This window comes from Gymnoscopelus braueri, assembly GCF_963280865.1.
Source record: "Gymnoscopelus braueri genome assembly, chromosome: 13".
Lineage (NCBI taxonomy): Eukaryota > Metazoa > Chordata > Actinopteri > Myctophiformes > Myctophidae > Gymnoscopelus > Gymnoscopelus braueri.
This window is the reverse complement of record NC_137615.1, coordinates 41,452,603-41,524,691: the sequence shown is the minus strand read 5'-3', so window position 1 is coordinate 41,524,691 and position 72,089 is coordinate 41,452,603. Positions and strand designations below refer to the sequence as shown.

The 72,089-nt window shown below is 40.9% G+C and overlaps 4 protein-coding genes and 1 long non-coding RNA gene across 7 annotated transcripts; 2 read left to right on the top strand and 3 right to left on the bottom strand.

The window, feature by feature from the left end:
• Nucleotides 1-6,825: 6,825 nt before the first annotated feature.
• On the top strand, nucleotides 6,826-10,979 carry LOC308098953. Of its 2 annotated transcripts, XR_013934333.1 has the most exons (4): nucleotides 6,826-7,205; nucleotides 8,103-8,179; nucleotides 9,094-9,137; nucleotides 10,707-10,979. It is a non-coding gene; the product is annotated as an uncharacterized lncRNA (long non-coding RNA). The 2 variants fall into 2 exon arrangements; XR_013934334.1 differs by lacking the exon at nucleotides 10,707-10,979 and having other exon boundaries at nucleotides 9,094-9,357.
• A 4,191-nt stretch (nucleotides 10,980-15,170) lies between these two features.
• Nucleotides 15,171-23,308, bottom strand: LOC308099593 (uncharacterized protein; the record flags this gene model as incomplete). The annotated part of the gene is made up of 15 exons (XM_080448330.1): nucleotides 15,171-17,048; nucleotides 17,832-18,005; nucleotides 18,180-18,449; nucleotides 18,659-18,773; nucleotides 18,880-18,971; nucleotides 19,175-19,238; nucleotides 19,408-19,461; nucleotides 19,542-19,886; nucleotides 20,412-20,505; nucleotides 20,652-20,830; nucleotides 20,951-21,183; nucleotides 21,358-21,459; nucleotides 21,684-22,076; nucleotides 22,296-22,403; nucleotides 23,080-23,308. 15 exons carry the CDS (start codon nucleotides 23,306-23,308, stop codon nucleotides 16,837-16,839), a joined length of 2,664 nt encoding a protein of 887 aa, XP_080304456.1. The 3' UTR covers nucleotides 15,171-16,836.
• A 15,976-nt stretch (nucleotides 23,309-39,284) lies between these two features.
• LOC308098203 (uncharacterized protein) lies at nucleotides 39,285-42,188 on the bottom strand. 2 transcript variants are annotated; one of them, XM_080446462.1, is made up of 2 exons: nucleotides 42,024-42,188; nucleotides 39,285-41,622 (listed from the first exon to the last, which is right to left on the bottom strand). In XM_080446462.1, exon 2 carries the CDS (start codon nucleotides 41,281-41,283, stop codon nucleotides 39,859-39,861), a length of 1,425 nt encoding a protein of 474 aa, XP_080302588.1. In that variant the 5' UTR covers nucleotides 41,284-41,622; nucleotides 42,024-42,188; the 3' UTR covers nucleotides 39,285-39,858. The 2 variants fall into 2 exon arrangements, with proteins under 2 accessions (XP_080302588.1, XP_080302587.1); XM_080446461.1 differs by having other exon boundaries at nucleotides 42,028-42,188.
• Nucleotides 42,189-46,238: 4,050 nt separating this feature from the next.
• LOC308098367 (uncharacterized protein) lies at nucleotides 46,239-48,253 on the bottom strand. Its single transcript, XM_080446691.1, has 2 exons — nucleotides 48,168-48,253; nucleotides 46,239-47,994 (listed from the first exon to the last, which is right to left on the bottom strand). Exon 2 carries the CDS (start codon nucleotides 47,974-47,976, stop codon nucleotides 46,972-46,974), a length of 1,005 nt encoding a protein of 334 aa, XP_080302817.1. The 5' UTR covers nucleotides 47,977-47,994; nucleotides 48,168-48,253; the 3' UTR covers nucleotides 46,239-46,971.
• Nucleotides 48,254-50,200: 1,947 nt separating this feature from the next.
• Nucleotides 50,201-61,952, top strand: LOC308099592 (protein unc-119 homolog A-like; the record flags this gene model as incomplete). The annotated part of the gene is made up of 5 exons (XM_080448329.1): nucleotides 50,201-50,414; nucleotides 58,132-58,233; nucleotides 59,997-60,093; nucleotides 61,043-61,215; nucleotides 61,846-61,952. The coding sequence occupies 5 exons, from the start codon at nucleotides 50,201-50,203 to the stop codon at nucleotides 61,950-61,952; spliced, it is 693 nt and encodes a 230-aa protein (XP_080304455.1).
• Between the last annotated feature and the right edge of the window lie 10,137 nt (nucleotides 61,953-72,089).

Genomic DNA, 72,089 nt, shown 5'->3' with positions numbered 1-72,089 from the left:
CTGACACTTGCTTTGGCAATGTAAACATGTTTTCTCATGCCAAAAAAAGCTCTTTTGATTTGACATTGTGTGAGATGGCTGACCAGCAGGAGGGTGTGGTGGTGATTTTGCCTACACAGTAAAAGTGTTTATTTAACTCTTAGACCCTTTGGGTGAGTTTTTAGATATTTTCAAATGAAAACTACAGATTTGGCTGTGTACTAGTAAAAACGTGTTTGTTGTGGGAGGAAAAGATTTTTTACAATGTGATTACCTTGTGGTTCGATAAGATATTGCATACAACACAGGCCTGGATCCAGTTCAGGATCCTTGCCATATGTTGACCCCCATCTCGCTACACTATTCTGTCTAGTAAGTGGTCTTACAGTCCTTTAAATATTTACCTTTACTTTAATACCTTAGTAGTGTGTATGGTGTGTATGATATACACATGTAGGGTTTTGCAAGTGGGCCCCCCAAAACTAGGCTAAACAATAAGATTTTTTAAAATAATATAAGGTTAATATAAAAAATATCAATAATGGGGGCGCCCGCTGGCCTACCGCTCCAGGCGCATACCACGTACGCTGGTAATCCAGCTTGACAGCATGTCGCGGGTACCTTTACTGTGTGACACCCCCCCATCTCTCTCCCCATTTCCTGTCCTGTCAAATAAAGGCATAAAAAGCCCAACAAAATATGTTTAAAAAAACATTAATAATGTTTACAAAAAATGTCAAGGTATTTTTTCTCGAAACCCTTGAAAAATGTGTTTTCATAGTGATACCAATAACTATATTAGTTCCATTGATCCGAGCCAGAACACAATCGATTGGCTGATCTTTAAAGTAACGTGCTCTGAAAATGCACACGGCCCACCCATCTGAAAATAATGTGCGCAGCGAAAGTTGTGAAGGCCGCTAGAGCCGACTCAGCGCCGTTCGAGTTCGAGTTCGAAATTAAACAAATATGTTTAGCTCAGCATCATCTATCTAACTTTAGTTAACTTGGCATATGCTTCATATTTTTATAAGATGATCGGATCATCCGTGAGAGTACAATTTGTAAACGTCGGGTTCATTTTGCGCTGCTTGATTGATTGAATGAATGATTGAATGATTGATTGATTGATCGATTGATTGAATACTTTATTAGCAGTTTGCAGAAAAAAGCACAAGAAAGTACAGTTCAATACAAGGTCAGCTAAGAGGATTTAAAACCCAAGAAAGCCTATATGGCTTGTTTCCATTGGGGTCCTTTGTACTCAATCAACACAGTCTCACTCCGAAAACGTAGCCGGTTGACTTTTTGTCAGAACCCCACGACGACACCGAATGCCGTCGCGGGACGCCAGCGACGTAATAATGCGCCTTCCACGGTCACTCATTGACATTCATTGAGGTCCAAAGACGACACATTGCGCCGTCACAGGCGGCCCATTGATAATGCATTGGCATTCCAAAACGTGCGTTAAGAAGCTTGATTCAAATGCACCAGACCACACGCCACCACCCACAAAAACCTGTAAATATTCTGAGCATTTTCATACTAGTTTGGTAATTTTTCGATGAGTATTTGTTGAGAACGACACTTTTATTTAACTTTTCTAAACCCATGACGTCACGTCACATTACTTCCGTATGACTTGATTGACAGTAGTAAAGATCCGATCAAAACTATTTCGTTTAATCTAATAGATCTATATAATAGATGTGCTTGTCCATAAATCAATTATTCTGGCACTTAAATGCCTAATGTATGAACAATTCTAGCAATAAATAATTATTTGTAATTTCTAGATTCCTGGCACTCATTAAATCCCGCCTACTGCATCCGGATTTTCATCACGTCCACATACATGAAAACAAACGTAGCGTTTCCGTATCCGTTCTAGACCGGAAATGTGGTTATAGGCACATTTCACATTCTTTAAATGTTCTGGCTTGCTTTTAAAGCTTTTTGAAACAAATAGCAGCAGTCTTTTGCAGTCGCTTAGGAACAAATAGCAGCATTAATTTTTTTCTCAAAACGATTTCATGTTTTTTGTTACATTTAGGACGTAAACAATCATGTTGATTCTGGGGGCAGTTATGTTGCTAACCAGTGTTGCCAGATTCTGTGAGAGAAACAAGCAACCAGGTCTAGGAAAACAAGCCCAAAAGAAGCAACTATGGGCCACATGACTCATGAGCACTTCAAACATATACGTCAGCTGCTTGAAAATAGCAGATCTACAAGCTCACAACGCGTCGCGATGCGACGCGTTGTGAGCTTGTAGATCTGCTATTTTCAAATAAAATTTTTGGGGAAATTATAATAAGCAGACCTGGCAACACTGGTCACAACGTCTAAAGAGTGAACGTCTGGCATTCCCATGATGCATTGCATTGTTTTTCAACTACACCGCGGTAAGTCAGCTATTGTTACTTTTGCATTTATTTAATAGAAATGCATGTTAAATCTGCACCCCCACCACCACTAAATCATAGAACCACAACACGGAGTTGTTGTTAACATGTTAGGGTGTGTACAGCAGCAAGTTGGTCGGTCTGTATAAGTTTAAAACTGTTTTACTGTGGACATATCCCAAAAGCTAAGCCAAGCTAAACACAACAACATGAGCTCGGCTATTTATTTGTGTGTGTCCCTCTTCATTTGTGTGTAGTTATGTATGCTATGTGCCATGTTTGTTTGCACAACACTAAAGGCAAAACGAAATGTAATCATTGTTTGTGTTTCCCATTCTGAGTGTACAAATGGAATCAAATTGATGTTTTATTATGAATAGGGTACAAAAGGATCTCAATGAGCCATAGTGCTTTCTTGTGGTTTAAGGGTTTGGCCATTTTTCATATACCCTGTGCTAAGTTTGTTTATAAAGGCAAAGAGATCCTGAATATCAGTGCTTATATTGTTTAGTTACAGAACTGTAAGGGTCCATTTGGTGGCCACTGGAATATTTTATCTTAAGTATTTTGCATTTATATCTTCATCTCCCCCCCTTTACAGGTTTCTTTGTCATTCATTACCTTCCTTCCAGTGAGTACCAACAACTTAAAACACAATAACACAAGCACACATTTTTAACTCCCAACTAATACATGACAGAAATTGGAATAATGTGTGTTCAGTGTTGGACAAACTAAACAAATGTAGCACTCTATTCTACTAAGTTATTCTTTATTAAAGCTCTCTTACAAAATAAGTAGCTACACTTCTATTTGACTCTGAGTGATTGAATTAAACACAGAACTGTAAATGCTACAACTGGATGCACGTGGATAATTCTCTATGAATACCAACTGTACTCAACTCATTTGGTGTGCTGTTGAAGATGTATTGATGTAGCTTTTGTCAAGCTGGTGAAGAAAATAGATAGAAACTTGAAAGCTACATCATTCTGAAAAAAGTTGTAAAGCTTTTGAATGCCAGACTTTCACTTACATATATGTTTAATTAAAACATTTGAGTACTTTTTTCCACCACTGGTTCTACACACCCTGCTTTCAAGTTTAGTCCCATTGTCATACAAAGTGTTTTGTTTTGTGCAGCCATAGTTCTGCAACCTGTTAAGTACTGGGAGCTGATGGTACTGTAGGTGTTGCACGCTATACGAGCGAAATCAAATAACATAATTTATTTTATTTATTATTATTTTCTAATCAAACTGATCCCAATCCTATGTTTTTTGTTTTGATCCAGATTACAATTTGAGTAGGTTTTCCTGATCTGATCAGATATCAGAGTGCTCCCAATCCTGTTTTTTGGTTTTGAACTACCCAAAATCCAATCTAGATGGGGATTAAAAGTTTTGAACTTAATGAGAATTAACACTTTACCCAATTTTATTGTAGGGTTTTATTTTAATAGCTGATCTAAAAGCTCACAACACATTGCTATGTAACATGTTGTGAGCTTGAAGGTCTGCTATTTCTGAATAGCAAATGAATATAATTTGGGGTCCTTGACATTAAACATTTACAGTGCCACAGCCATAAGAGTGTATTTGGTTCCTTCTGTACATTCTTAAAATTATTATGAATAAACACATTGTGTAAAATTCTGGTTATTTTCTTTGTCTCAACAGTTCCAAAAATGACACTACCAAAGACAAAGACGTGTCCCAAATGCCAAGCCGAGATGGAGGCCAGGAGGATGTCCTGTGGGACATGTTTTTCACTACAACCAAAACAAAAAAAAGCAGTGGCTGCAAAAGTACTGAAGTATGGCCCAGAGTGGGCCAAGAAACAATTTAAAGGCAACAATCTCTGTCGCCAAGTGGACAATGCAATATGTGCAGTAAGTAAAACTATATGTAGATCCTTCTAAAGATCATGTAAAAGTTGAAAGAAAATATATATTTTTATCTTGATTATTATATCAATACAGCTCATGAATAAATCTCAAACTATTATAATATTACATAAGACCAATCATATAAAGAATTTATAATATAGAAATGTCAACCATCTTCAAGGTATGTTAATTTATGGACTCAATACTTGATCTTGGTTACTTTTGAACAAATTTCTATCAATGTTTTATGGCATGGAGGTGATCAGCCTGTGGTACTGCTGAGTGTTATGGGAGCCCAGGTTTTCTTTGATAGCAGTCTTTAGCTTGTCTGGTGTCTCATCTTCCTGTTGACAATACAACATAGATTCACTATGGACTGGAGGTCAGGCCAGTTGGCTGGTCAGTCAAGCACAGTAAAACCATGGTTAGTTTCCTATTATACTTTAGCTATTAAAAAATAGCTGATCTACAAACTCAGTGTTGTATTGTGACGCATTGTGACCTTTGTGCATCGTCAAAGTATAAATATAGTTTTATTATATACAGTTTCTTTCTTAGTGATCTGTTATCCATCTTGGACCCATCTGTCTGATGTGGCTGTTTTAACCCATTCAGACTGGGATAACCTATGTTATACGTTTCAATCTGAGTCTACATCATATCAAATTCTTGAGCTCCATTTATACTTCGCCATATGACGGAGTTGGATGCCAAAAATAGCACATCTGCTATTTTCCAGCATAGGACGTGTCACACAGTGAAGTATAAACATGGCTTTGTTTTTAGAATCAGCCTAAGGTCTAAATGGGTTAACATAATTATATGATTATATGACTATCATAATCTGACAATCAGGTCAAAAAGGGTAAGGGTTGCAGGAGGTTAATCTACCACTGGTGTAAACATGTTCTCCATAACGTATACATTTTCTTATTTTCAATGTTTTGAATTGATCATATGTGGAAGCCATTTCTGTCTATAAACTTTGATAAAGAGCGAAGTTGTGTTGTCTGTCAGATAATACATAATTGACATATGGCCTTACATGGGAATAAGCATTGAGGTACAGCCATGTTGCTTCTAAGATAATCATCTAAATTTGACAGGTTGCATTTTCAATAATCCAGTGGTTTTAACTTATGTGTGCCAAATGCTTTTCTTAATTTCAGATGGCGAAACTTGGGGCTTTGGGCTTAAAGCCCATCCTATTTTTTGCCTACCCAACCCGTCGAGGACAGAAGTTGGTGGCCGACCTCATTCAACACTTTCCTTTTGGTGAGGAGTACAATGTCGTGCTTCAGACAATGAAAACTGCATACGAGTATCTCCTGACTAAGTGTAAGAATACGTTAATTTTTCCTTATTTTTTTGTAAGTGTAAGAACACACACACTTTTAAAATTATTTATTTTCTTCAGAATTTTTAATTACAATTTTCGTATGTTTGTTAATAATAAATAAAATATTACTTTTAATAAAATTAATATAATCGTGTTAATTGACTAATCACAGCAACCACACCAGACCAGTCCTCACTGGTTGAGGATGAGGCGGCTGAGGAGGAAGTGGTTGCTGAGGAAGTGGTTGCTGAGGAGGAAGTGGTTGCTGGTGCTGATGAGGAGGATCAGGATACAAATGAGAGGTAACTCCATCAGTCTTAAGGACATAGCACACAGGATGCATGCGGACGCATGCATTTATTTTAGGTTGGCTCAGACAGGGTGCGTTTTTCCGTGCGAATAATCGCATCCTGTGTGCAATGGCCTTCATAGTGTCCCCCCCCCCCCCCCCCCCCCCCAGCTGTCTGCTTATTACATGGTCTTAGCTAGGTAGGTAGGTACTTTATTCTTCCCCGAGGGGAAAGGCAGCTCTCATAGAGACATCAATAAAAACACATTTGATGGAAAAAAATGAAGAATAAATAAATAGGCATCTAAGCATCGTTAACCTACAATATTAAGAAGACAGACCAAACACTACTCAAGAGTCCGATGGCTTGCATCCCACATCCCCCATCCTAATCAGCCTGATCAAGCCAACAACAGGTGGTTCTGTTTGCACCACTTGACAAAGCTGTTCACCAGTCCTCTGTACTCCATCTCTTAACCTCCACTGACGCATGCCACAATAGCTGAATCATATTCTGCATATTTCTGCAAAGGACAAGTTGCTGGACCTATATACTTGGCTGTCCTGTATATTGCTATTCTGTGTTAAATGTTTGTTTTTATGTGAATATAAATGAATGTGTTAGTGTAATCCACATGGGCTTTTAAATGTTTTTATTTTATTTGTTTTTAATTGCTCATACATGTTTTGTGTTCTATTCCAGTCCCACCAATGAACCGATCATCATACTTCAACTTGTTGAAGTATTCCCCTCTACAAGTGACCCGTCTCCTCTCTGTACTCCCTCTACGACTGACCCGTCTCCTCCTCTCTCTACTCCCTCTACGACTGACCCGTCTCCTCCTCTCTCTACGACTGACCCGTCTCCTCCTCTCTCTACGACTGACCCGTCTCCTCCTCTCTCTACGACTGACCCGTCTCCTCCTCTCTCTACGACTGACCCGTCTCCTCCTCTCTCTACGACTGACCCGTCTCCTCCTCTCTCTACTCCCTCTATGACTGACCCGTCTCCTACTCCCTCTATGACTGACCCGTCTCCTCCTCTCTCTACTCCCTCTATGACTGACCCGTCTCCTACTCCCTCTATGACTGACCCGTCTCCTCCTCTCTCTACACCCTGTACCACTGATCCTTCTCCTCATCCATCTACCACTGACCCTTCTCCTCATCCATCTACCCCCTCTGTCTGTCCTCCCACCCGGTCCCTCCGGAAGAGAGGGAGAGGGAAGATGCCAGAGGATGGGAATGGGAAAAAGCCAGAGGATGGGAAAAGGAAGAAGAAAGAGGAGAAGAAGAAAGATGGTTATTGTAACCCTAGCATTCTGGGACTAATATTGAGGAAAAAATAGCAGATCTACAAGCTCTCATTTCTGTGCATGTCTTAACCCATTTAGATCAAAGGGTGATTCAAAAAATGCCTTCTAAAGCCTTGTTTAATGTTTATACTTAACCGTGCAACATGTCCTATGTGGGGGAAATGACAGATAAGACACACTGTGAGCTTGCAGATCTGGTATTTTCTGCATCCAAGTCTGTCATATGTTGAAGTATAAATGAGGCTTTAAGAGTTTCAGAAATGAATGACTTAGACTTGTTCACAGATAACAACATATAGGTTATCCCGGTCTGAATGGGTGGTGTACATTCAGTGAAGTTAGCCGAACTACAAGCTTATTGTCAGCGAAGATTTGTAGTGTAGAGTGGCAACAGGAGGGGGCTTAGTATAGAGCACTTTGGAATCAACTAAGTATAGGGTTAAAGTGGTTAGCCACTTAAACCCTATATGCTTTGTTGACTGGAGTCCCACAGGGATTTGTACTTGTTCCCTCTACACCCAATCACTACAGCATCACTACAGACACACAGAGATTTGGCTAATTTGCCCAATGTTTGTCCACAGCTAGGCGCTTATCTTGTGCTTGTTGTGACTCAGGCATAGTTCTACAACTTACAGCATTACCCCACATTGTCATTGTTTTATAGTAAGACATTATGATTTCACGTGAAGCTTGACCAATCATGGAGACACCACCCTTTTCCCCTCTCTGATGGGCTATGGGCATAAACGGCCCCTCTTTGATTGGCTACGGGCATAAACACGGATACATGGAGATTTGGCTAATTTATAGATGGATGTAAAATACTGCAGATATTTACAAAGCATCATGGCTTAATGAACTTGTCTTTTCATCCTTTAAGGTTGCAAGAAATGTTCCCAGATAAAAAGGTCCCAGGTCTTCCCATATAAGGAGATAACAGGGAGAAGGACAAATGAGGTAAAAAAATATATATATATATATATATATATATATATAGAACCCTCTCTGTCTGTGTGTCGCTCTCTCTCTGTACACACACACACACACACACACACACACACACACACACACACATACATACATACATACATACATACATACATACATACATATAGGCTACATACACACACACATAGGGGACATTTCTGTTTGGTCGATTAGTGCTCTATTGTAACAAAGGTTCTCGGCAATAACTGTTATACCGTTGGGACGCATGTTTATTTACCATTTAAATGGTTCCCCATTTGTAGTGAAGATGCAATTATGGGATGAGCATATATGGGTTGTGGCCACTAAAATGTGACAAAATCAGTCAGGGGGTCAGGGTTCCTACAAGGGTTTATTAAAACAACCCACTGTTACAGTAAGTTAACATCGCGTCACCACTTTCTGCTTTTCAATAGTGTGAGGAACTGTAAGGTCATTTTACTGCTCAGCGCTCAGATCCTGTTCAGACTACTTTAACCAGTAATTTGCACAAACCAGTTCTACACAAAGAGAGGCCGTTTCCGTATCCGCTCTAGACTCCAAAAAGTCCTGATTCCATGGCACATCACAATGGTTTGATGTGCAGATGGCGATTTAATAGACATCGTCCAAGCCTAATAGCCTCACAGTGTATAGATACAGGAAGCAGGGAGAGTATGGGAGCAAAGGTCTGACCTGCCCAGGAATCAACCTGGGGACTCAGTGTCAGGCGGTAGTATTTCCCATAACCACTTGGCCATCGGCCCCACAGAACCATGTTAATTTGTATATTTGGCTTAAGGCTGATCATGGCTGAGACAAGCAAAGGTACTAAAAATAATGGTATACCTTACCCAGTGATTTCTTATACTGTGTGTGTGTGTGTGTGTGTGTGTTTTTTTTAGGGCCAAAAAGAAGTGTTGGTGCGTTGGGCGCCTTGCCCTGCATGGTAAGACATTTTTGATATTATTCAATTTACACTATTTGCCCTACCAGAGGCAGTAGTTTCTGGTTGATCCCACAATTCTTTCTTCCCTCTGAAATTTGCCTTACTATTTAGGAAGGTTTCACCTCATCTTTGTGGTGTTGCAGACCTGCCGATGGCCCACATTTTCACATCAAAGTACGCTGGTACAACGTGTCCAGTTAAAGTAGGCAAAATAAAAAGCTGACGAAAGCTGACGACCTAACTTCCAGGTGCTTTTATCTCTCTCCCTCACTCTCTGCTGTGTGCAGCTGTGTGCTGTTCAGCATAGAGCTTAAGATTTCAGCCCGAGGCCAATGTGACCCGACAGGTCTGCGCGGCGAGGGCTGGGCCGGGCCCAATTGGTCACTTATTTGTCGGGCATTGGGTTGGGTCGTTTTTTTTATCAGGCAGGCAAACGCAGCGCGGCATCATGATGTCTCTGTGACTGTGTAAGCTGCGCTCATAACTTTATGGCTGTGAGTTATGAGCTACTTGACACAGTTGAGCATGTGTGACTGTGTGCGCTGTGGCGCAACTTGACACAGTTGAGCGTGTGTGTGTGGTGGCCGCTGTGGCATGTGCGTGCGTGCGTGCATGCATGCAGTGCCCAAGCGGAGCGGAGGACATTGTTGAAACCGTCCACGGTCACTTTTGTATATCCTAATAATATTATAGACGTGTGAACTTAGTAGCTATAATAGCCTGTACGCCTGTTTCCTGATTTAGCGGCAGCCGTCAGCCGTGTTCTCCAGCGAGGCTCCGATGTTTATTTGTTCCTTAATTAGGACGGTGCTTGCTACAAGCTGTTTTTTTATATATATATAAATACAGTTGGAAAAGGGTAGAATGACTCTGTTCTTCGAATCACCAATATGTAATTATAAAAATAAAAGGCTGCATGCAACAATTATACTTCTTTAGAATGTCTTTAGGCCCGATTAAAGCTCTAGCTCAGCGTATGGGTTTGATTGGCAGCTGCAGTCCACCGGCCTCAGCAGTTTGATTGGAAGCTTCTGTGTAACTTGCTTGTACAGCCTGAATGTACAGGAAGGTTACAAACTTCAGATTGTTGGATTCTAGTAATTAATGACTGTTAGTTGACTAATGTTGTTAATGACTTCTCTTTCAGACTTCAGATATGGACTGTTTGTCACCAGTACAAGAGTAAATTGTTTTATGAGGAACTAATCTAAATTCACATCAGTCAAAATAATGACATTACCAGAAATGTATGCTGGATTTGTCAAAGTGGAATGTTAGCCGCTATGCTGCTTGTCTTATCTTTTTTACATGTAGGCATTAGGAAATCGACATGCATGTGCATTAGGGCTGCATGATACTGATGCAAACACTTTTCCCCCATGACACCAAATCTCTTCACCAAAAATTGATGATCTACAAACTCACGTCACGTATCAGTGCGAGGCATTGTGAGGTTGTAGATCTTCTCTTTTCTGTTTCAGGTGGTTAATATAAAAGGTGTCCCGGTGCCCCTTTTGAAGACCCATGCGCTAAATGAATTCCTCTAAATAATGTATTTATACTTTACAGTGACAGAATCTGGGACGACACATGGGAACCAGCCAACAAATTTCCAGAGGACATCCAGTAACCTCACGCCTAAAGGGTACGGTCAGATTAAAGTATGGCTGCCAGCTGATAACCCTCCCCGTATCCGCCTTCGTCTCACCTGATTGGACAGAGTTGGAAAACCAGCATCTACTTTGAATCCACTACATCTCATCTCAGAGGCCAATATTGTACTTTTACTTTGTGTTAAGTTATTTTGGAGATTTTGTTTATTAGAAAACATACATTAACCACTTCAGCCTTATTTCGGCCATTTGAAAATAGTCGATCTACAAGCTCACAATGGTTTGCGATGCGACGCATTGTGAGCTTGTAGATCTGCTATTTTCAAATTACATTTGGATACTTGAAATGGGACATTCTGCAAGATGAGCACTTTAGTTTTGGAATACATGCCAATGCTTTTGCACTATTACTCAAGTTACTCAAGTCACTTTCACATGTAACCGAGTATATTTCTACATTGCTGTATTGACACTTTTACTTAAAGGGCAAGACCACTTTGGTAGAGGTTTGGGTTGTGTAGTTACCTTGCCATGATGTAACTCCAAAGGTGGGCAAGAAATAAAAAATAATTGCTCTATTGATTAGAAATTGATAATTCTAAATATGCTCCCCATTGACTTACATTGTATGGTAAAACAGCTCTCAAAGTCACTATTTTAGCACGTAAACGAACGCAAACAAAGTTGATTCAGACAATATAGAACATCACCAAACCCAGTACTGTTTTTTTTTTTTAAATAAAAATGTCAACTTCCTGTTGATTTTGCCATTTTTAATAAGTAGAAAACCTGGACTGGATCCGCGGATCCATATCTTCAAATAGTAAAATCAACAGGAAGTTGACATTTTTATTAAAAAAACAAACGGTACAGGGTTTGGTGATGCTCTATATTGTCTGAATCAGCTTTGTTTGTGTTCATTTATGTGCTAAAAGAGTGACTTTGAGAGCTGTTTTACCATACAATGTAAGTGAATGAGGAGCATATTTTTGAATTATCAATTTCTAATCAATGGAGCAATTATTTTTGATTTCTTGCCCACCTTTGGCGTTACATCATGGCAAGGTAACTACACAACCCAAACCTCTACCAAAGTGGTCTTACCCTTTAAGTGAAACATGTGAGTTCTTCCACTGCCCGGGAGGAAGTGGACTAAGAAGGAAGGGCTATATTTTGTTCTGTGCAATATTTTGTATTTGTTTCTTTCTTTGGTGTCATTAAAAGCCATTTGCACTTTGAATGTTGTGTTTCTTCCAAGATGTCAATCTATACCGATCAACAGTGATATTAACTGTCTTTTGTCAATGAATGAATGTATCCTAGATATACTGGATATATGAGCCAGATACTGTATGTAGCCAATACAGTGTCAGCTGCAGATAGACTATACAACTGTATGGACAGTTAAATGAATAATTATGTAAGGTACGGTAAATAGCAACTATGAGCAATATATAGGCTACCATCTGTCTGCAGTGAAATAGTTGACAGGTGACTATCCTGGTGCTGTAGTATACCACCTGTTAGCACGTGTAAATGCCAGTCATTATTCAGGCTCATTATCCAAGAGAACAACATATGTTTTATAAAATGAAAAGAAGGTGATGCAAGTAAATACACACTTTTAATAATACATAATTTGCCAACCATGGAAACAATGAGAATTTAAAGCCATACACCCAATAACTTAATGATTCAGACAATGATGATAGTTATCTATTAGAGGGTATGCATCATATGCCACTCATCTAGACTGGCAAAACCAAGCATCATGAAGCTGGAGTTTGGAAGCGCTTGTTTGGAAACTCCTCCTGACTCGTCATACCCTCTATTGTGTGTAGACTGCTAGCCATGCATGAACATCAATGTTATTTCTATATTCCTGAGGGGTTACGTGTAGACAATAAACAGAATGGGATCCAGGATGTGAAGCCTGAGAAGAGGAAGATGCCTCAACAAGTGTTGCAGAGAATGACCTGTTTGACAGATTTGTTTTGCATCATAGCCCACAAACAAACAACAGACTAAGAGGTGTTCAGACCTTTTTGATAAAAGGTAAAATGATTGTCATTTTAAAGCCCAAACCACACCAATGATTTGCGATGCAACTCCTTGCAACCAAACAGTTTTATGGACATGTCACACCATTGCAACTCCTTGCAACTGCCATTGGGGATAATGGTTGCGAGTAGTTGCAAGTAGTTGCATGCAATCGTTTGGTTGCAAGGAGTTGCATCCTGCTAGCCTGGGGAATGAGGCTCTAATGGCCATATTAAGTAAAGGGAAGGGTTAGGGTTAGGTAACCCTTATGCAACCCTAAACTACGTATCAGGTCCATTATGTAGTTTTCCTAATTGTAATGGATGACTATGTAAGTAAGGCACACATCAATATCTCAAACACATTTGGTTACTAAATAATTCCTGAAACATCTGTTTGACTGATTTTATCTAGGATGGCTCTGAAATGGTCTGAGAATGTATGACTGTTAGACTCATAGCTTGGAAGGAGATGGACATTAAACTTTGTCATAGGTCAACAGCAAAGCCATCATTTGAAAGGCCTTGCCCTACATAGAAACATATTTCATTGTAAATATTATGGGTTGTTCCTGCTCATCACAGGTGCCCTTTGAACATTGACACTGACCCACCTTCGAAGCTAAGGTGGGCCTAAAATAGACGGTCTACAAGATCGGGTTGCCGATGCGACTCATTTGAGCTTGTGTGAATCGGTTCTTTTAGGCACAGTCCTATGTGTTATTATGGATCCCAACAACGTTATAGGATAGACCCGCCTCACCTGTGTCTTGATTGGCTCCTTGGCAGGCCTAGTTTTACTGAGGTTAGGGTTATGGTAAGGTTTAGGCATAGTCTTACTGAGGTTAAGGGTTAGGGTGCAGGTCAAGGGTATGCGTGTGACATCATTGTACCTGGAAGTTATGCATGAACGTCTATTGAGTGGCAAAATACAGCGTCAGTAGGAGTTTCCAAATGAGCGCTTCCAAACTCCAATGCTTCATGATGCTTTATGTTTTGCCACTCAGTGTAGATGAGTGACATATGATGCCTACCCTTTATTACTTTTTTTTTTAAAATATTAGTTTTTGGGCTTTTATGCCTTTATTGATAGGACAGTATAGGCTGACATGATGGGGATGGGGAGAGAGATGGGGGGCGACACGCAGCAAAGGCCGCCAGGATCGGGACTCGAACCCGCGACACGCTGCCAGGCATCAGAGCCTATGTGGTATGCGCCTGGACCGCGCCCCATACCCTCTATTACTTTATTAGTCTATTACACTATTACACTATTACACTAACCTTGGTGTCATGTTTGACGCAGAGCTGTATTTGGACATTCCCAGGCCCCATGTGGCCAGCTTTCTGATACTCATTACTTTCATATACACCCACCTTGGTAACACTTGCTATGCATAATGTCTTATAACAGGGGTCTTCAACGTTTTCAGCCCAAGGACCCCCTAGCTGAGAGAGAGATGAAGCAGGGACCCCCATACATTGCATACAATTGTGTTGCAGATTAAACGTTTTCATAGATTTCATAGATAGCTTCATTGACTATCATCAGTGCTGTGTAAATTAATATTTTTGGTTAATTTCAGACATTTAACCACTTAAACATTGAAAACTTGGTACTTGCTTCTTTTGCCCTTGACACCAAACCTCTTTGCCGAAAATAGCAGATCTACAAGCTCACAACGCCTTGCAGCGTGAGGCGTTGTGAGCTTGTAGATCTGCTATTTTCAGCTAATGTTCAAAAGATATAGATATGTTATTAATGTAAAAAAAAATCACAAAGATTTGGCGGACCCCCTGGAGTAACTCTGAGGACACCCTAGGGGTCCCGTACCCCCTGTTGAAGACCCCTGTCTTATAAGCATAGTTATAATGCATTATAATCTGCTTATGAGTGCTACTATACTATTACACTGTACTATTACAGATTCCTGGAATGTATTGTTGTAGTATATTCCCACTGCCAGCTAAAGCCAGTAATCACCTTTTAATGTAATATTTTGGCATCATGTGGTAATAGGCTGGTCTACAATGATTAACATAAAATATGTGTATTGTGCTCCAGAAATGTCCCAAGTCTCCACCTTGAATGTCCACACATTTGTCCTCCAGCTAGTGGGAATGAAAGCATGATTTGCGGTTTTGTATGAACAAAAATGTTCTGTGAACAAAATGCTTCATAAGAACATTCAACAGACATTTACTGAAAAATGTATTACTTGCATAGAATACGAACAATACACGTAGGCATTTCCTGGTGTTCTACAAGTAGCTTTAACTAATTTTTAATCAGAATCAGTGTTATTGGCACATTACAGGTTATATAGATGCCTGTATTAATCCTAAGAGGAAACGTCAGTTGCCCAGAGGCAGCACAGTCAGCCAGCAGTTACAAGATGACAGATACACAACAAGGACTGTCAGATACAGCAATAGAGATGAATACATTCCAGAAGCACCAATATAAGGAGGAGGCAATGGAACAACAAGGAAGGTTTAACTGTCTTTTATTAAGGTGCAGATAACTGTATAAATCAGACAGCATTTCCATGTGAATCACACCTTCATATGGTCCAGAAGTACCATCAATAATAAACAGTATACAATATATACAAATATGTACCCTGCAAAACACAGATCACAGTCGCACAATGGAAAAGAAGCCCTGGGCCTTATTTGATTTGTGTCATTACATTAGCGTAAACTTACTGTACTGCCTGTACTGTTAAAAGTCTTAACAGGAAAAGGGACCACTTCACCCATTCATACAAACATACAAACAAACACTTCAGAACCATTTCACCTGCCTACTGTTCTCACAAAGACACAAAAGGGACCCGCACACAGAACACATTGAAATGCATACTTCCCATTTTCTCAAATTCTAAGCATGTGCACTAAAAAGGTCTGGCACAGACATTATCCTCTCAAACATCAAATGCGTAAATGTATGAAGCAGTCAGTAAGTAACCATGTCCATTATGGTCATATAGTAGCCTACCTGCAGCACATACTGTGCAATTGTACTATAGCACAAAACACTGGTCAGTGGTCAGCATGCAACAAGCTGATGTAACAAGTTTTGGTTAGCGGTTAGGGAAAGCAAAAAATGTTGTCATCCTGTACAACCAACCATCCAAAATATATTTTGGGTATATGGAATGTGTTACAGGGCCACAAGAAAACTACACATTTGGCCACGGGCCTCCAGTTGAATATCACTGGTTTAGATGGATGTTTACTGTGATATCATGCTCTTGAAATATACATCTTATTTCAGGGGTTGACACTAAGGTCTCAGAGGCACTTGCCTGTTGGGCAAGGACAGGTCATGTTCTACTTTCCCAAAGGTCATCCATTATGAAATGATATGTAAAATTTTGATTACCGTTCAATTCAATTTATTTATTTTTTTACTTTCTGGGGCTGTGCGATAACAAATGTCATACCTCAATGTTTAAGCAAAATACATACATAGCTATGAATATGACTATGGGTTCACACTTGCCATTTTATATTTTTAAGTGTAGCAACAGTGAGAACAGCACATTATAGGCAAACAGTGCTCTTATTTTACATTCCACAGACCAGCAGAAAGAGTGCTCTTCTTGTGTTTATTTTTAAAGATGATTCCGTTGGCGTCTGCTCTCAAACAGCAGAGAGGGGATGTGCTCTCTGCATCCTCATGCGTTCTTCATAAATGGTTGGATTGTGTTCCTTGCTGAGGGCCAGAGTCAATGACCTCCTCTCTCCTTCTCCTACCCCATGTTCCATCTGACACAACACAGCCCTGCTGTCCCCAGTCAGGCAACCTGGAAGCAAACTCCACCTGACAGAAAGTTTTATTTACCTGCCAGGGGCAGTTTAGTAGTCCGCAAAGGGGAACAATCCACACAAATCGTGGTAATCCAACATTGGAATAGTAGTCCATCAAAGAAAAGTGGTCCAGTGTGGCTGTAAAAAAAGGCCTGTAGGTAGGAGTGGTTGAGAGAGAGCGAGATAGACATGACCAGAGGAGAGCCAAATGAAATGGTCTGCAATGGTTGCCTATTCCAATTCGTCCTCAGACATGTCTGAGTCACTGTCATCATCATCAGCATCATCTGTGTTGTCCAAAAAGGTGACGTTCTCTGCATCAGTTAGAACTTGCATGTAACGTTCCCGTGACAGCTTCAGCACTTTTTGGTTTTCCCACTGCTTACGGAGGATTATGCACTGGAGTCCTTTCACACCCTCGAAACTTAGGTTCCACGGTGAGCCTTGGGGTAGAACACAAGACAAAACCTGTGTTAGTAACAGTCATCAGTGGTATGTATTATATTCATGAAATATTGTAACACTTGCTATGCATCCCATGCCTATAATGTGTTATAAACATACTTATACAGTAAGTATAGCACTCATGAATAATGCCTTATAACAATAACCGGTCCAAAACACATTATAGAGATTTGTATAATGACTTATAAAGGCCATGTAAAATGAATTGGAGTAAGCTTATAAAACTATAGTTACAGTTATAAGCAATCATAACTGCAATCATAAACCATTGTATAATGACACTTCCTAAGAATCCCATCTTAATTCTCATAGTAGTAATGCTTTATAATCACGCTTATAATGCATTATAATATTTGTTAAAATCCATTATACTGTCATAACTGTCTATGCAAGATCATAGAGACCTATAATAATTGACCTTAAGTCACCTTATAAGGGCCGATGCGTACTCCACTTTTAGAGCAGAGTTAAAATCGGTTTGGCTCTGTCCAAACAACGTCATTCAGAGGTTCGGAGGGTGCTGCCGAAACGATTTAAACTCGGCTCTAACAGTGGAGTATGCATCGGCCCCAAGTCATCATGAAATGCTATTTGTGTTATGATAACTGTTAAAATGCATTAAGATCCTTTTGTGGGTGTTTATTATTATAATTATACAGTGTTATACGCAGATTAGAATGTATTAGAAGTATGTTTATAATGAATTATAGACATGGAATGCATAGCAGTTGTTACAAAAATAATTTATTGCAAATACATACTCATTGGCCCAGAAGAAACACTGCAGGACAGCTCCTTCAGGTCATGGTCATAAGCTGAAAGACTTTTCCAGTGATGTTCCATCTCAGTCACCAGGATTTTCTTCTCCTCTGTGAGTCGCCTTCCTGCCATGATGACGTCAAACGCCCGTCTCTTTGTTCTGAGATCGACAGAATCTGGAATGCATTTATGACAAAGATTCACAGGGAAAATGAGCAGTGTTAGCCACTTAGACACTTGTAAACACACCACTCAAAGTTGCCTCTCCCAAACTCAACGAGCAAGTGTGTATATTATGTGTAATTATGGGTCAGATTTGTTGGAAGCAGTCAACAGACTAGTGTACATACCACTGTGTTGTAGCTGCCATGGCCATGCTGTATCAAGAGATAGGATGGTATCCATGCTCAGGTGTTCTGCGCTAGGAACCAACCTGTTGTACTGTTCCACAACAGAAGCTAGGATCTCCTTCTCCTTCCTCATCTTTCGAAGGATCTTGGCACGAGCTTTTGTTCCGTCAGTGTCTTTATGCAGACGCTGAGACCTCCTTTTGAGCCCAAGCACCAGCATCTCTATCCTATTGGCCAAGGCATCAGGCTCATCAGCAGTAGTTGTTGGTGCTGCAGAGAGGAAATAGTTGGGTACAAAACCACAGTATAAGACACAAGGATTAAGAACCCAATGTCAGTGAACTCCAGGTAACGTGACCATATCACCCGCATCTTAGCTGTCTTCACCAGTTAGTGTCAGAATTGATTTTAAGATTTGACTTATTACTTTTAAAGTTGTGAGCAAATAATATGTGCATTAACAATAATCAATTCCTCACCTTCTGCCCACTCCTTCACATCCTTCACCCAATCCTCGAACTGGCTCTCTGAAACTGCTAATTCAACCTTTAGTGATTCCAGGTTCTGCTGTTGGCTTAGAAGACCTTTAACGGCCTACAATGACAAAGAATCAGAGACAAGAAAACAAATGTTGTCTCAAACACGTAAAATACCAATACATGGAATATTAAAAATCTTAAAGAACATCACTGATCATTACCTTCTGATATCTGCGAGACAGTGATGTGGCTAAATTGTCAATCTTTTGTTTATTCCAGCGCATGGCCATGAGACTCAACATGTCTGTGCGTCCTGCAAATATAAATTGATGCAAAGTTTCAAAAATGATAGAAAACGCCAATATTTAGCCGATTACAGCACATGGTCATGCGAGTGAACATGTCTGTGAGTGCTGCAAATTGAAATTGATGTTAACATTATCATAATATATGTTAACACATAGGCCTAAGTAAGTATTATTATACTTGTATACGTTTTTGAAGTGGTCATCTCACCTGCTTTTGACATGTGCTTGGTGGTCACTGCAATTCTAGAGAGGAAGGCATTGCATTGCTCAACCTAGACAGACAGACAGATACCTTTATTATCCCAAGGGGGGAAATCAGTTGCCCAGAGGCAGCACAGCAGTTAAGGTTACAAGTTACAGAGATGTATGAAAAGGAAAAAGTACTGTTAAGTACCAAAAACGTGTCCATAACAGTCAATGCTACATAATTATATCACTTACCTCCTCTCCCAAAGTTAATCCAGCTCCATCTTGATGATTTCCACTCCATTTCACCTGGGAAAAATGCACAGATTAGGTTGACATCCATGTGCTGGTGTTCTGAGTAATACTATCACATGATAATGTTTCCTTACCTCACATTTGAAGTCATGGGCCTTAGCATGAAACACTGAGAGGAAAGGTTTCATGTGAAGCAGATGGTTTAATTCTGGACATTTATCTGCAACTTTCTGAAGGTATGGCCAATATTTGCACGTAACATCCATGCAGAAGAACGTGATTTGCCTGCTGGCCAGCTGGTTCTGCAGGTACAATGGGTAGGCATATATTTCCCCCCTGAACATATTGAGAGCGCCAAGTAGCACTCCATGGCGGCACACTGCAATCTCCAGTCCCTCTTCATCAAGATTGCTTGCAGAACGTTTGGAGGTCTCTCTGGCTGCTGACCACTGACCACCACAAACGGCTCTCCCAGGGACCTAAAATATGGAAAATGGATGATTAAAACCTTTTCGTATGAGCTTATTGTAGTTGTATGTACCGAATATATAAAAATACATATCTGTAGAAAACAGAACAAAATACTACTTTCCACAAAGGATCGATGGAAAATTACCATTTGACTTTTATCCAGTTATACTTTCTCAGTCTGCGCATAAAATGCAGCCTCTGCTGACCTTTCTTATAGACGGCATCAGTGTTGGAATTCCATGTCATCTTGGAATCAATCGTTGTACCCAAGTACTTGTATTCTTCCAGTTTCTACCTCATCCCCATCAATGACTATTTTCTGGTGTGCACGAGCACTAGTCCCAAAAGCAACCTCCTTAGTGTTCTTAATATTCAACTGAAGGAAGTCACTCTTACACCAACCAGCAAACTCATCCACTCTTCCTCAATATCTTATCTCATCATCCTCAATCAGACCAACGATAGCATGAACAAGTAAGCTCAAGGTGAGAGGACAGCGCATTTTGAAATATAATTATAGTATGCAATCTTACATGATTGGTGGACTTGTGTATGTAGTTCACAAATCTGGTCACATCTTCATCCCTGGCAATGAAGATTCCATCAAAGATGGCCTGTTCCTCAGATCTAAAAGGAAAAAAAAGGGAAAAAAAAGGAAGAAAGAAAGAAAGAAAGAAAGAAAGAAACCCTACTCAACAACATTTTACAATAGATTTCAGCCTAAGGTTTCTTGGTAATATAAATGCTGTTACATTATACTAATTTTGAAGTACCTGGATGCACTCTTAAAACGATAATGTTTGCGATTTCCATCGACTGAAATCGCAACCATTTCTGGTGTGCAAGCAGGGCACACGAAGGGCTCCTCCTTGCAGAGTTTTTCGACCTCATACTGTACAACTTCCCACTGAAAGTAGCTCTTCTGGAAGGCATCTGTTGAGATCTTCCCTGTCTATTTCAAAATAAGTATATCAACAGTTTATAATGGGCAGGCAATAAATAAGCAACAAATTCAATGCACATGACAAATAGAAAAAAAATATACTGTAGGCTAAATAAATTAAATACTCACACGGCCAAAGTGAACAGTTCGCTGATCAAGCATTCTTAAAAATGCCTGGCAGGACAGTCCTGGTGCAGCCATCTTCATTTTCTCAAATGAGAAAAATATATCTGTGGCATAAACTGTTGCGAAATGAAGTGTAGCAGGCCAGTAGTTACTGCAAATGAGATCGTCCACTCCAGCAGTCCAAGTGGCTTGGCATGACTCGCAACTCAGGTCAGGCATGCGGAGATCATATCGCCCTAGAAAAATCAAAGACACGCACACTGTAATGTAAAACCTAGCGTGGCATAAATTAGTCAATAGGCATACGTTTGATTTCATAAATACACCTACTGTATGACAAACCTTGTGGGAATTACCAAGTAAAAATATATTTTTAAGATGCTTTAAAAAAAGAAAAGAAAAATCCTTACCATCCATTGTGATCACAGCAACAGCCTTTCCTGGGTTGACCCTCAATGCCTCCGATGCACAACCACAGATATTTTCAGGTATCCGCACAGGTACAAAGCGCTCTGAAAAAGATCATAGATTTGAATTTAGATCATTTGTGTCCAATGGTAAATAGAACATTACGATTGCTGGAACCACTTGGAAGAGACTGAATGAAGAGTGAGAAAGGTTAAAAAGATTCCATGGCCGTAAGACAGGACCAAAAAATGCATTGTTTAGTAGTAAAAGTATGAGATTAATGAGTCAGAGAGGATACGTTATGGTGTACTCACAAACAAGAACTTACCACAACGGCAATGAGCCTCATTTACAATGCAGGTGGTTGGAGGCAAAGGCTGGAAGAACCCGGCAGTCATGGCATCCCTGTTGTGCATAACATTTCTAGTGTCTGTGTGCGTTTTGATGTCACATTCGGCACACAGGAATGGCCGTGGTTCACAGCCATGACAGCAGACAGCAGCTGGACTGATGGCACACTGTTGGCACATGTGTGTGCCTACATCTGCCCTCGCTGCAACGCGGTTAATCAGCCGGGGTCTCTCTGCCCGCCATCTCTCTAAAAGAGAGCGGTTCCGCGTACTCCAGTCGGAGGAAGCCTGGAGAGGAGCAGGGGTTGGTGCTTCCTCGATGTCAGCCGATGCAACGCTCAGGGAGTGCTGGAGCTCTTGTATGAAACGCTCTGTTAAGATAGTATGGGATATTGAAAAACAACATTATGTTATGTTTTACATTTACAATATAAAAAGTATAATAATGGCTGTGAAAAGGTTAGTTGCACATTTATTGCACATTTATTCTGGTAAATGTGTTATACAAACATATAATTAACATTCAAACTCATTGACAGATTATTAGAATATATTATGAACATATTGCTTTGCACTAATGAAATACACACCAACGGCATCTGGAGCAAAGGAGACCTCAGCATTAGTGTCAGGAAAATCGTTGGGAGGAACAGGTTTCTGACCGCAACCACCTGGATGAGCCTTCCGACTTGGACCAGCTATAACAGGAAAAAAAAAAACACTGTCATCAACATTTACTTTCAAAATTGTCTCGAATGCCGCAGCATGATTGGTCTTCAACCAGCCAAAAATGTCACGTCGCTCTGGATTAAGAGCATCTGCTAAATGCATGAATTGTAAAAACTATAACTAACTATATAACTATACTATCCTATTTGCTGTAACACTAGTGTCTGGTTATTATCCTGAGGACTATTAGACTTTTCACAAACCATAACGTGGACAGTTCAGTCGCCTATGAATATGCAATCAAATAGGAATGATTGCTGTAGGTTGATTTAAAAAAATGTCTAGCTGTCCATTGGCAAGGCACTCAGGACATCTTTTTTAAAGGAAGCCTTATCAAGGTAAATGTTGTTATATCCACAGTGATTTTCAATGTTTATTACATGCACACACATCACGACAGACGGCAAAGCAAGGCCCCAATCTGCTCATCAGGAGCAGTTAGGGGTTCAGTGTCTTGCCCAAAGTCAAGTGGACACTTCACATGCTCTGAAAATGTATGCGATCCACCCATATGACCACATGGCAGCTGAGATAGGCTGCCGGTTTAGTGGTCAGATGGGTGGATCGCAAAAGCTTTTGAAATTTTCAAGTGGATTTTAGAATCGGCCTCAGGTCTAAATGAGTTAATGGTATAACAATACTGACCCTGATTTCTGGTTGATCCTGGCCTTGCAGGGATGACATTTCTATCGCTGTCTCTCTTTTTCCACCTTACGGTCGGTCCAGGTGCCTTTGCCTTCTTCGCTGGAGTCGGTGGTGCTCTCCATTGTGACTCTGGAGGAATCAAGTCATTTAGACTTCTGGCCACAGCTGCCGCTTTTGCGCGACTTAAACTCCTTTCAAGTTCCGTAACCACGGCTTTTGAGTCACTCATGGTGACGGGTAACAACAAATTACAGACAAAGACAATGATAAGACAAACAAGGGTGTAAACACACACACACACACACACACACACACACACACACACACACACACACACACACACACACACACACACACACACACACACACACACACACACACACACACACACACACACACACACACACACACACACACACACACACACACACACACACACACACACACACACACACACACACACACACACAAAGAGAAAGTTGTGGGGTGGGGGAGAGAGGGGGAGAGAGAGAGAGAGAGAGAGAGAGAGAGAGTGGCTCTTAAAAGTGCCTTTTGGGTTGTTTGTTTGTTTGTTTAGGAGAGTTTGGTTGGAAGGATCTGTAAGAGAAAGCAACATATTCAGAATTACAATGAACAAAAGGAAAAACAGCCCTAAACCAGATATACAGAATCTTATACTTAAGCCCCAAAACACATCACGATACCTTTAATAGCTGCATACACTGAAATCCTGAGATAAACTCTGAGAGTGTACAGAACCGAATAGACCCTTATAGACCATATTCACACGGCGGCCATATTGCCATTAAGTCAATGAAATGCCACCCCAGTTGCCACAGCAACGCAATGTTAAATTCCAAAATAGCCGCCGTGTGAATATGGATTATGGCAGCGGTTCTACAAGTTTTTCATGTGAAGCGCCCCAAATTAATATATAACATCTCAGTTTTAAGAAATAGATCCATAAGCTCACAACACGTCACATCGCAATGCGTTGTGAGCTTTTTGATCAGCTACTTTCGAATATCCCAACAACAACATTAACATCATAATACATTTAAATTAAGTGATTAAATAGTTCCAGTTTAAAAAACATATTTATTTAACTCCTGGTACCAGCTTTATAGTTGAATCCTCTGCCCCCCGCCCCCACCCATCTTCTCTTATTCAACTGACCTTTATCCCAACATGTTTTGGATTGCACCTCTGTATGGTATATATGACTGTTCAATTGAGTACAATGGACCAACATTTAAACAAGCCCCTGGGGCTTATTGTGTTCATATTTTAGCATAACATTTGACTGTACTACTAGTACTGATTGATTGATTGATTAATTGATTGAATACTTTATTAGCAGTACAGGACAGTAAAGTTCTATAGGATTTAAACCACAAGAAAGCACTATGGCTCATTGAGATCCTTTTGTACCCTATTCATAATAAAACATCAATTTGATTCCATTTGTACACTCAGAATGGGAAACACAAACAATGATTACATTTCGTTTTGCCTTTAGTGTTGTGCAAACAAACATGGCACATAGCATACATAACTACACACAAATGAAGAGGGACACACACAAATAAATAGCCGAGCTCATGTTGTTGTGTTTAGCTTGGCTTAGCTTTTGGGATATGTCCACAGTAAAACAGTTTTAAACTTATACAGACCGACCAACTTGCTGCTGTACACACCCTAACATGTTAACAACAACTCCGTGTTGTGGTTCTATGATTTAGTGGTGGTGGGGGTGCAGATTTAACATGCATTTCTATTAAATAAATGCAAAAGTAACAATAGCTGACTTACCGCGGTGTAGTTGAAAAACAATGCAATGCATCATGGGAATGCCAGACGTTCACTCTTTAGACGTTGTGACCAGTGTTGCCAGGTCTGCTTATTATAATTTCCCCAAAAATTTAATTTGAAAATAGCAGATCTACAAGCTCGCATCACGACGCGTTGTGAGCTTGTAGATCTGCTATTTTCAAGCAGCTGACGTATATGTTTGAAGTGCTCATGAGTCATGTGGCCCATAGTTGCTTCTTTTGGGCTTGTTTTCCTAGACCTGGTTGCTTGTTTCTCTCACAGAATCTGGCAACACTGGTTAGCAACATAACTGCCCCCAGAATCAACATGATTGTTTACGTCCTAAATGTAACAAAAAACATGAAATCGTTTTGAGAAAAAAAATAATGCTGCTATTTGTTCCTAAGCGACTGCAAAAGACTGCTGCTATTTGTTTCAAAAAGCTTTAAAAGCAAGCCAGAACATTTAAAGAATGTGAAATGTGCCTATAACCACATTTCCGGTCTAGAACGGATACGGAAACGCTACGTTTGTTTTCATGTATGTGGACGTGATGAAAATCCGGATGCAGTAGGCGGGATTTAATGAGTGCCAGGAATCTAGAAATTACAAATAATTATTTTATTGCTAGAATTGTTCATACATTAGGCATTTAAGTGCCAGAATAATTGATTTATGGACAAGCACATCTATTATATAGATCTATTAGATTAAACGAAATAGTTTTGATCGGATCTTTACTACTGTCAATCAAGTCATACGGAAGTAATGTGACGTGACGTCATGGGTTTAGAAAAGTTAAATAAAAGTGTCGTTCTCAACAAATACTCATCGAAAAATTACCAAACTAGTATGAAAATGCTCAGAATATTTACAGGTTTTTGTGGGTGGTGGCGTGTGGTCTGGTGCATTTGAATCAAGCTTCTTAACGCACGTTTTGGATTGCCAATGCATTATCAATGGGCCGCCTGTGACGGCGCAATGTGTCGTCTTTGGACCTCAATGAATGTCAATGAGTGACCGTGGAAGGCGCATTATTACGTCGCTGGCGTCCCGCGACGGCATTCGGTGTCGTCGTGGGGTTCTGACAAAAAGTCAACCGGCTACGTTTTCGGAGTGAGACTGTGTTGACTCAATTCATAGAGACATTTAATCTCCGTCGCGTGGCTCGTGCCTCTATGTGCACAAAAGAACAGATCTATAAGCTAAGCTGATGACACGCCATGACGCAGTGCGTTGATAGCTTGTATGTCTGTTTTTTTGGTTAGGCGTCGCCACCACTAGGGGGGGCCACAGAGATTCCTTGTCCCAGGGCCCAGAATTTGGTGCACTGCTACGCCACCCACCCATCGATCCATCCTACTAGTTAATATGGGATTTTAAACAGGGCCTCAAGGCACTGTGCATTGATTAACCATGGCAAATGACAGTAACAGGTTTCATGTAAATGTGTTGTCTCTCCCACATAATTTTTTGAAGAAACTGGTGAAGATACAGATACAGGAAGAGTTGGCACCTAAACATTAGTCACCTCAATGTTAAATTGTCTCTTTCATTCCAAAATGTAAAAAAACTAAAACACAAACAAAACAAAAACTAGAAAAGTATGCTCCCCTGAGCGCAGATCGCCACCAGGCCTGGTTGCCTATACCCAGGGCCTGCAAAATGTGGAGGTGGTCATAGCCAATTGAATCAATGGAATCTGCTAAATATGACTGATAGATATTGATCACATCCCAGGTAGCCAAAATTGTTTGGCCCAATTCCGGCCCAGTTCCGGCAGGCCGGAAGAAATCACTCGGCCCGGGTCCGGTTGCCGGACTTGGGCCAGACCTGTTTGGAATGACTCCCCAGAATCGGCCCGAGTACACTGGGCCGAGTCCGGCTGCCGAAACTGAACCAGCATTGCCAGCATTGGGCCGGAATCACCCCAATAATATTGCCAGAACTGGGCCGTGCAATTTTTGCCATAACTAGCCCATATGTAAGCCAGAGCTACTCCAATATCTGCCTATGGATAAGCTTGTTCCAAGCTCTGCCATAGGCAAATATTGAAGTAAACTCAAACATCAATAAAACAAGTGACACTCAACTATAACATTTAGTATCAGTTTATTACAAATAAACTTTTCAAATGACGCCTGCCAAAACGAGGCTTTCACAGCATTGACATTCATGCTGTTACTATACAGATACTGTAACATTATTAATACTTGGTATTAATGCCTGCCAAAACACATGTCACATAACCAAACAAATGTGTAACATTTAACAAGAACCAGAAACTCCGTTCCACCCGCCCAGAAAACATGAATGAATGTGCATGAAACACTTAAAGGGTAAGACCACTTTGGTAGAGGTTTGGGTTGTGTAGTTACCTTGCCATGATGTAACTCCAAAGGTGGGCAAGAAATCAAAAATAATTGCTCCATTGATTAGAAATTGATAATTAAAAAATATGCTCCTCATTGACTTACATTGTACGGTAAAACAGCTCTCAAAGTCACTCTTTTAGCACATAAATGAACACAAACAAAGCTGATTCAGACAATATAGAGCATCACCAAACCCAGTACTGTTTGTTTTTTTAATAAAAATGTCAACTTCCTGTTGATTTTACTATTTGAAGATCTGGATCCGGATCCGCGGATCCAGTCCAGGGTTTCTACTTATTAAAAATGGTAAAATCAGGAAGTTGACATTTTTATATAAAAAAAACAGTACTGGGTTTGGTGATGTTCTATATTGTCTGAATCAACTTTGTTTGCGTTCGTTTACATGCTAAAATAGTGACTTTGAGAGCTGTTTTACCATACAATGTAAGTCAATGGGGAGCATATTTTGAATTATCAATTTCTAATCAATGGAGCAATTTTTTTTTTCTTGCCCACCTTTGGAGTTACATCATGGCAAGGTAACTACACAACCCAAACCTCTACCAAAGTGGTCTTGCCCTTTAAAGCGAACAATTACAAAGTGAATTGTACCACAGTCGACTTTGCAAGTCCTTCAACACAGCCTCCTCGTCTGGCTTTTTCTTTCTCGTCAGTCACAGTGCAAGATCCGGGAGGGTGGGGGAGAGCGGGGAAGGTCTGGGAGCTGTACCGCATCAAACATCACTTTAAACCCCGGATTTAAGCTTAGACAAATAAAGGTCATATTGTCTCAAATGTCAAATGAAGACAGCTTCAGAAATAAAAAAAAGTTCAGTTGAGGGCTCCAATATCCTCCATGCTCCTCCTTGCTGTTGCAGCTGTTTCACCAACGAATGCCTGTGTGGCACGAAGCCCCCTCCAATAGTGTCCTGTGAAATAAGACAGGTACAACTCGTCAGTTATTTGAATTTGGTCTATACACACAGACTCACAGATTTGCTAAATAGTTACTATATCGATTTTAAATGATTGAATCGTATCGTCATGAATAAACCAATATCGTGCCCAACTGCCCACAACTACTGTGGACTAGTGTAGACTAGGACAGACTCTGTCCAACTGGATATCCCAGCTAAAATCAGGGGAATTATCTTTTAGTGTATCAGCTTTAGACGGTCCGACAGATACATAGTCAGATTGACAGACCGCCACATAGACAGACGGGCACTTCAGACAAGCACTTTTGGAACCAGGCATGCAAACAGCCCGAGGTGAAAAAGGTGACAACATGTTGTTTTCTTTCGGGTCAGGTGTCACACAATTGCCCTATTTGAGTTCAAAAAGGTGACTGTAGCTGAAAAGTGACACTTTTGCATGTCTGTATACAGGTGGACTATAGGTGGTCTATGGGTGGTATACGGGTGGTATACAGGTGGTATACAGGTGGACTATAGGTGGTCTCTAGGTGGTATACAGGTGGTCTATAGGTGGTCTATGGGTGGTATACGGGTGGCATACAGGTGGTATACGGGTGGTATACAGGTGGACTATAGGTGGTCTCTAGGTGGTATACAGGTGGTCTACAGGTGGTCTCTAGGTGGTCTCTAGGTGGTATACGGGTGGTATACAGGTGGTCTACAGGTGGTCTACAGGTGGTCTACGGGTGGTCTACGGGTGGTCTACGGGTGGTATACGGGTGGTCTATGGGTGGTGTATGGGTGGTATACAGGTGGTATACAGGTGGTATACAGGTGGTCTCTAGGTGGTCTCTAGGTGGTCTCTGGGTGGTCTATGGGTGGTATACGGGTGGTATACGGGTGGTCTATGGGTGGTCTATGGGTGGTCTCTAGGTGGTCTCTAGGTGGTCTCTGGGTGGTCTACGGGTGGTCTACGGGTGGTATACGGGTGGTCTATGGGTGGTGTATGGGTGGTATACAGGTGGTATACAGGTGGTCTCTAGGTGGTCTCTAGGTGGTCTCTGGGTGGTCTATGGGTGGTATACGGGTGGTCTATGGGTGGTCTATGGGTGGTCTCTAGGTGGTCTATGGGTGGTATATGGGTGGTCTATGGGTGGTCTCTGGGTGGTATACGGGTGGTATACGGGTGGTCTACGGGTGGTCTACGGGTGGTCTACGGGTGGTCTCTAGGTGGTCTATGGGTGGTCTCTAGGTGGTATACAGGTGGTATACGGGTGGTATACAGGTGGACTCTAGGTGGTCTCTAGGTGGACTCTAGGTGGTATACAGGTGGTCTCTAGGTGGTATACGGGTGGACTATAGGTGGTCTATAGGTGGTATACAGGTGGTCTATAGGTGGTATACAGGTGGTCTACAGGTGGTATACAGGTGGTATACAGGTGGTCTATGGGTGGTATACGGGTGGTCTATGGGTGGTATACAGGTGGTCTCTGGGTGGTCTATGGGTGGTCTCTAGGTGGTATACAGGTGGTATACGGGTGGTATACAGGTGGTCTATAGGTGGACTCTAGGTGGACTCTAGGTGGTCTACAGGTGGTCTACAGGTGGTCTACAGGTGGTATACGGGTGGTATACGGGTGGTATACAGGTGGTCTATAGGTGGACTCTAGGTGGTCTCTAGGTGGACTCTAGGTGGTCTCTAGGTGGTCTACAGGTGGTCTACGGGTGGTATACGGGTGGTATACAGGTGGTCTATAGGTGGACTCTAGGTGGTCTCTAGGTGGTCTACAGGTGGTCTACAGGTGGTATACGGGTGGTATACGGGTGGTATACAGGTGGTCTATAGGTGGACTCTAGGTGGTCTCTAGGTGGTCTACAGGTGGTCTACAGGTGGTCTATAGGTGGTCTATGGGTGGTATACGGGTGGTATACGGGTGGTATACAGGTGGTATACAGGTGGACTATAGGTGGTCTCTAGGTGGTATACAGGTGGTCTCTAGGTGGTATACGGGTGGACTATAGGTGGTCTCTAGGTGGTATACGGGTGGACTATAGGTGGTCTCTAGGTGGTCTATGGGTGGTATACGGGTGGTATACAGGTGGTATACAGGTGGACTATAGGTGGTATACGGGTGGTCTATAGGTGGTATACAGGTGGTCTATGGGTGGTATACGGGTGGTATACAGGTGGACTATAGGTGGTCTCTAGGTGGTATACAGGTGGTCTATAGGTGGTATACAGGTGGTCTACAGGTGGTCTACAGGTGGTCTCTAGGTGGTCTCTAGGTGGTGGTCTACAGGTGGTCTACAGGTGGTCTCTAGGTGGTCTCTAGGTGGTATACGGGTGGTCTATAGGTGGTATACAGGTGGTATACAGGTGGTGGTATACAGGTGGTCTAGAGGTGGTATACAGGTGGACTATAGGTGGTCTATAGGTGGTCTATAGGTGGTCTATGGGTGGTCTACGGGTGGTATACAGGTGGTCTATAGGTGGTCTATAGGTGGTATACGGGTGGTATACGGGTGGTATACAGGTGGATGGGTGGTCTACGGGTGGTATACAGGTGGTCTATGGGTGGTCTACGGGTGGTATACAGGTGGTATACAGGTGGTCTCTAGGTGGTCTCTAGGTGGTCTCTAGGTGGTCTCTAGGTGGTCTCTAGGTGGTATACGGGTGGTCTATGGGTGGTATACAGGTGGTCTCTAGGTGGTCTATGGGTGGTCTCTAGGTGGTATACAGGTGGTATACGGGTGGTATACAGGTGGTCTAGAGGTGGACTCTAGGTGGACTCGGCATTTATAGGATGCCAGGTCAACAATGACCTGGTATCTGTCCTTTGCATAATCCTGCAAGGTCATCAAGGCTAGGAGGGCAAGTGCTACGGGCTGAGGTGGAGTCTGAAGAGGTGAGTCTATGGGTGGTATACAGGTGGTATACGGGTGGTATACAGGTGGTCTCTAGGTGGTCTCTAGGTGGTCTCTAGGTGGTATACGGGTGGACTATAGGTGGTCTCTAGGTGGTCTATGGGTGGTATACGGGTGGTCTATAGGTGGTATACAGGTGGTATACGGGTGGTCTCTAGGTGGTCTCTAGGTGGTATACGGGTGGACTATAGGTGGTCTCTAGGTGGTCTATGGGTGGTATACGGGTGGTCTATAGGTGGTATACAGGTGGACTATAGGTGGTATACGGGTGGTATACAGGTGGTCTATAGGTGGTCTATGGGTGGTATACGGGTGGTATACAGGTGGTATAACACGACTTCCACCGTTTCGGTCTGGTGCAAGCTGCAGCCACCTTTTGACATACATCTCGATTTGGCCATCAGGTGCATTTGCGGTGCTTGTATTGCGGCGCACAGCTCCTTAAAGAACACACACACACAAAAGAACAGGCAGGTTATGGCAATTCTCAAGAAAATCCTAATCTTATCGCTGCGAGCGTTTGTGTGCAGCCAGGGATGAAGTCAATTTGTGACCGGCGCAGATCAAAACATCTGACGCTTCCATGATGCACTGCATCAGATACGTTTCCTGTTGGCACCGTAACTCCCATGCTGGATGAGTGAGAACTTTCTCAAACTAAATGAGAATAAGACAGAGGTTCTCATAATCGGTTCTAGAGAGCAGAGAGAATCAATAATAAGTAGACTCGGTAACCTGGCTGAAGAAAGTAACACCTCAGTCAAGAACCTTGGGGTGATAATTGATTCTGAATTGAATATTAATACACACATTAATCATGTCACCAAGATTGCCTTCTTCCACCTTAAAAATATTGCGCAAATGAGACTATCTGTCGCTGAAAGATGCAAAAACACTGATCCACGCATTTGTCTTCTCTTTTTAACTACAACTAAGATGAGAGAACACATTACTCCAGTCTTAGCTTCACTACACTGGCTCCGAGTTGTTTTTAGGATTGATTTAAAAATTATTTTACTTGTTTATAAAGCTGTCAATGGTCTAGCACCTTCGTATCTCTATGACTGTGTCTAGATTTGTTCCAACTGCAGATCTCGCCTTTTTTCTCAGATTTGATGACTTACTGTACTCCGAGTAACGCTCAGTCATTATGGCCGACAGGTACAGAACAGACCCCGAATTTAAGACCCCGAAAATCTGCAGAAGTCCCTCAGATCACCACTCCCGGGAAAACACTGTAAACATGGAAAAATGGACTGACATACGACATACGTTGCAATGAAAACATTCAAATACACCACAAGTAGGTAACAATGGCTTTTTTTTAGGCATTCAAACTGGCCAGTGTGATCACCATTTCCATGCTTCGAAAACACCCCCTCATACAGACCAGTTTAAAATCTTTGTGAAACCAGTCCCACTGGGGTGAATTGTAGACTAGCACACGATGGCTGCGACATGTGCAGTCGGGGTCCACCCGCTGTACCGACAGCCTGCGGTGCCGACGGTTCACAATGCCGATGGGGTCCGCTTAGAGAGCCTGTGATGCAGGGTTAGGATCCACTCAAGACCGCTGCCTGTGAAGTTAGGTTTAGGCTGAGGGTAGGGGTTAGAGGTGAGGCTCTGCCACCTGGGAGGTTAGGTTTAGGATGAGGGGTTAGTCTGCCCAAGGTAGCGAGCCATCGGCACTGCAGACTGTCGGCACCACGGCCCATTGGCACACAGATGCTGCCCCATGCAGTCACCACTAGTATGAACAGTGCATAATCAGATAAAATCCATAGACCCTTCTCACTTCACTGCAAGAAAAATCTAAACCTAGGATCAAAGGGTACATTGAAATCTAAATGTGTACATACATACCAGCCAAAATGGGCCCAGGATCAGGTGCATTCCCCACCAGAAGTGGACCTGGAAAGAGGGAGAGATTAGAACAAGCTAGGTTAACATTGATTAAACAGACAGAAAACCAAATTAACATGATTTTGCAAATGTATTTTAGTGAATTACTGAACTGTTGCATATCATTGGGTAAAGTAAATTTTGCCATGTTGGCTCGCATTTGAAAATGTCGCCTATGGGATTTAACATGGCCTTTTTGCTTAAATGCATAAAATAAGGTCTGTGGTTAATAAAAGAGTATGAACTTGCGAACCTGGATTCAGCAGGTTCACACGGTTAACAAGGTTTTCCACAGTCACTTGGTAGGGTGGCGCTGGAAGCAGGCAAATTAAATTAGTGTTAGTGATATCACAAAATCACAGAAGTCAAACCTAATTTAGAGGCATTTTTTCCTTACTGCCAGCTGGAGTGGTTTTATCTGAGGACCATGTGCTTCACATGACGTCTCTATAACACGCCCCCCAAATACCTAGCAAGCATCTACAAGCTCACAACACTCACTAGCACACTGTAGATCTGCCATTAAAAAAATAGAATTGATTCTATGACATTCAAAGTATACCATCTGTAAACATCTGAAGTCACCATATTATGGTGACTTCACAATGAACACATCAGCCTGGCTGCTAATTGCAACCTGCTACCTCCAGCATTATATGCTATTTAGAAACAGGTGGTACACCGGACACTTCCAAACAAAATCACATGCACAGCATTTGCCAGAAAGTAGCTCATTTTTTTCTTTTTCTTTTAATCGAAACACTTTGCAGATAGAAAGATGACCATTTAAGCTTTCATACAGCTACAATGTTGTTTAATACAATAAGATAGGACTTTTCTGTTTGGATGTATGGGCTGTCAATGGTTGGTGTTGCAACTCTGTTCAACATTCAATCGTTTGTCACTACCAAAAGCAGGAGTTAAATTTAAGTCCTACACACTTCATGACAAATAGTAACCTCACAAAGCACTGTAAATCTGCTATTAAAAGAAAACAAAAAAACGCAAGAAATAGCCATATACAAGCTCACACACTCTGATAGTTTGACATTGTAGGCTATAACACCAAATTATGCCATTAGGTTTAAACCATAAACACTATGAGTGTATTAATATAAAAAGGAGAAACACTTACATATATGGGGCTAAAAGAGCCGATTTGCGAGCTCGTCAAACAACGTGGTTTGTGTTGGTGAAAAGCCTTGTGTCTATTCAACTTTTAATGCGTCCTATCCGGTCTAAAGCCCGCGTAATCAAGAACTGTATCCGGCCCCATTTTCACATACACATACACGCACGAACACATTCTATTTCCGTTTCCGATACTAGACAGGAAATAACAGTCTAGCGCCAAATAGGCCCCCTTTACAATACTTTGTACAGCGAACTAAACTATTAAACAAACAAAACTATCACAACACACAAGTTACGAGCCAACTCACGTCTACACCACTAAACCAATTTAATACACAAGTTCTCATTCACAACACGCACCGTGCCGTGCTACAGACAGAAATTCTGTGATTCGAGCTACCTATGCGACCAGCTATGCTAGCCAATGCTAGCGTTAGCATCATCCACGCAGCTGTGAATGTCAAACAAGTTAACCTTAAAATACTTTGCAAAAACTTCAGTAAATACTGGGGCATGCATATAAGATATCCGACGCTGCGGCCACAGTTCAGTTTAATTCTTAGAAGTTGTGTGAGTGATATGAATTATAGTCATTATTACCGTGAGAATGTCCGTCCGTCTTGTCAGCAGCAACCAAACAACACAGAATGCGCGCTCTGGGCTGACACGCTCTGACGTCATGACGCATGGATACGATACAAATCCCGTGTGTGTGTGTGATAATGATGATTATCACAATCATACTCATAACAATAATGATGATAACGATAATAGTAGTATGAACAATATATAATAATAGGAATAAATGATAAACAATAATGATGTTGATTATAATAAATTGAGAGTATGTTTAAAAAATATATTTTATTTTGCACATCAAAAATATAAATAGTTTACTAATATACAGTTTATTTTTATGTTGTCCCATTTTAAAATTAATATCACATATTGAAGGAAATATCAATTAGTTAATACAGAGAATGGAAATCAAGTCTATTTAAATCTATTATTTTTATGTGCCAATCTGCCAGAAGTTGGCCAAAATCGGGCCGATTGCACACATCCAAAACTGGGCCAAATCTGGCAAACAGATCTGGCCCAGATCTGGTTCACTTACGGCAAACCGAAGCCGACAGTCAGCCAGAACTGCCATAACTCAGCCGGAATCGGGCCGAGTCGGCTGGCTACCTGGGATGACTCTAGAGATAATATGAATTGACTTGTGTGAGTTTTGGACAAGATTTGTTGGAGTAGTAGCAAAAAGTGTGTTTTTACGAAAACGCGATATGGCGGAAAATGTAGTCTGGCACAAATGGCCGGGGCCTATACTCGGGGCGAGGAAGGTTGTATAACCTGCTGCTGGGTGGTAATTAGTGGGGCTCCTTTCCGGAGTGTTACGGATAAGAGCGTCAGTGTAGAGGATCTGTTGTCTGTGTTGTGTTATGTGTGCGCGCGCCTGTCTTCGTCCTCGTCTTCCCTTTGATGTTATGCAGATCCTGTGTGCGACTCCGTCTCCAGGATTGGTGGGGAGCTCTTCACTTCAAGCTCAGCACTCCGCACCCCTCCAATCACCGTTCTGTCCGTCCCTTTAAAGCCGACCTGAATCCTTCATTCAAGGCCGCTGTCAGTTGTGATCTGAGACTAGAGTAGGCTAGTGGCAGCGCGCCCACCGGAGCAGTCAGAGAGTTTCCGAATGTGCCGTTTTCACTCCATTCTACTTGTACAGGTTGCTACTCCCATTAACATGCTAAGGCTGTGTTATCCAGGGCAAGTATTGTAGATACTATTACATTCCTTCTTTAATGTGTTAAGATCTCAGAAGGCAGGTTCCAGTGTCTTGTATGTTTGTTGGCCCAGTTCAGACTAGAGTAGTCAGGTAGGGTAAGTTTTCTTTATTGCTTTCTTAAGAGTATTTAGATAGCCAGCGTTGGGGTTTCCCTAGTGGTTTAGGTAGTGTTGTTTGTTTTATTCAGTTCTTTGATTTGGTTCCTGTCCAGCCCTATTCACATTATGCCCGAGTAGCACCTCACTGTACCTATCTATTGTGCACCAATTGTATGCCACCACTTATTTATCTGTAATAAAACTTAAGCTTTGGCTTGTACCATCTTGTCTTGTTACGTTCCTACTCCCCTAGACCCGGTGGGTCGTAACAGGAGGTTGATAGCGCAGTTGTATGGCCAGTGCGGCGGCATATGTTCCCTATAGCCATGGTTCACATGACGCTTGTATGACAGTCATGTTTCAGGGTTAATGTTCCCCGGGTCCTATGTTCCCCACTTTCCTAGGGAGAGCGGGGAACATAGGACCTAACCTAAACCTAACCCTAACCCTAACCTTAGTGGGGGAATATAGAACCCGGGGAACATATGACCCCGGCAGCGACAGTGTTTGCTGAACGCAGGGGCTGGGTCATGATAAACGGCAGGTGGGCTACTGATGACAGATCTGGTGGTAAGGGTTCTGGGGTGGAGCGAGGAACACACAGTGTGGAAAAAAGTGGAATGTAAACAGTTAGCATGACAGAAAGTAGGCTACTCCATGATGTCACCTTTCCAGTGGACCTGTCAATGTGCGGTTTGTGCAGCGTCCGTCAACCAAGGATGGCCAAGAACCAGGGGGGAGAGCCAGGACAGTCCATTAGGCTGATCTGATGGTAACCAGAGATACGCAGGTTGACCGGCGCAGTTCTATCATAGACCTTGGCGAGGAGTTGACCATTGAGGGCATTGGCTTCCACAAGCGAGTCGAGTGCCACCGTGTCCATGCCCAGCATTTACAAATGATAAATATTTAACTAATCTGAGTCACTGGATTCATGGACCCCAATCTACTCTATACAATCTTTTTACAAGTCTTCATTTAACTCTGAGAGTGTACAAATGGAACAAATTGGACCCGTAAGCCCATGTTATTGTATTGTTATTGTACACATTAATTGTGTTCTTCACAGTAAAATGCAGTGATATGCAATTCACATGCTGTGATAGTGAGTCTAGGCCTACTAGTAGTAGTAATAGTTGTTGTTTTTGTTTAATTTCTTTCTTTCTTTCCTTCTTTTTTGTCTCCGCCGGAGGCGGAGAGTATGTTTTCGCTTCGTCCCGCTGTGTGTTCACCTCCCTCCTAGCCAAGCTAACATTGGGCAAGCTCCACGTGACACGTGTCAATATGTTGACACCAATGCCTTTGATTGGCTAGAGGGACGCATGACGAAATAAAATCCTATAAATAGGTGTGTCACTTCAAAAAGCCATTAATGGTTTTTGAAGTGAGGTAAGACAGGATCAATCAGTCTTGATTGGAACAGTACCTTCCAGTACAAATCACCCGTCCGTGCGTGTGTGTGTCCCTCTGAGAACACCTAACATTGGTCAAGTTTCATGTAATATAAATATATAAATAGCTTAGACAGGAACAGTACTATCCAGTACAAACAGAGATCACAGCTGAGATCACACAATGCAACTAACTCCCATTACGCAAACTGAAGAAGCAGTAAATCATCGTCTGAAACCTGATGAAGAAGCAAAGGCGCAGAAGGCCAAAGCTAAGAAACGAGACAAAGAACACTAAACAGAGACAAAGAATCCCTAAATGACAAAAAAAACGATAGCACAGGTCTGCTGGCGGAGACTTGTGCTCCGAGGAGCACATTTTCTAGTTTTTTTTTTTTTTTACAGTGGTGGTTGTTGGTGGGATTAGGGATTTTACTAAGAGGTATGGTATTTGAAGAGGCCTGCTTTGGAACTTCAGCTAGAACATCTCATACTGTCACATCTTCACCAGCCAGTAGAGGGAGTCCTTTTCCATGGACCAGGTGACAGGTACTCCCACCATCAACTACAGTAGCATACAGTACATAAAATAGTAGTATTTGATGCATAGTCACTAATGTATTCTTATGCATCAGCCTGTTTGTTATACTTCATAAAAGGTAGGTTTATAGCTCTATATTCTACTACTACTCATTGCTGTACTGTGTTTGTTCAATAACAGGAGTCTCCCTGTCTCTCCGGCTCTTTACAGAAAATGCATTTTCAAGTCAGGATACCAATTTTATCCAATCAGTAGAGAGAATTTGGGTCATATCAAAGACTCAGCACTCAGCATCAAGTCCCTGCGACATACTAGCGTCATCATTTCCAGGGGGTGTACTTGTACATCAAGCTGCCTCACGCTACAGAAACAGGAGATAGGCTCCTGACCTATGGGCCTCATGGCTCGGCAAGCCTTACTTACTCAGTAGAGAGAACTCAGGATACAGATTAAAAAAGTGAAATAGGAAGTGATGACACAAAGAAATGAGCCGACAACATTGGAACTGGAACACTATACAATTGAAGCTGATAAATGGGTACTCTCTCATGATTGGCTGAAATTGGCAACCCACCTGAAATGTGTTTTCTCTCAAGAGCTGGAGAGACTGAACAAACATTCTATCCATAACAAACACTCACATAGCAGTGTCTTTAAATTATTCATCACATTCCATAAACTGATACTTGAATACCATATTGCAGTTATCCTGATACATTGATACCTGATCATTTACTGCCATTGCAATGTGGTGCTACGATGTCTTGTTGCACTGTTGATTTTGTATCTGTACTGATTGTTTAGTTTCATGTTCTACTCCACTTTTGGCAGATCAGTTTACACTTCCACGCTGCATCTGCTATCATGTAAGGTGGATAGTTGAACACTGTGAACTGTAGGCCTACTGAAGTTAATTGAATGCAAACACCTTCTCTCCCCTCTGTTGCCTTCATGGTTTCAATAAGGGGGTCTTCATGGTTTCAATAAGGGGGGAATAACTGAAAGGCGTGAACTGTCAACCCTCATTATAATGAGTACTCATATAGAAAATAGCAGAACTACTATTGCAATGCTTTGTGAGCTTGTGGTGGCTGGATCACCAAAGTGAGAGCAAGCTGTCAAATCTAGGTGTCACAGATCAATTATGAAGATTCAGCAACTGCATTGCCTGGAAACCGGTCCATAGTCCCACCCCCCAACTATGACCTAATACCAGTGGAAACCACATCTTTATGGAGCTTTGCCCATGTCAACACATTGTAGAAGTCTATTGACAGAGATCAAATATGACATTTCATTAAATCTGGTGTGTGTAATTATTTGATTACACATCTTTTTCTATTCTTTCATTTTTTATTTGAAATATTTTAATGATAGAGAAGTGTAGAACCGGCAGACTTTTCAAAAGAACCAAAGTTATGAGCCACATAAGTAATGAGTTAAAAAAAAGAAAACCAATCGTTCTAAAATGGTTATTCATAACACCCTGTACAATAGCAAATAGGACTGCCAAAAATCCCCAGGATTTAAATAATATAGCCTACTCCAGACCATTATCACCATGTACTCATTTGTGTTCTTCTCATTAAAAGAAGGCTATGCAGTGCTATTTCAGGGCTGACTATGATATTCGATAAGCCAACTATATTGAAATAAAGGCTTATTTTCAACATGTTGGTGAAAGCAGAACTTGAAATGAAAACCATTCACCTGCCAAATGCTGGTGATTTCTGTTGGCTGATTCCACAATCCACTCTGTCACCATATGAGTACTTTGGATTCTAAAGAATTAGACTGGCTTAAATTATGTATTGATTCACCACTCTGGAGTTGCCTATAAGTGAACCTAACAACTATAAAGATCCTGTCCATGACCATGCAGTCAATTCAAACCTCTTTCAAACAGCTGTGGTTAAACAGAACGCTGATCCTCCGTTCATCTCTCCCGGCAAGCTCAGTCCATTTCCTACTCCTTCCCCTCCTCCCATGCCTTTTTCACTCCCCCTCTCTCCTCCCATCTCTCTGTCAGAGTTAGTCTGATTGGCCGGCTTTAGACCTTCATCAAACGCATCCTCGTCGATGTACAACAGAGGCGCCTCCTCCTCCCATATCTTCACCTCCTTCGAACCTTCCTCCCCCACGGGCGACGGAGGGCCTCCTCCCTCTCCACTCTCGCCCTCGGCGGCGAAGGTGCTCATCACCACCGCCTCCTCGTCCCTCACTCCCTCCTCCGCCTTGCCTGCCTCCCCCCCGCCATCGCCCTCCTCCCCGCGTAGTTTGACTGGCCCCGCCCAGGCGTCGTCACCCTCTCCTCTGCCTTTGCTCTTCCTCGTCCACTTGCCACTCCGGACGCTGACGCCCAAGTGCTTGGACTGGCTCCGCCTCCTCCGCCTGACGAGCAGACAGATGCAGATGACTCCGCCCACACACATCACCCCGGCCAGGAGAGCCACAATCACGATCCAGAGCAGCGAGAGTCCTCCGTTCTCTATAAGGACTGGAGGTAGGGATGTCGCTGGTGGGGTGGGGGCCGGAACGATGGGACCCCTACGGGTCTTTTTGAAAGGGGTGGTTGTTGAGAGTTGTGAAGGCACACTAGTGATGTTGGGTGTGAGGGACATGACTACATCATCATCATCATCATCATCATCATCATCAACAACAGCAACAACAGTGGTGGCGAGATCAGAGGCTGGTGGAATGGATGCGGTTTGGGGGGTGGTGGATGGTGGCGACGTTGTAGTGGTGGTGGTCAGTGCATCTGTCGGGCCCTCTGTGGTTACGAGAGCAGTTTCTGACACGGTCATGGTCAGCGCCTCGGCCGGACCCTCCATGGTTATGAGAGCCTCTTCTGACACGGCCGTGGTCAGCGTATCGGCCGGCGTAGCTGTAGGAGCTTCACTGTCAATTGTATCCACAGTCGAAGAAGTTGTTATGTCTAACAACGGATCTGTCGCAGCGGTGACTTCAGTTACGGCAGTGTCTTGAGTTACAGCTGCTGCAGGTTGTCCCACGTCTGTGGTGCCATCCATGGATGTAGGGTCCTCTGGTGTTGTGACATCCTGAGCAGGTGGACTCGTTATTATGTTCATGTAAGTGACATCCTCGGATTCTTCTGTTGTCTCAGCCCCCTGAGCAGGTGGACTCGTTATTAGGTTGATGTAAGTAGTTTCCGCTGGTGTTCCTTCATGTATGGGAGATGTGATGACATCTCCAGGCGAGACCGTCTCTTGGGCATGGAGAAAGGACAGAGCGAGGGACAGTGACAGGAATAGAACCAGACTGTGAGTTGACCGGAGCAGAGCCATGTTAGGTGATGACATGGTTTGGTGGTGACCTTATCCAGAGAGGTCGTGGGTCAGAGTTCAGTTCACTCAGATGATCTTTGTGTTCTTGAAGCGTCAGTGAAATGACTTGTGTCAGAGCTGAGCCGAGTCACAGCATCCTTCATCGGTTCTGTCTTTTTTTCTGTAACAAGCCAAACCGTCACTTTGTGAGTTTGGAACTTTTTGTTCCAGTACCTCTTCAACGTTCACTGCGGTGTTTGGTGGCGGAAGAGACACAACTCTTTGCTTCCTGTTTCTTCTCTAACATCAGTTCTTGAGCTCACTGCTGGATATTTCAAGAGTTGCGTGGGAAGCTGCAGCATTGATGAACCCAAACTGGACAGATAGAGAAATGAACAGAGTTATACGTTGTCTATCAAACACTCGTCCACCCATCATTTTTGTTCACTTTCTTAGTGTAAACTTTCTTTGTGTAAATTTGAGGAAGTGAACAGCTGCTGTTTATTTTTGTCCACAATTTTACATTGAAATGTAAATGTCGATAATAATGTGAATAACAAAACATTTATACGAAAACCACAGTTGAGAATATATTGAATGCAAACAACCCAAAACCTGTAGAAATGCCTCATGTTGATGTGTCAAAAAACTAACCTGAACTTTTTAAAATGCTCTTACTATGTATTGTGTATCATAAAACGTACTAAAAGTAGCATGTGAATATAATTCAATTCTTACAAGTCTTTAAGGAAGTCCAAACCAAGTAGTGCACTTACTCACATGTGATGGGTGGTGTGATGGAGACAAATCCCTTTTAAGACCCAAGTCACACAGCGTCTTTGTGCATGTGCTGTGCCTTGCACTAATTCACATACAAAACAGTATTCCTTTCCTCTTTTCTCTTCTTCATTTCTCTCTCTCTCTCTCTCTCTCTCTCTCACACTCACTCACTCACTCACTCACTCACTCACTCACTCACTCACTCACACTCTCTCTCTCTCTCTCTCTCTCTCTCTCTCTCTCTCTCTCTCTCTCTCTCTCTCTCTCTCTCTCTCTCTCTCTCTCTCTCTCTCTCTCTCTCTCTCTCTCTCTCTAGCTTCTGTGTGAAATGATTTGGGTACTGCTGAGATAGGTGGAGCTGGATATTTGCCCAGACACCCTGAGCCTGTTTTGTTCATGCCGTCATGTTGCTATACTTTCTGCAGAGAAAAAGGAGAAGTTTGTTCCACAAAGGGAAGCTGACATGTATCCTGATTTTGTTGTTGTGCACGTTTGTGCATGTGGGAGTTAAATGACATTATATCTGCAAAGAAGACATTACACTTTAAATTATCTTGCGGAAAAGTCCTATAATCACTTAGATTTGAGATTTTAGCTCGTGTTTATCCACTGCTTAATTTGGGCCTCAAAGACTTGAGGCATTATTCCGAAAGTAAATCATTCTATATTTGCATAGTGCATTTCATTTATTGCATGGAAAATAAAACGGATGCCTGGTTACAACAACAATTAAATAAAATGGTCAAACAGGCTTAAGTTTGAATAAGACCTCACATTTAAACATTATTAAACATTATTTTGGGTATGTGAGCTTGTAGATAGGCTTTAAACCCTATATACTTAGTTGACTGGAGTCCCACAGTGCTCTATACTAGGCACCCTAATGTTTTCCTTCTACACCAAATATCTTCCCCGATTTATGCAACGTTTGTGAGCTTGCAGATCCGCTATTTTCGCTCAGTGTTCACCCCAGAATTGGGACGCTAGGTTTCAAGTGATTCAGTGGTTGAGTTGTACAGTGGTGTAAAGTAACTAAGTAAATGTACTCAAGTACTGTACTTAAGTACAATTTTGAGCTTGTAACTCTGCTATTTTCAAAATATTTGTATACATTTGAAAACGTGTGAAATGGGTAATGAGTACTTTTACTGTTGGTACTTTAAGTACCTTTTGATACTCAAGTAAATTTTTAATTCCAGACTTTTACTTGTAACAGAGTATATCTATATTGCAGTATTGATACTTTTACTTAAGTAAAACATGTGAGTACTTCTTCCACCACAGGGAGTGGGTGGGGAACCTCTCAATCTAACGTTGACACGAGGTGTTACTCATATCCGTCCTCCACCCAACTTTCATTTCTAAACTTTGATGGGAACCCATCAGAAAAGTGCGACAGCTGCAAAACACCTCTTCACCCTCAATTGTATCCTACTTTCTGTGTAACGCTCTGCTACAAGTTAGTAAAGATACAGATTTGGGACTTTCAAAAGCATGCTAAATTAAATACCCATGTTTTCACCATAGAGCAGTGGTTTTCAACCTTTTTCACGCCAAGGACCCCTAAATGGATATATATTTGGCCGCGGACCCGCATCTGAAAATGTTTTACGCCAGGGACCCACAGAAGCAAAGATTTGAGTTAAAATGTTCGCTTAAAAAATGGATATATATACTCAAAGATATGCACACATTTTCAAGATTGTGAGCTTGTAGATCTGCTATTTTTGAATAGCCAAAGCTAAGTGGTTAAAATGATTGTGACTCTATGTTAACTGATTTCCCTGGGGACCCCCTGGTACCCAGCCAAGGACCACTGGTGGTCCCCGGACCACTGGTTGAGAACCACTGCTGTGTAGAGGACTCCAAAGTTCACCTGTTGTTGTGATCGTTGTTTATGTGGGTTGTGTGTGTGTGTGTGTGTGTGTGTGTGTGTGTGTTTGTTTAGTTTCTACTTCCTCTCTCTCTCTTGTTGTGAATGACTGACAGACAGTTTGACTGGTTGTCATGTTGTCCTAGTTTAGTTTTTTTTTCATGTTTTCTTCCTTAAGTCTTTCTTCCGTAAGCCTTTCTCGTTCCTCGGGCTGCACCCCGCGGGCCAGTGTTGGATGGGGGCGCATTATCAATAACAAACCTATGATTGAAACTATTAACAGCTGATTATAGTGAAGAATGGGATCATTTATTCATCCCCGGTCCTATATGAGCTCTCCTATAGTATTAACCACATGAACCTTAGGCTAGCGTCCCTTACAGGTACAGCATGTCATAATAGGGACGCCCCTGTGGGACTCTGGTCAACAAAGTATAGTCTTGAAGTGGTTAAAAGCAGTGGTGGAACGTAACTAGGTACATTTACTTAAGTACTGTACTTAAGTACAATTTTGGGGTATTTGTACTTTACTTGAGTATTTTTACTTCTACACTTCTAATACTTGTACTTTTACTCCACTATAATTATTTGAAAACTTTAGTTAGTAGTTACTTTTCAGATATAAATTATGATATTATGGAACATACATTAACCACTTTAGCCCTATTTTATACACAGGCTATTTGAAAATAGCCGATCTACAAGCTCACAACGCGTCGCAATGCGATGCGTTGTGAGCTTGTAGATCTGCTATTTTCAAACACTTTAGTACTTTTACTTTTGGTACTTTAAGTACATTTTGATGCCAATACTTTTATACTTTCACTCAAGTAATTTTTTTATTCTGGACTTTTACTTGTAACAGAGTATTTCTATATTGCAGTATTGATACTTGAGTACTTTTTCCACCACTGGTTAGAAGAGGAAGAGGTTGTCACAAGCCCAGATGGACGTAAAGGGGTTCACTATCTAATGGATACCTCCACTGTACCAGAATGAATTTGAAACCTCATGAACTTACAATCATCAAACCTGTACCTATGAAGCCAGCATGATGAATGACCTTTGGCCATTTGCACTTACATTCTATTCTATCATTTCAGCTCTACTTTTAACGCAATGAAAACATGATATATTCACTTGAACTGACTTGGACTTTGGAACAACAGTGGCCTTGTTCTTTGGATCAGAGACTTCCTCTCTAACCGACCACAGAAAGTCTGTCAATGAAAATATGTCTGATCAACTTACCGTCTAATACAGGATGTGTTCTATCGACTGTATTGTTTTCTTTTTACGCAAATGGAAACCTTATCCAAGAACAATAATGCAGGTTGTATAAGTATGCTGATGACATGCCATGGCCTTAGTTGCACCTCACACACGCACACATACACACACACACGCACACACACACACACACGCACACATACACACACACACACACACACACATACACGCACACACACGCACACGCACACGCACACGCACGCACGCACGCACACAAAGCAGTGTTAGGATTGTAATTCACCTACAAGAAATGTTCACAGTGCCTTTATCATCCCAGAAGACTCAACAGTTTTTATGACGTGAATGTGAACCATTAAAAACTGTGTAGAAGACTCTGATCTAGAATGTGTAGCCTACTCATTGTTTATTTTACATCGTTGCAGATTAAGCAGTAATGCCCAATGTATTCTCCGTTGTACGAGGTTGTCGCACACACCGACAATAGCAGATCTACTGTACGATGTGTCACATACCTCAGACCTGAGTTATCTGTACATCTGGAACAAAACTCTAGGCTGCCACTGGCAATCAAAAAACTCCTTTATCCCATTTACTGTAGATCTGGAACACCTACTGTATACGTTGTTATACTGTACCTTTCAAGCCGGGAACACCTCTGTGTGTAGTTGTTGTATACAGTATAGTATATTATCGTCTCTGTCGGGTGGAAACCTCATTAATTATGTCCAAAACTGTTACTTTTCAGGATTCAAATGTTAAAATAGCAAAAGTAGCAGATCGACAAGCTCGAAATGCGCCGCGTTTCGGGCTTGTAGATCTGCTAATTTTGATGCTTTTGTGTGACGCTGTAATATGATCAAGTAGGGCGTTAACTTATGAAAAAACACCAAAAGTTAGAATATGGAGGCAACTATATAGTATATAGCAACATAAATGTTTTGTTTTTCTGAACAGGGTGAAACCTCCTTGGCAGAGATCATACATTTTTCGATAAAACCACAAACACTGCAATACGCATATAAATATGACTATTTACTGTGTTTATAATAAATCCACACCATCAACATTTAATGAACATTTATTTACAATCAAATCTACTTGAACATATCTGTGAATGAACAAAAGTTCCAAAAGCAACATTTGCCATTTAAAAAATCTACAAAAACAAAAAAACAGACACAAATAATTATGATATATCATCCACCTCAAGAAACGAGAAACTGTAAGGTTGCCATGACAAGGATATCTACTCACTGATCTTTGGCTTTTTATGGTAGAACTATATGGGAACAGACCAGCTCAGTGGCCTTGTGTATATAGTGTCCGACCTGAGACTGGGAGGTCGGGATTCGATCACCGGCAGACTATAAAAAATGACTATTAAAATTGTACCCAATGCCTCCCTGCTTGGCACTTAGCATGAAGGGTTGGATTGGGTAAATCCATACGCTTTGGGCCATATGGCTCGGCAAGGCTTACTTACTTACTATATGGGAACAAATGATGTTCCGTGAAACTAGTATGTGGCATACTGTACAACAAACAATTTATACAACTAATTAGCAATTGCTTAGGCAATATTTATAGGCATCCATTTTTATTTACAATAGTTTTTCATACAGTATACTGTAAATATACAAGTAGTGTGAAACCCTCTATCACTGATTGCTCTGCGTATAAATAAAATGTGTTGCTGTTGTATCTCACGTAATGCCAATTTCAACTCCAACCACCCTCCCACAACCACATAATATGTGGTTGTGTTATGATTAACTTATGAAAAGTTGCTGTATATAATGCAGCAACTTTTCATTGGTTAATCATGTTTGGTTTTGAGGTTCTTCTGGAAAAGGTTTACCATTTGCATACCAAAAATCTGTGATGTCTTTTTGAGTCACTTTGGGCCACAGGCTCTCTTCCTTCCTTTCCTTCCTGCCCTCCCTCCTTCTCTTGCTCCTGTGGTCCTCTGTCTGTCTTGGCCTCTCTGCTAAACTGTCTTGCCCCACCATGGTGCTGTTGGCATACCAGAACTCCACCTGCTCTTCCACAGATGACTTATGAGCCACCCACAGATTCTGCAAGTCGTCTCCTTTCGCTGCCTCTGGTGGTTGCTCTCCACTCCCCCTCCTGTCCCTCTCTCGCTGCGCTGACAGACGCAGCCCAAGCCAGATAGTCAAGCCCAGAAAGAGAGCCGCTGTCACTCCCAGCACCCACAGGGTGATGAAACAGACCAGTTTAGAGGAGTGGGGATGTGACCGTCTCTCCTCTCCTCCCTCTTTACACTCCGGAGAGCTGAAGTCGCCATCTTGGACCGTTTTCTCATAAGGAGTCCTGTTGATGCCGGTTGGAGGCGTGTGGTTGTTGCTTTCCACAGGGTCTAGAGTTTTGTACATTTTGATTTCTGTGGGGTTGATATACAGTGGGGTGTTTCCTCTGGGCTGTGCTTCCCTGAATGCTTTGTCGTTCTCCGACATCACTGTGTTGTTTGACTCTTTGTGGCTCTTAGCAACGTCCGCTGGTTGGCCAACAGCTGACGTCTGTGTCACGGCGGTTTGACTGACATTAGCGGCTCGTCTGTTGTCTCCTTGGGAACCAGTGTTCAGGTCACTGAGAAAGGCTGAGCTTGTAGTTGCTGTCAGTCTTTGGTCAAACGTGCTGTTGGCTGTAGGCAGGGTTGTGGAAGCAACCGGCCCGGTGTTGGACTTCACATCAGGAGGTGATGTTGTTGAGGCATGTGAGGTTGGCTCAACGGTAGAGTCAAGCACGGGGGTTGCAAGGAGGTAAGGGAGGCAGAACAGCAGGGGTAGCAACGCTTCTGTCATCATCTGCCTTTCAGATAAACACTGAACAGTGACAGACAGAAACTTCCGTTATCACTTTTGCAAGTCAACATCCTGTTGTAACACACCTTGCTTAACGATCCATCGCACCAAACAACCACCCAACTAACTCGGTGGACTTCATAATGACGATTGACGAATGATGTTAGAAAAAACAAAAAAAAAGAAGCACCTACCTGATTTACAGTGTCTTATCTCATTTGTTCACATCGCATCTCCACTGCCTCTTCTTCCCCTTGTGACAGGATTTCCTCTTTAGCTGACACGCTCCCACCCAGCTGATGGCTCACACAGGATATATCTCATGCACACACACGGCCACGCCTCTGCAAACTGCAGCGAGGACCAGTGGTGGATTTTTTTTTTATGTTATACTTATGTAAAAGTATCAATATTGCAATGCAGAAGTATTCTGTTACATGTAAAAGTCTGGAATTCAAATTTACTTGAGTAAAAGTACAAAAGTCACGTTGTGAGCTTGTAGATCTGCTATTTTCAAATAGTCTAGGTATAAAAGTAACTAGTAGCTAAAGTTTTCAAATAATTGTAGTGGAGTAAAAGTACAATATTTGCCTCTGAGATGTAGTGGAGTAGAAGTAAAAGTATAGACAATTGGATTACTCCAGTAAAGTAAAAGTACCTCAACATTTTACTTAAGTACAGTACTTGAGTAAATGTACTTAGTTACTTTACACCACTGGCGAGGACGCAGAGTACAAACGAAAGAAGGAGGGGGAAAATGTAGAAAACTGTTACACAGACCCTGGTCGGTTGACCCCGGTTTGTTCATTTCTAATCTATAGTGAGGAAGCCGGCAGTTAGATTTCCATCACATGGGGTGACTGGCTGAGGCAGGATGTGGTTTTGTGTGGCGGTGCCTCCCTGACGAGCTCCACGTAGTTTCAGGGAACCTATAGAGAACATTAGCTATCAAACTTTTTCAAGTCAAGGATCGGATCCCCAAATAGATTTTTATTTGGCCGTGGTCCCTCATCTGAAAAGGTTTCATGCCAGGGACCCCCCAGAAGAGAAGATCTATGTTCAATCTTTTTCAAAAATATTTTCAATATAAAAAAAAAAAGAAAATCCAAAATAGCAGATGTACAAGCTCGCAGCTGGGCACAAAGTGACACGCTGTGAGCTTGTAGATCTGCTATTTTGGAATAGCGAACGTATGGATAAAGTGTTTGTGATGCTTTATTAATTGCTTTTGCTGGGGACCCCCTGGAACACCCCCGAGGACCCCTGGGGTCCCCGGATCCCACTTTGAGAACCACTGACCTAAACAATAGGTAGCAGATATCAAGTTCCTCTTGTCTCTTGTCAGCGATGCTAATGCCTGATTTACAGTTGGTTGCGCATCGTGTCTCGCACCGCAAATAGCAGATCTTCAAGCTTGTGAGCTGGTAGATCTGCTATTTCCAGTGCGAGATACCGGTGCGCAACTAAGTATGTGAAATGCTTTACCGACTGGTGTAGGTTGCCATTGCGAAAATGTTTGAATACTTTTGCCTTCCTGAATTTGCCTGACGACACTAGTAGACCTATTGTAACTCCATGGCTGAATTCATGAATGGTCATTGGTTCCTCTCCCCATACAGAGTAGGAGGAAATATTGCCAATGGCAGAAGTTGATACACTGTATATAGTATATCCAATCTTTAGAGGTCAGCACAACAGAAATAGAGCACATGGGTTAAAGAAGGAAATGACTACTAACATAGCTAAAACTAAAGTACAATCACTGTCCCTTGTAGACACACTGTGCTCAGGTAAATAAACCAATGAACCAAAACCTTGAAATGCTTTTCTGATTCCTTCAGCATCCCTCAAGATCCTACTCAAAATGTTATTGTGGATGAAAGAAATTAAAAGTTTGTGTGTTTTTAAAGCCTTTTCTCTTTCTTTCCCATATTGGCATATCCATTTAGTAGCTCTGTGAGTGCTTTTTCATTTTCTCTCCACCCGGGGTATTTTGGCCCTCAGCTGGTACCATTGGCTGTCCCGGTTTAATTAGGGATTGTCTCGGATTACCAAAACCCAGATTGACATAATCTGTTTTGTGCCACTGACACCAAGAGTGTGTGCTACCGGTGTGTGGATAATATCGCAGCCAACTGCTCCAAAATTCCCAGACTTGACAGCAGCGCAGTGTGTGTGTGTTTGACACATCGGGCCAGACCCCACTCTGGCACATCATAGCCTCTCAATGGAGGGGGAAGAGTCAACCCCACCCGGGAGCGATACAGAGCAGAGTGAGACTTCACAGGAGGAGGTGGTGGCAGGATATGAAGAGGTGGAATGGAACGGATTCCTCCAGGGGGCGGCGGTGGCGGCGGAGGACGAAGAGGTGGTGGAGGAATGGAAGCCTGGCCAACCAGCCACCCCGAAGCAGGTCCTGAGGATCAATAGATACACTAGAGGTGGGTGAACGTTGCTGCGTGGCCCCCAAAGTTACAACATGGGCCTTTGTGGGTGTGTGTGTGTGTGTGTGTGTGTGTGTGTGTGTGTGTGTGTGTGTGTGCACACGCGTGTGTGTACGTGCGTGCGCGCGCGTGTTGGGGATTTTAGGCTCAGGAGTGGACACTATGCTTCTACGTCTGATTAAAGCTCAGGATTAGTCAATGATGCTACACCCAATTTGTTAATGCATGGCGCACGCACATAGCTTGCATGTACGTGTGTGTGTGTGTGTGTGTGTGTGTGTGTGTGTGTGTGTGTGTGTGTGTGTGTGTGTGTGTGTGTGTGTGTGTGTGTGTGTGTGTGTGTGTGTGTGTGTGTGTGTGTGTGTGTGTGTGTGTGCACGCGCGTGCGTGTGTGTGTGTGTGTGTGTGTGTGTGTGTGTGTGTGTGTTTGTGTGAGCGCGTGTGTGTGTGCGTAACACTACCATATTTTTTAATTAATTTGAAGTAACATGAAGAAAGAAGTGTCTGATTTTATTGTTAACATATTTGATTGTTTCATAGATGTTGGTTGTTACCTTGAAAACCTGTAATTTTTGGCAAGCAACACTGTCATGAGATGGCGTTCACATTAAGCTGAACCACTTATGCTCTAGAAGAAGATGAATGGCAAATATAAAATGGCCCCTATGAACAGAAAGTAACAGAAAAAGTCTGTCCAAACATAAAAGAAGAGGTTTATGACGAGAAGATACCTTTTTATTTAAATTATTTTTTGTGACCAAATTTTTATTTAAAGGGGAAATCCACCCATTTTCAATATTTAACTATGTCATTAATATAGCATAAAGGAGTTGTGTGGAAATAAGAAAAAATTTAAAAAAAAATTAACATTGCAAAAAAATTTAACATTGCAAAAAAATTAACATTGCAAATTACACTGTGATGACTCATCATGGTGTAATTTGCAATGTAAATTTTTTTGCAATGTTAAATTTTTTTGCAATGTTAATTTTTTTTTTAATTTTTTCTTATTTCCACACAACTCCTTTATGCTATATTAATGACATAGTTAAATATTGAAAATGGGTGGATTTCCCCTTTAAAGTGTAAGAGAAATTACTTTGTATTCAAGTCGTGTATGCATAGGCAAACAGTTCACACAGAGTCCCACAACAACTTAAAGAAGTGTGTCTTTTCAGTGTATAGTGGTCATTAATGTACTCGTATCAGCCTCTTCCTCTGACCTGGCGACCAAAAGCATGATGTACTTCATATAACAGAATAATTTTAAACAATAAAATAAAATGAAAAATCATTGATTAATTGATTGATTGAATACTTTATTAACAGTTTGCAAAATAGTACAGTGGTACGATTATATATATCCGATAATGATGCTAAAATATGAAGAAAAAAAAACCTATGGGCTTGTTTCCATTGTGGTCCCATGTATTCAATTCATCAAGACATTTAAAGACATAATACAATAAATCATCTAGCAATAAAAGTATATGTACAGAAAACAATTGGAGGGTGGGGGGGGGTCATTTCTGGTGTCAAGCTTAGAGGACTTTTCTAGGACCAGTTGCAAATTTTAGACAGGTGCTCTTTTATGGCGGTTTTGAAGTAGGGTAAAGCCAGTCACACTTTTTAATGGCTGTTGGTTTGGCATTACACATTTTGGTGGCATAATAGTCAAACGAATTTAACCCCATGTTTGTGCTGAATCTGGTTTGAACGAGATCAATGTAGCTCCCTCTGGTGTTGTGTCTGTGTGTGTCTCTCAAGTTGTTGAAGTGGTTTGAACCTTGAGTATCTTGAAGACCAGGCCCATTGCAAGTTGCTGTATACTCTGTCCTCTACCTACCTGAGCCATCCCACCCTAGCATAATGAGCAGGGGTTAGGTGAGTTGTAGGTGTGAGGTAGTAACCTGATCAATTTGTTTTGAGAGGTCTGATGTTTTGTTTTAACGCCTTTGTGGTGCTAGAGTACCATGAGGTGCATGCATAATCAAAATGACATTGTGTTAGTGCTCCAGCTAGTGTCCTCAGTGTATTCCTACTGACCAACGAGGAGATGCTGCCCAAAAATCTTGTTCTTTGGTTGACTTATTGGTTACTTTTGTTGCCATTTTTTCACTCTAAAATACAAACCACGTAGGTGATTTCTTCTTTCCTTGTGATAGCATTGTCACCCACTTTGATCATATCAATCATTATGTAACTGTACCTAATCTAACTGCTTATTATATTATTATTTTTTAGCGTACAGCACAGGGCGAAGAGGAATGATATATATTCATATATATGATATATATTCATATATATAATATATATTCATATATACATAAAGAATATATTGTTGTTGTCTGGCAGAAACCTTTTATCTCCACATTTTAACTTTTTAATGTTTTATCATAAATTGATGGCCTGCTTCATCATACAAGAGTGTCGCACAACAGTAGTGAATATAGCCGATCTACAAGCTCACACCGCAGCATTGTGAGCTTGTAGATCGGCTATTTTCACTATTTTTAAATGTTTTTTTTTTTACAATTTCAAAATGAACAATTTTGGACAAACAAGGTTTTCAACGATATATATATATATTATACATAGTATTATGATGATGAAGATGCAGACCATCAGTTTTTGAAGACCCAGCTGCATGTTTGGCTTTTCTTTCAATGTTCTTCATCCCTTTATTACTCCTTAATCTTTATCTTGTTATCCATGATCCTTTCTTTTCATAACAACTATTACTTCACTATTGCTTTCTTTAGACAGAGAGGGGTTGTGTAAATCTCACACCTCACAACAATTCCATTTGATTGTGAGGAAATGATTAAATTCATTAGCCTATGAAATCTCCACTTTCACCACAATTCGATTCAGTCCGGTTTGATTTGTTTTTATTCAAACTTAATTTCAGCTCATGAAAATACATTGAATTCACAAATTTGACTGGATGAAGTGAAATTAGTCATTAGTGGACTGCAGACAAGAACTGATAAGTTCTGTCATAGATTCATCTTTCATTGAATTTCATTTTGGCCAAAGAATAGTCCATTATAAAAGAGCTTTTGATTCCAAATGGCATTAATCACCATCTTCGGATCGAAGCATCACGATGCATTAATGATTAATGCATGTTTATACTCCTGTGTGTCACAGTCTAAAGGGGTTTTCAACTGATTGTGAGCCAGGGACCCCCATCCTGGGGGCCACTGTTGCGTTGGGTGGGTATGTGGGCAAAGATTAGGTGTTTTCTTGAGTTTCTGTTTTTGCTGACTAGCTCATGCTCATTGTACACAGTAAACTCAATCTGCTTTACATTAAAGGATAACAAAAAATGAGTATCCAAATAAAACAATGGCTACATATCTATGCATTAAATGCATAGATTTTTTACAGAATGTTTTACATAATACGTCTTCAAATTTTGAAGACGTATTATGTAAAAACAAACAGATACAGTATACCGTGTACAGTGTTTGCTGTTTATTACTTTAGAGGTTGCGGTTGTCGTATGTTTATTTACATTTTGTCCTTAAAACACCTCTAAACTTGCCTGATTAATTGAGTCAGTGTTAGCTTAAAGCTGCACTATGTTTCCTCTTCTACCCCTGATTTGAACCAGTTTCCTGCGCAAGAGCTGAACATTTTGCCATTGAGCTATTAAATCAAATCTTGACCATCAGGTCAGAATTTGTGACAGATCCTGTGTCTAGATGAGACATGACCTTTGACATGATCTAAATGTCTCAATACTTATTTAGCCTATGTTTGGCATTTCTCAACTGCCCTTGTCTAAATTTCAAGTAGACCTGATAGCCTTTGTAACATTATTGACAAGACGCCTAATACTTCGCAAACTCCGCCATCCCATACACTATGTTTAAAAGATATGTCTTATTATTTACAGCTCGAGAAAATTTGATATACGATGAGAGGCTCTTCTAGGAAATTTCATGAGGCATGGGATCCTTGCTTATACAGAGAGAATTATTTTCCCAGTTATTATTGATAAAATTACATTTTATTCATAAAAAAGAAAGTTACATAGTGCCGCTTTAACAAAACGGTGCATAATAAGTAGCTATCTCTCTAGACAGATCCTCAAAAAGAAGAAGATGATGATTATTTCATTTTATTTTTTATTCTATGTATTTTACCGAATGGGTTCCCATATTGATAGGTAAGAGACATTTTGATTTTGTTCGTAAATCAATCTGTTGTCCATGGACTTGGCTATAGATTTTTCAAATCAATCTGTGCTTTAAAATGGATTAAAATTCAATGATTATGTAACTTTCTGTTTGCCAGAATTGTATGTTCTGTCTAATTTAGACTTTGTAGAGTTGTGGCAATCCATTATTTTCATCGAGCTACACTGCCATGCAATAACACTGTATAACTTAGCCATATAAAATGGTCAGTTATTCAGTGACAATTTTATTTGTCTGTTAATAAAACAACAACTGATGCACAAACTCCAAGTGGCATGCTACGGCCCCCACTGTCTCTTGGGGGTAGTTAGAGACAGACAGTGCTAATTGGGGGTTAGGGTTAGCCTGGCACTAGCCAGACCGACAACACACGGATCCACTCACATGTGGGAATCTGTGAGTGAATCCACGCCATCAGTCCGGCCAGCCGCTGCCGGAAAATGCACTCGCTGTCCCTCTCTGGCCGATACCAGGCCAGGTTGGTTGAGATGTTGCAGCTGGTGTTGGCACTGTGGGTTGCCTACAGGCCTGGCTCCTCCTGCTCTGAGCAGAAGTGGGGGCTTTTCTGTGCGTTGCGTCGTCGTTGCTGCTGGGCACAAACATCTCACTGGCTAGCTATTATTATGCATTTATTTTACCAAAATGTAGTAATGTAGGTAATGTCTACAACCATGGCCACTAGAGGGCAACCAATAACCAAGTGTAAAACAACAGTGAGCACAAGCTGGAATATGCCCATCAGCTATTTTTGATTATCTGTGAATTAAATAAAAATAAAATACAATGAATGAATGAATGAATGAATGAATGAATGAATCTTTATTTTGAACATGTTAAAAACAAAAAAATTAATAAATGCAATAAATTGCAATAGCCTACAGCCTCTCAGGCAACAACAAAACTATAATTTTACATGTTCAAAAAGGAGTAGGTTGAAGTATAAAACGTATTTGATCCTACCCCTTCTTTCCGCTTCCTTCAGCGTCATCACATTCTTTATCATATACCCACATGGTATACCCTTAACTAAACCAATTATTTCAAATTAAATAAAGTAATCAATATAAATATATATACACATATCCATATACATATATATATAAACATATATATATACACATACATACACATAAACAAGTATTTACACATTCTATAATTATTATCTACATCATCATCAATACAATTGTCTTAGTAACCTATAGATTATTACTGTATTCTTCCTCCCTATACCTCATAATAATACATTCTTTATATCTTTTTTAAACCGGATCACATTTGAACATTGCTTGAGTTCCACATTCATACTGTTCCATAGCTTAACACCACATATAGATATACAGAACGTTTTAATGTCGTCCGAGCACCTTGAGTTTTGAAATTTAACTCCCCCCTTAAATTATAGCAACCCTCTCTATCAGAGAACATCACCTGGATATTACCAGGGAGCTGATTATTCCTAGCTTTGTACATTATAAGGGCAGTTTTATGTTCTATAATATCCCTAAATTTTAAGAGATTTGAATTTAAGAATAATATATTTGTATGATCTCGGTATCCAGCTTTATGTATTGTTCTTATAGCTCTTTTTTTTAAGTATAACTAACTTATTAAGCGAAGATTTATATGTATTTCCCCAAACCTCTGAACAGTAATATAGATATGGTAACACCAGGGAACAGTAAAGCATGCGGAGTGATTTATAGTCCAAAAAGTGCTTTGCTTTGCTCAGAACTGCAATGCTTCTTGATAGTTTAGTATGTATATATTTAATATGAGATTTCCAGTTCATTCTATCATCTATTATCACCCCAAGAAATTTGTTTTCAAAAACTCTTTCAATATCGACCCCATCTACTTGTATATTTACTTGATTATCTATTTTATAATTACTAAATATCATGAATTTAGTTTTAGCTAAATTTAAAGACAATTTATTTCTATCAAACCACCGTTTTAACTTGCACAATTCAGAAGTGACCAGGTCCAAAAGCTCCTGTAAATTAGTTCCAGAACAAAAAATATTTGTGTCATCTGCAAATACTACCATTTTAAGTATTTTAGATACATCACACATATCATTTATATATGTTACAGTATGATTGGAGAACCAGGACGATTGAAGAAAGCGCGCTCGTTTTTACCACCCACCCAGCAATTCTGTAGAAGCAACACTAGAGGGAGCCACAAGCCAGGCTTGTGCACAAACATATATGGCCGCGACTACACACACACAGTCACACACACACACACACACACACACGCGCGCGCGCGCACACACACGCGCACGCGCTCATGCTTTTTTTGGTTTATTGAAAGCAGGACTGTTAAGATACTTTTATTGTGTTCTGGCTTTTGTTTTACTTTCTCCCTGACACACACACACACACACACACACACACACACACACACACACACACACACACACACACACACACACACACACACACACACACACAGTGATCCATGAAAAGAACTATTCTGTCCCTATCGGTTTACAACTCGAACGGCGCTGTGTCGACTCAGCAGAGCATCGGCTGGTCAGGGCGGGCACTCGCGCCTGGAGGCGCGAGGGCGCGCCTCCTCGGCCTCAAGCTCTGCTGAGTCAGCGCGCCTCCGTCATGGACAAGCGTGTGCGTGTGAACGCGTGTTCAGCGTTCCCCTAGCGTAGCTTCCTGGTTGCTATGTGGGGGGGAACAACAAAAGACAGGTCTGCGTCGGCGTCGCATCAAAGCCCCGCCTCGTGGCGCCGCGTTCTCCTTCTCCTCCTCCTCCTCCCCCTGAGCCTCGCGTAATAAACCCCCGCCTCGCAGCGCTGCGTCCTCCTTCTCCTCCTCCTCCTCGCGAACCTCGCTAATAAACCCTGTCTCGAAAAGCCCCGCCTCGCCCCGAAGCCCCGTGCCTAAAAACGAGCGCTCTGTCTTCAATCGTCCTGGTTCTCCAATCGTACTGTGACATATATAATATAAACAGTTTCGGACCCAATACTGACCCCTGGGGGACTCCACAAGCAATGTTCAAGCATGTTGACACAGACTCACCCAACTTCACAAATTGTTTCCTATCACTCAAGTAGCTTCTCACCCATTGTAAAACTATTCCCCTAATCCCATATCTTTCCATTTTATTAATTAATATGTCATGATTAATAGTATCAAATGCTTTTTTTAAATCTATAAATATCCCAGCTACATACTTGAATTCATCAATAGAGTTGGTGATTTCTTCAACTGACTCCATTAATGCCATTGTTGTTGATCTGTTTGCTCTAAATCCATATTGGCTATCGCTGAGTAGACTGTGTTTTTCAATGAAATTATCAAATCTGTTATTGTTATTACAATAAAATATGTCATGCCCAAAATAGGGATACCAGGTTGAAAGTGGTAATAAAATAAGAAGAAGAAGAAGAAGAAATATATATATATATATATATATATATATATATATATATATATATATTGGATGTCCTGTATGATAAGTTGGCTTACTACCATTCTGTTTGGCAGAGTACCTGTGTTCTCCAGGGGACAACATATACAACATCAACTTCTCCCGGTTCAAGATCAGGGACCTTGAGAGTGGAGCTGTCATCCTGGACATCAAGAGAGGTACTGTTACTGTGTGTTTCTATTACTTATTCACTTAACAACTTGAATCTAACCTATTATCTGCCAAGATATTTAGGTGTAACCCATGGAAATACAGTCAACTAGTTCACGGCCCAGGAAAATACGGTCAGCATCAAATAGAATAGGGTTTAATAGGTTCTATGCACAGCAGCCATATTGGAAATAAATTGGGCCCTTAACAGGACTTAACAATTATACTAATTAAGGCTCTGTTCCATTCTGGTCAAACAGAGTCAGGGTGCTGATATTGTGCATGTGTGCTCACTGGAAACACTCTGCTACACTAGTGGGTCTCATTTGTGTCCTTGAGGGAGTTCAAAATGGCCCCCTATGGGTCTGTATCTCTGAGTGGAACCAAATGGACCCATTTGGTTCCATTTGTACGCTCTCAGAGTAATGATTGTCCTTGAAATTAAAACGTTTGAGAACCACTGTGCTACACCAAATGGAACAGAACCTTCATTGAGAGACGAGAAACCAGTGGCCTTGTGGTTAGAGTGTCTGCCCTGAGATTTGGAGGTGATGGTTCAATTCCCCGGCGGCGGGGTCATACAAAAGACTATAATAATCAGACCCCTGCTTGGTACTCGGTATAAATGGTTGGGTTAGGTGTACTTGTGCATCATGGCTGGGCGGTGTACTTGTACATCAAGATGCCTCACGGAAACAGAAGATAGGCTCCTGCCCTACTACGCTTACTGTCCCCAATAGGTGGCATAGTTTCACTTTTCAACACATTCTTGTATTCATCACAGTAGGTACTGGGGGCTTAGTTGTGTCCTTTGAAATGTCATCCATGTAAATATTCTCACATTTACTGATGGAATTGGCACATATAAACTCAATCTGCTTTACTTTAAAGGACAGTACTTTGTGGACCTCACAAAATTGCATTTCGCTTCTTGTACCTGTACTGTATATGAAGTGACAAATTAAACCTTCTTGATTCTTAAAACGTAGTATAAATATAAAAAAATGCATACATATGCATTTTAAGTTCTAAGGTACAGAACAGCATGCACAATGTTTGCCATTAATTGCTTTAGAGGTTGTGGTTATCATATTTATTTAGGCTACATTTCGTCCTTAAAACACCTCGAAACGTACCTGATTAATTGAGTCAGTGTTAGCTTAAAAAAGTGTGAGGTTAATAACTATAATAAGTAACAGACATTTGGATTTAGTTCATAAATCAATCTTTTCTGATAAAGCTGTGCTTTAAAATAGATGATAATGTAACTTTAACAAAAAAAACGAGATGAAACACGCACGCACACACGCACGCACGCACGCACGCACGCGCGCACACACACACACACACACACACACACACACACACACACACACACACACACACACACACACACACACACACACACACACACACACATACACATACGCACACACACGCACACACGCACACGCACACACACGCACACACACACGCACACACACACACACACACACACACACACACACACACACACACACACACACACACACACACACACACACACACACTAGTTAATACAAAATCATGCAGTTACAGTATAAGTAAAATCTCTCTTTCTCTCTCACTCTCTCTGTCTCTGTCTCTGTCTGTCTCTCTCTCTCTCTCTCTCTCTCTCTCTCTCTCTCTCTCTCTCTCTCTCTCTCTCTCTCTCCCCCCCTCTCCCCCCCTCTCTCTCTCTCTCACTCTCACTCTCACTCTCTCTCTCTCTCTCTCTCTCTCTCTCTCTCAGACATCAGAGACATCAAGCCAGAGGATATTCCTGTAGGAAGATTCATACGATATCATTTCTCTCCTTCATTCCTGGCCGTCCATGAGATAGGGGCTTTGTAAGTCAATCCCACACATTGTTTGGTTAAACGACCACTGCTGTGTGTGTGTGTGTGTGTGTGTGTGTGTGTGTGTGTGTGTGTGTGTGTGCGCGTGTGCGTGTGTGTGCGTGCGCGCGCGTGTATTTGTGTACCGTTGCTGTCGGGCAGAAACCTATTATCTTCATATTCTAACTTTTTGTGTTTTTCCTAACTTAATCCCCTACTTGATCATACTACAGCGTCACACAAAAGTAGCAGATCCGCAAGCTTCAAACACAGCGCTAAGTGACACGTTTTGAACTTGTAGATCTGCAACTTTTTGCTATTTTTGAATTTGAATCCTGAAAAGCAACGGTTTTGGACATATGAGGCTGTCGCAGACAATAGCAGATCGACAAGCTTGTTGTGAGCTTGTCGATTTGCTATTTTCAGCGAAAGCTTCCCCCACTGTAACAGAAAACAGAAAAGCCCATATAGGGTTCAAGTGGTCAAGGTGGGTGTCCTTGACATGAAAGAGTTTGAGAACCACTGATATTATAGCAACATAAGTGTTTCAGAAAACTGTTAGGATTTAGAAGACATTTTGTAGAATCGGAATCTCAGGCCTTAATGGGTTAAGCGGTTAGTTAGTGGTTAAAGGAGTAGTTCACCCAAAATATGACTTATTTTCTATCAATTACACACCCCATAAAGCATTGAATTCATGGAGATTTTTTTGTTTTTGTCTTATTCCTAAGCCAATAATTTGATGACCGGCATTCTCTCCGAGACTCAAAGAGTCTCCTTTGAGTCTCCTACCGGATACATTAGAATCTTTCCGCCGGTAATCAAATTATTGGCTTAGGAGGAATGCGACAAAAACAAAATAATCTCCATGAATTCAATGCTTCATGGGGTGTGTAATTGATAGAAAATAAGTATTTTGTTGGGTGAACTACTCCTTTAAGAGCTGCCCCTTGTGTTCCAGGCTGGAGTTCAGCGTGGGCAGTGAGGCGGTGAGTTGCTTTCGACTGATCGAGAGGCACTTCTTCAGAAACCTGCTGCTCAAAACCTTTGACTTTGACCTGGGCTTCTGCATCCCCCACAGCGTCAACACCTGCGAACACATCTACTGCTTACCTGACTTAGAACCTTCCATAGGTGAGTTTTAGCCTCTATACTTTCAACCCGGCATCCCTGTTTCATGCATGTCATTTTATACAGGCACAACATTCACAAAAAGTCACAAAGTTTGCACACAACGTGTCACAAAGTGTTGTGAGCTTGTAGATCTGCTTTTTTGTTGAGCGTTCGCCTATTATGACGTGCCCAGAATAGGGACGCTACGGTTCATGTGGTTAAGTGGTTAACATGCGCTCGCACGCACACACTCAGCCACGTGCACAAACCCATGCGCTCACACACAGAGATCACACATTGAGATCACTCACTAGTGGTCCAACTTCTCAAACTTTGTCAATAAATAATTAACACTAAATGTATACAGTATGTATTTGGCCACAGACCCCCATCTGAAAATATTTTGTGCCAGGTACAAGATATATTTTTCAAAGATATTCCCCATTTTTCAAATTTTCATTCAAGATTTTTTGAAAATAGCAGATCGGCAAGCTGTGAGCTTGTAGATCGGCTATTTTCGAATAGCCGGAGTAATAGGGTTAAAGTGGTTAAAGCGGATTTTAACCACTGCCCTCACCCTACTCTCACCTCCTCTACATCAAACCTTAACCCTGATTCTACACCTTTACTCTCTCTGTTCCCATTGGCCAGTGGACGAGATCATCGCCAACCCCTATGAGACGCGCTCGGACAGCTTCTTCTTCGCCAACAACAATCTCATCATGCATCATAAAGCAGAATACTCCTTCAAGCCCTGATGCGGAAGCCCTAAAGAAGCCACATAATTATGTTTCTATGTTTTGTATTTGTGCGTCATCATCGTAGTCTCACCCACAAGTTAAACGAGTACAATGTTTATTACTGCATTTATTTGTTCTTGTTTTTTTTTCATGAGTTCAGAATGAGGAAGAAAAAACCTCTAACCAAAGGAGTGTGTGTGTGTGTGTGTGTGTGTGTGTGTGTGTGTGTGTGTGTGTGTGTGTGTGTGTGTGTGTGTGTGTGTGTGTGTGTGTGTGTGTGTGTGTGTGTGTGTGTGTGTGTGTGTGTGTGTGTGTGTGTGTGTGTGTGTGTGTGTGTGTGTGTGTAACTAAAGGCAACAGAATCGAAGAGCATTAGACATTTGTAGAGAAGAGAGAAGATCATGTAAAGAAGCATTGTGACATGCTATCATCTACCTGCACAAGTAATAAAAGATGCGTTTTTCATCCTCAGCTCTGTGTGTGCGCAAAAGTAACAGATCTGCAAGCTCTTGTAGATCTGCTACTTTTTGCTATTTTTGAATTTGAATCCTGAAAAGTAACAGTTTTGGACATAGGACAAAGCTCTGCATTAACGCAATTTCAGATTTTTTTTAAAAAAGTGTTAAAAGTTAAAGCTCTATATTCTGATTGTAATTCTATAGATGGTTTGTATACATGTACAGTAGTAGCGGGGGTCTCTGCATCTAATTGTTCTAATTACTCTCTCCTGATAGGACATAATTGGTATCCTGGCCTGAAAATGTATTATTAAAGAGCTGGAGACACAGTTAGAACCCTGTTAGTGAACAGGCACTCTAGCAATGATTACTATTAGAATATAGAGCTATTTAGCATTTATTTTCACAAAAGAAAATCACTTAATGTACCTTTAACTGTTTGTGAATACAATTTATTGTTAATCTCATATTATGTAAATACTTTTTGCACATCATACTATAGCTTTAGAACAGATGTAACAGGTATTTGATTTTTGACATAGATTATTCTAGACAGATAAAGCATCAACACAACATGGTAATTGTTTATACCTCTGATTTTGTGCTGGATACTGATTATAATCATCACTTAATATAATATTTATCTAGTGCCCATAGCATCACATACTTGCGCAGCCCTTTACTTCCACTGGACAGAGCATGATCCAAGTCCAATACACAAAGGATTATAGTCACTAATTTTACTCATTATGATCTGGATTGGTTTAATAACTCATCTGCAAACTGCAAGTTTCAGCTCATCAAAACCAATTGAAAACTCTGGTGAAAAGGACTTTATTCAATCATGTGTGCCACCCGTATGAGTTGCAACAGGAACCTTTGGTATGCTGTGTTAAAATGCAAATCAAACAACTATACCATATTGTACACACTGTATCACTAGAAAAAGAAAAAACAACACAAAATATGTTTTCATGTTAAACATTTTGAATACAGCATATGATTATAAACAAAGGAGTAAAAGTAATAGATTCATGAAGCCCTGGAAATGTAATAGGTTTTAGAGTTGAACATGTCAACTCAGTACCAACGGCTCTAAGGCAATCAGGACTGTCACCATGGTCCAGTTTATAGTGTGTGGCCATAGAGTCTTCGCATTACCAAAGAATATATATATTTACGCTCATCTGTTTTCCTTTTCATTTTGTCCGGCCAACATAAAAACCACGACAGGGACATTCTAACTAGTAAACAAGAGTGTTAGATTTAAAGAACCCACTGATCACTTCATTATTTTTTGGTATAAATATAAAAAAAAATACTTTTGTCTGTTTTCTTTATTATTATTGATATTCACAGTCCAATTTCAAAGTCAGTGGTGTACTGGTCCTGAACAGTTGGTAAAATTTTGTCAGAGAGGAGAGTTTCTCCATTTTTCTACCTCAGCCATGTACACTGCCTTTCCTCTCATTTCCTCCAGGGACTTAATGCGATCCATGTAGCCTGGTTTGCATTCAAACTTCTCTCCCTCAATGAGCAGGTCAAAGAACTCTGGAGTGGAAAGTGGATTGGGCTGCAGTGCGCTATCTTTCAGTCTGTATAAACACTTGCCTGTCCTCTCAATTAGTATTACCACCTGCATTTGCAGGTCATCATATTCAGATCTTAATATAGTGATCATTTCCTCAACAGACATCTTTTTATTTGAAGCTGTTTGATATTTGTCGAACTCAAAGTTCTTATTGGCAGCCATCTCTGCTTTGTGAGTTTCAAGTATTTGAGCTGTTTGTCTTATCTGTTCGACCTTGGCCAGTAACCCAAGTTTGACCTGCTTCTGCAAGTTTTCAACTGAGTTGTCAAGCTTCTGTCATTCTTTGAGGACCTCCTTTGCAAACTTTTTGTACTAATTAGGTTCAAATCTTTGAAGAAGTTCTTCATGCTTTTGAAACCCATGTCCCACAACATTTTATCAAAGGAAACCTTCAAATCTTCATCATCTTCGTTATCATGGTCATCGTCGTCATCACTGCATGCACCTGCATTGTTTGCACCACCGGATTTGTTGGCTGCAAACAATGCAGAATTGTTGAATTTGAAATGAAGTGGCATTCCTTTGTTTGTTTTGGGACATGGGACCCCTGAGGCTTTGATTGCCTCCAGGACTGGTGGGGCCTGACCATCTGCAAATGTCACCAAAACCCTGATGTTCTCTGCTATGTGGTTGGCAAAGATTGAGAGCACAGAATCAAACCCATATTTCTGCCTTGGTGTTATCCGTGCAAGAAAGGCCGGAACCACCAAACAAACAGCAACAATGTCATAGACACATTTGGCTGTGAAAAGTTTGATCAGCTGCTCTGAGATCAGCCTGTCTCTATGTATTCCTCGGTGGTCATCAAAACCTGGTGTGTCAACGATTGTTAGTGAATAGTCAATCTGAAATCCCTCTTGATGGTTAATTTTGTATGCAGTGACTTCAGATGTCTGACTCTCAGCTTGAAACAGCTTTGTTTCACCCTCATCGACTAACACAAACCGAAATGAATCCTCTCATTTGACACCTAGGATGTAGTTGATCATCCCATTGATGAGGGTGGTCTTTCCTGCCCCAATTGCTCCAAGAACCAATATGGTGCGATTAGGTTTTGCTGAGTCTTTAGACTCTTTACCACTAAACACTAAAACGCTCAATTTCCCTTTCATGGGAACATTGTAAATAATGGGGGCTCCTTTATGATCGACTACTTTTTCTCTCATTTGTTTCATGTATTCTTTGATGGACACAAGCACATTCATTTTACACTGTTTTGTGCCACGTAGTCAATTACAATTTAGATCACAAAGATATGTTTTTCTTGGTGACAAATTATTGTCAAGTCTTGCCGTCAATACTGCAAGATAATGTTGCTGTTGAGTCTTCTGTGTGTACCTCCCTGGAGTTCTCTCTGGTCCAGTCTACAACACACAAAACATCTATTCAATCTCAATCAGTCTGTCAAACAATCAATTTGTCTCTGACTTCAACAACATCATCAACAACATTTCCCAGTCAGCATCCATCGGCATATCATTATTATTATTATTATTAATTTATTTTCATTTTCATTTCGAGTGTGATTAGCCTCTTGGGGCAATGGATTAAATGTGGCTGTAGCGCTAAAGCAGAACTTCCAGTTTAGCCAAACTGGAGGCTGTCAAAAGGCTGTCAAAATAACCAATTTAAACCGATGTTTCACAGCAGAATATCATTTTACCACCCTGTGAATGACCTTGAATTTGCAAAATAACATAGGGGAATTCATTGTCACAAATACACGTGGACGAGTCCCAAGCTACGCAGACACACTGTGGCACGACAGCGGGGCTAACAACACTGCAGAGCTTAGGAAGGAGTGGAGGACAGCAATCCAGGTGAACCGAGTTTGTGTTGGCTAGTCCGCACTCTCACATCGCATCATAAATTACTTTAGGCATATTTGACTTATCATAATTAATCAGAGCTAAACTATAATTAATCTAATGAAAATGTTGAATGTTATAATTATATTATGCTATATTTCCTCGTAACGCTAGAGGGTACTCTCGCGGCGTTGGAAATGATGCCTGCGGCACTTGACCATATTTGACAAGATGGGATGCAAATGTGTTTTTCAGTGGAGTGAATAACAATGCAGTGCATAAGTGGATAATTGCATAAGCATAACAATGCTTCCGTAAGTATTGTGTATTTTTGTACAGTTTTTAATGCCTCCCTGCCCATGCCCACATTCGCTGTACATATCTAACACTGGACCAACAGTTATGTTGTGCATGGCCCATTTTATAAATAAAAAAATCACATAAAATAAAATAAAATCACATGCAACGTTATGGCGAATTCATGCAATCTGAGATATCTAAGCATTGTTATGATCATCTGTCTCAAATCATTATTAATGCAGCATGTAGCACTAGTATAGTTGCATGACCTGCTCGCTAGAAGGCCAGGCCTTTTAGTCAAGGATAGTGCAGCTGCTTGGTGTGTGGGAACCCCAAGTTCAACTCCTAGGATGCCTCTAATATGCATTCCCCTCGGGCATTACATTAGTAATGGCTACTGGTAATTAGCATTCTCGCTATAGCATTGAGACCATACGATTGACAATTACAGTGACATGACCACATAGTGTGATCAGGGGAGCATCCTATTCCTGCCCACTTCAGTGGATAAATGATCAAATGTGGTGACATTCGTCAAATGTTCTCACTTAGTTTGTTTACACTATAGAGGACAGCGTGTTACTGAATGACATCATACCAGTGGAGTCAATCGTTGTAACTGCAAAGGCAGATCAGGACATCAACAGTGAGGTCTTCAAATATCCTAAAAAACAATGGGCACACAACACATCATTGCTGTCGGGTGGAAACCTCATATGTCCAAAACTGTTACGATTGTAGAAGTGACAAATAATATAAGAAAGAGGCAACAATTTAGAAAATAGCAGATCTACAAGCTCACAAGCTTGTAAGCTATTTTCACAATATGTACTGTATCTGTGGAAGTGAGTCAAACAAAATGTAATGCCTCAACTCCTACATTCCAAGTGCTTGTCAGGGTGGGGGGTCCGCAGTTCAAATATGATTATTTTGGGGGGTCGCCGCCTGAAAAGGTTGAGAACCACTGCTCTATACAGCCTGTGTGTCTCTTGTTTGCTCATATCATTATCTAACATACAAGTCAACTTGAATTCTAGGAGCCCCATACTCTGTGATATATTGTTGCAATAAACAATTGTTCTTTAGACCATAATACAATGTGCCATCTAATGAATTATCAGCACTATTATCTCTCAGTGCTTATCAAACCTGGGTAATATGAATATTTGATTTTCAGCATGATAGTCCAGGATATCTTTGTTTAAATCATATAAAGTAGTGCTCACGATTTTAGCACATCTCACAAACAACTAACACAGATTACACCAAACTGATGCTTAAGTTATCAATACATTCAGAGTGAATTTGCTACTGTTATGACTCTAATTTGGATGGCAGTATTGTCAAAGTATTTTCTCACCAAAGAGATTCTAACAAGTATTTAGTGACCGTGTTCTCTGTTTGCTCCGTAACAGAAGGAGAGATGCATAGGCTGTTCTCTACACTGTCTTTATAAAGCCAGGCTGCTTTTCTGATCAGACCTCATGGTCACATGTACTGTGTGTGTGTGTGTGTGTGTGTGTGTGTGTGTGTGTGTGTGTGTGTGTGTGTGTGTGTGTGTGTGTGTGTGTGTGTGTGTGTGAGTGTGTGTGTGTGTGTGTGTGTGTGTGTGTGTGTGTGTGTGTGTGTGTGTGTGTGTGTGTGTGTGTGTGTGTGTGTGTGTGTGTGTGTGTGTGTGTGTGTGTGTGTGTAAATAGAGTGAGATATGATAGGACGAAATTTTGACTGGCAGTATTTGTTGGACAAACCACTGAACAGAACTTCATTTAATTTATAGGGGGTAATTATACTTCGTTCCACCATAAGCCATGGGATATTCTCTTCTTGGGAAAACCATCTCTCAAGTGAGCGAATGGCAAAAGATATGTGATATAACTCAAAGTTTGGTAATTCAAATCCACCTTTTTGTTTACTCTGGTAAAGAATTGTGTTTTTTAACCTTGGTCGTTCCCCCTTCCAAAAAAAATGTGTAACAAGGCCTTGTATCTGACTCCAATAACGGGGAGGAGTAGGTAATGGGAGCATATACTGGAAATAAAATTAACCCTTGGTAATATGTTCATATTTGTGATGGATATTCGACTGCTTAATGACAATTTTTGGTTGAACCATCTGTCTAGGTCGTTGCAAATAGAGTGACGTAATGTTTTGTAATTGGCAGTGGCAATTCTGTCAATAGATGAAAAAATATTTATTCCTAAGTATTTAAATGTAGAGACCTGAGGTATTTCTGTTTGCAGTCCTGGACACCACAGAACACCACATTCTGAAGACTGCTTGGTTATCTACGCATGATTTCTAGGTGTAACAAAATACATAATTTTCCTCGCTGCTTGCTGTGAAGTTCGCTGTGACCTAGGCAAATAACTCATCTGTTTCTTGCATGCGTACGATCAATCTCCTGTGGGAGCCATCTTCTTCTCTCCCTCCGTCGCCACCTTTCAAGACATGAACCCATGTTGGTTCATCATTTAGAATATTTACTCTAAGTACGTAAACAGAGTTAGAGTAAACCAAGTATCTGTACTCTAACTCCTTCTTATGCTGTTTCATCGTGACTCACCATATTCTGTTAACACAGAATCCCTCACTATGGCCTCTAAGCTTAGAGGCCTCTCTTTTCTTACTGCATAGGCCTTTTCCGCCACTACACTACTGACACTGTATGGACTGTAGTCCTGTATGTTACATTAGATGGACATACAGTAACTCAGAAGGCATATTGTTTCAAATGCATGTTGTATACAGCCCCTTGAGAACTAATGTTTCCGTTAATTAGATAAATAATAAACCCTGACTTATTTTTGAAATAATAAGTATAGTTTTTGAAATATTTAAGCTTTAAATGTAAAGTCTATGGCATTTTATCATGTTACTTCAACGTGCTTTAACTTACACACTCCATTTAAACTTAAAAATGCTTTGCTATCTTAGACTTGAATCGATGTGATAACATGTTTGATAACTTTTATACTTTTGGAGCTATCCCTCTTCAAACCTGTGGTATTTTCAGGCCAGTGAATCCATTACTGTAACACTCCGCTCAACTTTTTGCTCATCAATATGCATGGTTGTCAGTATAGAAAGTATCAAAGTACATCTAAATTGCGTTAATGCATAAATTGCACATCACATAAACATTTCAAATGTATAATAAAAATTAAGTTAAATATTTAAAAAAGTATGACACATTTTTGGGAAAAAACAGTGGACGTTCTTCATTGGTTTACTGGCAGCATGCACACAAAGTATTGTGCTGATCGGTCCAGTGATTAGCTCCAGACAGACAGACAGACAGACAGACAGACAGACAGACAGACAGACAGACAGACAGACAGACAGACAGACAGACAGACAGACAGACAGACAGACAGACAGACAGACAGATCCCTCTTACAGAGCCACGCTGTATAAATCATACTTTTGTCTTTTCTCAATCAAATCTTGACACCTGCAGTGCCGATGTGTTTCCTGTGTGATGTTTAAATGCAGTCTTAAGTATTGTGTCATAAGTATGTGTGTTCATATTTGTACTATATAAATAAAACAAACAAAACAAAACATCACCATTATTGGACTTTTTCTGTAGAAGCACCATTGAAATTGTTTAATTAGCCTACTGATATCCTGAATAGTGTATTTTTTCCCATAATGTAAAATAAATAAATAAAATTAAGACCAACACCCCTGGTGAGATCTACGTTGGTAATGCCCACGTCTTCCAGTAGATGTCAGTATTGTGCAGTACTAACAGAAGGCAGAAAGGCCTCAGACTTTTTGTTCTCCATGGACTGAAACAGTGGCGATGACTCCATTATTACATGACAGTATCACACATGCTAATTAATAAATAATCAAAAATAAGCTAATTATTTTTTTGTTTTGTTTTCCCGTATGAAACTGTAGTAGTTTTAGTGTCCTTAGAAGCTTCTTCAATGAGCTATAGTTGTGACAAGGACTTGTATTTAACAGTTGAGAAGAATATTAGTGCCTGCAGCTGTCACTCTTTTTAATGACATGATTGATTAGTAATTTTTTCAAAAACCCACACTCGCTCAAGTGTGCTCCTTCTTCATGCATGAGACTGTTTAAAGCAGAAGTGTTTTAATTAGTAAGGTTTGAGTGAAACTGTGGTGTTTTGTATGTAGGCCTACTGAGGATACGACTGGCTCTCGTTCAAGTGTGCTCCTTCTTCATGCATGAGACTGTTTAAAGCAGAAGTGTTTTAAATAGTAGGTTTGAGTGAAACTGTGGTGTTTTGTATGTAGGCCTACTGAGGATACGACTGGATACAAAACACTTATAGCCTCCTCCTGAGATAATTGTGTGGAAGTTTATAAATAGACGGTTTAGCTGTTGTTAATCTTGGCCCCCTATTTTCTTCAGTATTTTCTTCATTTTTGGATTCTTCATTCAACGTGAAGGAATGCAACAAAAACACATTAGGCTATCCATGAATGAAATGCTTTGTGGGGTGAGAAATTGATAGAAAAAAAGTAATTCTGGGGTGAAATATCCCTTGAAGACTAATGTAGTGGCAGAAAAACCTATGCAGGAGAGTAAAAAAGGCCTCTGGATTAGAGGCATATGGGCCTCTGTGTGCAGAAAATGATGATTCATGATGAAAACTCAAAGCATAAAAATGAGTTAGAGTACAGATACTTTGTTTACTCTTACTCTGCTTACTTACTTAAAGTAAATGTTCTAAGCATGATTAACAAACAATGCTTTCACGTCTGGGAAAGTGACCACGAAGGGAGAGAAGATGGCTCCCACAGGAGATTGATCGGACACAGAGGCAGATCATGAATTGTACACTAAGTGAACTTATGGGGAAACTGATGTATTTTGTTATACCTAAAAATCACGTACAGATAACCATCTAGCCTAGTTACTTACAAGATGATTAATATTGCCTAATATTAAGAAATAGACTAGAAGAGGAGGAGGTGAGACCTATTGCCTAAATTGCCTTCTGACAGAAGTAAATAAATAGCACGACTAATGTGTGTGCGTGTGTGTAAATGAAATAATTGAACGTAGGAATGGAATGGGGATGATCTTGAAAATTGCTTGGTTATGCTATGCTATTTGTAACCTGCCGGCAAGAAGTAAAGCCTGAGATTGAAGATCCATGCACGACCGACATGGTTTCATATCATTTCTACCGATGAAAAGAGTCCTGTAAACAGTGGAAGTTAGATAAAGAACCATTAAAGGTGCCTCAAAGAACCATAAAAAATTGTTCTTTGAGGAACCGTTTCTGGGTACTCAAAGCACCTTATCAAAAAAAGGTTCTCTGAAGAACCTTTTTAAAAATGGTTCTTGGTGGATCCAATTGGTTTGATAAAGAACCACTTTATAATGGTTCTTCAGCTAAAAATTGTTATTTGGGTAGTAAATGTTTCATTACGCTTTAAACTTTAAAATATTTGGTGAAAGGATGAACACGAGATTAAAGATTATAGTTATTACTCATTTTAATTATTTAATTTAACAATATGCATCCTAAGAGAGATTCATCGTAATTGTCACTGAGTTTCCAACTAATGCAGTTGTCATAAAATTGTCTGTCCCGCAGAGCGCCCACACTGTAAGATTAGCCCTCCAAATGAGCTTGCGTTTGTGCAAGCTTAAACTTAGATCAAAGGGGGAAGTACAATGTTAGATGTGAACAACAATGTTGCAGTCCATCTTGGTGTGGAACTGGAAATGACATCTCTCGCCTAAGGCATGTCACATCTCAAATTAGTTCTCTCGGTTTCAGTTTCTTGATGGGAAAAAAATCCTCTTCTGATTAAATGGTTGTTTTTTTATTGTGGTTTAAAACCTCCTTCCTGAGACTGCTGTGGTTCATTTTGTCCATGTTTGCAATTTCAGCAAAGCAAGTAGATTGACAAAGGCCTAGCACTCCATTATATGAAATATTACCCCTACCCCACAGCCCAATTATGATGGAAACAGGACAGTGAAAACCTGTTTGGTTTGGTTTTATCAC

Bases quoted from the DNA above. Each gene is read 5' to 3' on its own strand.
- LOC308098367 (XM_080446691.1), bottom strand. From the start codon at position 47,976: ATGATGACAGAAGCGTTGCTACCCCTGCTGTTCTGCCTCCCTTACCTC.
- LOC308098203 (XM_080446462.1), bottom strand. From the start codon at position 41,283: ATGTCATCACCTAACATGGCTCTGCTCCGGTCAACTCACAGTCTGGTT.